This window comes from Primulina tabacum, chromosome 5 (genome assembly GCF_025594145.1).
Source record: "Primulina tabacum isolate GXHZ01 chromosome 5, ASM2559414v2, whole genome shotgun sequence".
Taxonomy (NCBI): domain Eukaryota; kingdom Viridiplantae; phylum Streptophyta; class Magnoliopsida; order Lamiales; family Gesneriaceae; genus Primulina; species Primulina tabacum.
This window is the reverse complement of record NC_134554.1, coordinates 21,465,836-21,537,924: the sequence shown is the minus strand read 5'-3', so window position 1 is coordinate 21,537,924 and position 72,089 is coordinate 21,465,836. Positions and strand designations below refer to the sequence as shown.

General features: G+C 35.3%; 3 protein-coding genes across 3 annotated transcripts; 1 reads left to right on the top strand and 2 right to left on the bottom strand.

Moving 5' to 3' along the window:
* Positions 1 to 1,461: 1,461 nt before the first annotated feature.
* Positions 1,462 to 4,072, bottom strand: LOC142547289 (uncharacterized). Its single transcript, XM_075655494.1, has 3 exons — positions 2,795 to 4,072; positions 2,111 to 2,722; positions 1,462 to 1,902 (listed from the first exon to the last, which is right to left on the bottom strand). The coding sequence occupies exons 2-3, from the start codon at positions 2,708 to 2,710 to the stop codon at positions 1,540 to 1,542; spliced, it is 963 nt and encodes a 320-aa protein (XP_075511609.1). The 5' UTR covers positions 2,711 to 2,722; positions 2,795 to 4,072; the 3' UTR covers positions 1,462 to 1,539.
* Positions 4,073 to 5,798: 1,726 nt separating this feature from the next.
* Positions 5,799 to 7,209, bottom strand: LOC142547288 (uncharacterized). Its single transcript, XM_075655493.1, has 2 exons — positions 6,981 to 7,209; positions 5,799 to 6,797 (listed from the first exon to the last, which is right to left on the bottom strand). Exon 2 carries the CDS (start codon positions 6,762 to 6,764, stop codon positions 5,799 to 5,801), a length of 966 nt encoding a protein of 321 aa, XP_075511608.1. The 5' UTR covers positions 6,765 to 6,797; positions 6,981 to 7,209.
* Positions 7,210 to 42,448: 35,239 nt separating this feature from the next.
* On the top strand, positions 42,449 to 44,014 carry LOC142547287 (large ribosomal subunit protein uL29-like). The gene is made up of 3 exons (XM_075655492.1): positions 42,449 to 42,579; positions 42,692 to 42,984; positions 43,748 to 44,014. Exons 1-3 carry the CDS (start codon positions 42,576 to 42,578, stop codon positions 43,820 to 43,822), a joined length of 372 nt encoding a protein of 123 aa, XP_075511607.1. The 5' UTR covers positions 42,449 to 42,575; the 3' UTR covers positions 43,823 to 44,014.
* Positions 44,015 to 72,089: the final 28,075 nt, after the last annotated feature.

Here is a 72,089-nt window from a genome sequence, read left to right as displayed (position 1 = left end):
ATACTATAAACCATACATCAAGATTCTAAACATCTAAACCATGCTTAAACTTAACCAAATAGTCTATAAACATACGAAATCTAAAACCTTACCGTTCACCAAGCTTGGATATTACATCATGATTCATCTGTTAATATATGTGTCATTTGTTGTGTGGATCAAGATAACATGTACCAAGTCATTTTCTAATGATCCTATTTTTTAATAAAAATATCATATATTTTAATTATATTTAATATTTTGGCTGATAAAATAGATTTTTTTGGGGAAAAAACCAAATTGAATAAATATATGTAACATATAAAGTGTGATATTTTTATGGTAAAAGTGTTGAAATTATCAGACGGGATTTTGCATTAAGATGTACCATTTCTTTATTGATTTTTTCTACTTTTTTTATTATTATTATGGAATTGCAATTGATTCAATAATATCCATCACCCCTTTCCATTAAAATATTTCTCGAATACACACCACTTGCACCAACAATGGGTTTTTACCACTTTTTGTAAAATATAATTAAGATAATTAAAAACCTCATGATACGATTGAGAATTTATTTGAATTAAATAATTCGCAAATCGCATTACATTTTATTTTATGAATAAAGTATATAATTTATAGGTAACATATATGCTTGTGTACAAGGCAAAGCCACAGCAAACAGAAGTGGGAAATAAGGGTGATTGCTCCCAAAGTTTTCAATTTCCCCTAATATTGATTATCTTCCTTCTTTCGTTTTTTTTTTTTACAGAAAAACTTGTAATTTTATTCAAAATGGAGTAAGATCCTCGATTACAAACTTTACTAATCAAACAGGAAAATCTCCACAAATCCACACGAAAGGTGAGGGAGAGGAAATAGAAAAAGAGGCTAATGAGTATGCAATACCATTTGTGGTGCACAAGACAGTTAGCTAATTTTATCTCCATATGTTTTATCACTCTATTTTCAACCCCCACTAAATAAAAATTCTGGCATTCTTTATTATTGAGACACACACACACACACATATATAATATATCTATACTACTTTATTAAGTTTGAGATATTTAGAGTAACTAACTTTGGTGTCATGGTCTGTTTAATAATTATATATATTAATAAAATGTTAAAACTTTAATGCAATTTATATGTAGTTTAGTCGATAGATTTATTATTTCTTTGGGTTTAGGTTATAGGTTCAATTCTCACCGAGGTAATTTTTTATTCTTTTATTTTTCATTTTATTTTTTAATTTATATATCAAAATTACAGTATAGTCCTTCACTATTTCTTATAATTATATTTTGATCCTCATTTAAATGTAAATCAAATGAATTATAAAAAATATTATACAAGCACGCAATGCGTGCGTCGGTGCACTAAGTAATATAATAACGTCTGATATAAAAGTTTAATTTGTTCTCAAAGTTCAAAATCCATTGTAATGAATTTAACAGATTATGTCAGCGGATAAAGTAATATCAATGATCTAAAAAACGTGAAAAAAGAAGGAAAAAAAAGGAGGAGAACTAACTGCGTCCAGCATAGAGTGTCTTAGAAGCCAGTGCCTTGGAGCTTGGAATTTACACTAGTGAACACGCCCATATTTCCCAGCCAGAATAGGACTAACACAAGGAGGCTTACAAGAATTACCCACATCCATTGCTGCCATTTCCTCCTCTTTCGGTTGCGAAGAGATGGAGGAGGCACGCCCCTCGTCTTGTTTTGCTTGCTCGCCATCACCCGACTCATTTTAGGCTTCTTAGTTGAAATGTCATTAACTTGTGTGGAGGCTTCCTCCTTGATACTTTCCACACAAGTGATGCTGCTGGTATCGTCTTGCAGGTCCATGGAAGCGGATGTAGATGCGGTAGTGGCCTTTTTTCGTTCCTTCTTCCTTGACTTTTTCTCCCTCTCCTGTATGTTTAAAAAGAATCAAATTCATTAGTCATGCCAATGACCTACGAATTCGGGAGAGATGAACAAGATGGCTGAAATTGCATATTTTTGGAAAAATCACACGTAATACTTTAAGACCCCTGATCAATATCATATATGATGCTGAAAAAATGGCAGAAGTAACGCGAGGGACTTAATTGAAACATGAGAAATCTAGTTGATTCACCTTTTCTTTTTGTTCTGTTTCTTTCCTAGCTTTCAATTCTTCTCTCTTTTGTGCTTTCTCGTCACGCCGTTGCTTCCTCTCACGGGCTTCCTTAGCCTTCACTATCTCCTCCAATCGACGTTGCTCTTTCAACTCAGTCTCAGACTCCTCTCTTCTAATTTCTTCGGCTTTCCTTATCAGCTCAAGCTCCTCCTTTGTCTTTGTAGGCTCCTCCTGCACCTCGACCTTCTCTTCATCCATGCTAGAAACTGTAGCCAAGCTATTCACTTGTTTAGATTTAGCAGGTTCTCTAGTGGTCACAGTCTTCTCTTTGCTTTCTGTCTCTTTCTTACTCGAACGAATATCCGAGCTCACATTTCCAATCTTTGTTTCTGGCTTCAGCTCCGCAGTGGGACTTCTAGATATCGAATCAGCATTGGCTGGCACTGAGACCACATCAATATTTCTTTCTCTTACATAACTGGGTAGGACTAGGATGGGTGGTTTCTCATCGGGGCCGAGTGAACGACCGTCTAAAGTGCCGAATCTCCTTAATGTACTCCTTGTGTTCAGCCTAACATACTCGCTTCGGAACTCATCATTCCCGTTCCAGAGTTCCATAAAATTTTCAACCTATGGGCGGTGACCTTGCAAAGTTAGAGCTGAATTCACAGAGTCAAAAAGAGAAAGGATCACAAAACTAACCACATTCACACAGTGGTGATAGAGAGTCTTCCTATCATCATTAAATGCATAATAAGTTGCTGTGGCACTATCGTTCTTGAACTTGAAGAAGTTTTTCTCTGCAGTGTCAAGTACTTGGATTAAGATCACTTCAAAATTTATCAAGAAATATATCTGATTCAAGTTTGAGAGAAAAATGTCTTGAAATTTAATATAATATAACTACGTCGCTGGTATCTCATTAGAATTAATAATCATGTATATGATAATGTAACACGGAGAAACAAGAGGAAGATAATTTGAGTTATCGGCCAAAAAGTTCTCTCTTCTCCGGTGTATCTTTTCCTATTTCCCTTTGATTTCTGGGAGTAAATAACTCCCCCTCGATATGCATTTGGATCTCAGAATCAAAGAGGACAAATTATATAAAAAGCTTTAAATATTGACAGATAATAAGGCAATAAGAGAACGATACTTCTAAGTTCCAATCAATGATTTTAATAAATATGCAAGTGTAATAAGTCATCCCGAATCAAATGCCATGAAATGCTTTAAATCTGTCAAAATTGCAAGGTCATTACAACTGGAGCTAAGAGTAACATATGGAGCAACTGCAATTAAAGAGGCCTGAGATACAAATGCTCACAAAAATTTGAGAAATTGTCGTAGCAAAATACACAAGGTAAGGAACACAATGCAGTAACACTAATCCACAAGTCCCTAGGATGATAAACCGTTATGGTATTAACTTTGCATGTAATATTTTGGGATACAACTAGTTCACATCCACATGGACCATATCAGTATAGTTATTAAAGCCCATAAGGTACGTGTCTAAGCTCGAGGCCCGGCATTTATGCCCCAACCTAAACCAAGTGTCATCGACCAGTACTTGATAGGAAGAGGATAGTTTTATCAAGGATGTTCAATCATGGTTTAGGCCTCTTTTGAACTAAATCAGGTCTCAGATGTTCCAGATTATTAAAGAGCAAGTGTGAAGACTTTACCAAGAATGTGTGAAGAAGTATTGTAACATTTTAGATAGGTGTAGTAGTGTCCAAAATGTTCTAGCTTATCTTGTAGTATGTAAAATATTCTAGAGCAACACTGAAACGAGGGATAGTGTGGAAATGATCAAGTGGAGTACTCTAGAATCTTCTCATTCCCCTATATAAATCTTGTAGAATATTTAGAAGGCTCCGACTTTACCATAGAATTAGATTGACCTTAGCCATTCGCTATTAGGTCAAGTATTATAAACATTCTTAGAACTTCAATTATAAATCATCCAAAGTTTTATCAAAGTTATAAGAACAACACATTTTATAATTCTACGTTCTAATATGGCCTTATTTTGGTTAGACATAGCATTTTTGTGAAAATAAAGCCTATGTCCCATGGTACTCGAATATAATGAAATAGCACGTAACAAGGTTCATGTCTTCGACAAGGCACATGAGTTAGCCATAACAGCATAACCTTATAATGTGCTTTAAATGCTCAATGCATCTCAGTGTGTCTTAAATGTATGGTAAGAAATCCAATAAAACTTGCAAGATAATCCTCACTTATTTTTGCTAATAAACTTATGCTATTTATTTATTTTTATTGTTATTCAACAATTTGTGAAGTACATATTTGATTATCTTGGGTACTGAGAAACCGACTTACGATCTGCCATTTTATCTATTAGAGATTTAGAGTGCCTCACTTACATCCATTCTTGTTAGTGTGAATAGCGGTTCTAAATTTTAATTGCTCTGCGTAGGATACTAATGCACAAACACTTTTCTAATGGCAAAAACAAGTAAAAGACTACAAGATTGGGGGCATACCTTCTGGGAAAGTTCTTTAGATAGACATAGATATTTAGCATATGCCTCTTGACGAATATCGTCAGCAGCTCTGAATCGAGCTTGCAATTCCTTGACCTTTTTATGTTCGACGTTGTATTTACTCTCCGCTTCATCACAAGCTGTTTGAGTTTTTGAGGATGTGTCTTTGAGATTAACTAGCTCCTTCCTTAAGGTCTGCACATACCAATATGACATTAAATACATAGATAATATTATATTAAAATTTAATGTATTATATATTGTATCAATAATTATCTAAAAAGAAAAGGGAAATGTAATAGTAGGACACCGGGTTTGGTTGGAGAACATGAAGCTATAAATTTTTTTAAAAAATATATAAATTTTAATTTTTTCCGATTGAGGGGAGGGCGGGATCATATTTCACTGCTGAAACTGGTGGGTTACGGTCATCTTCAGAATCAGCACTTAATTCACTTCCCTGTGAAATTGGTTCCTTTTCATTAGAAACAACCATCCTGTCAGACCCTGAGCATACATCATCGATAGTAGACGTTTCCAAGCTGTCGAGATGAACATGTTTGTTCTCAAAACTTTCAGATTCAGAACCATCAACAGGTAAAGAAGATATGACTCCAGCAGTTTCAGCATCAGAGATTTGAACTTCATTCGTGGGCCTGTGAAACTGAACACCTGAAGCTGGAATTTTCTGAGTCGGCCCAGAAGCACCAGCCTCTCTTTCAGAAACACTAATTTGGGGACTTGCTCCATTGCCATCTCGGGAGTTGATGGCATCTTCTGGATACGTCATGCTGCCTTCAACATGGTATACACCAGAAACTCCTTCATCTTTCACTTCTAAAACCTCATCGCTGACCATTCTGACATTGCAATCAACATTACTCTCCACAGATTTGTCTTTATCCAGCCCGTATTGATCGTCTTTTTCAGTATCGATATCAGACTTCTGATCTTGCATAGCTTCTTTACCCAAAGCCGACTCAGCCTCATGCTCAACTGTCTCTTGCTTGTCAAAGGGTGACAACGAACTCTTGGGTTCCTCCTCTTCTGACTCAACAACCAATATTGGGTTTGGAACTTTAAATTCCTGATTCTCTTCGACACCAGGAGATGCTTCTGATATCAATTGATCCTCCACCGTAACAACAATTTTCCCATTTTGATCCTCAAATTTCGCAACTTCATCCTTTTCAGTCGTCGGACTTGTTGATTTCAGATTCTGCCCCAGATTCAAGTTTTCTAAAAGTTGCATCGGTTTCAGCCTCTGCCACAACTCCAATTTTCCCATTTTGATCCTCAAATTTCGCAACTTCTGCTTCTTCAGATCTTTCAATCTTTACATTTGATTCGTCAGCGTTCTTGATTTCAGATTCTGCCCCACTGTCAGGTTTTCTAACAGCCGTATCTGGTTCAGCCTCTGCCACAACTCCAATTTCCCCATTTTGATCCTCAAATTTCGCAACTTCAGCTTCTTCAGATCTTTCAATATTTCCATTTGATTGAGCAGGCTTCTTAATTTCAGATTCTGCCCCACAATCAGGTTTGCTAAAAGCCAGCTTGTCTCGGATCTCATCCTCATCCCCAACAGAGCCCTCTATACCTAGAAGAACTCCATTTGCCACCGATGGATTTTCATTGGTACTTGCCGCATTCACAAATCCCCCCGCCGTTGATGTAGGATCAATTTCCCCATTCACAACATCGGCTTTCCCATTTTGATCACTCAATTCTTCCAAATATTTATTCTCCTTCCCGACAGTATCTCGGTCCCTAACTATAGAAATGAATGGTACATCAGGACTGCCATTCACCAAGGTAAAACTCTCATCTCCACCCTTCGCATCCCCATGATTCCCCGCATCCGCACCTTCCAGATTCTCGTTCCGTGCATGCAGTTCTATCTCAACAAGGGCACTGGATACATGCCAAGGACTACCATCCACGGAAGCCATACAGCTGCCATCAGCACTTGGGTCACCGACATCGGTCACCAAAACATAGGAATCTTCGGGTTCATTGGGTTGATCGTGATTCCCAATACCATTTAACCCGGACTCAGCAAGATCATGAAAAGATCTGGCCTTGAATTCCGATTTCTCTTCAATCCCAGCCGCCTCAGAAACCGCCCCATTACAAACCTCATCTTCGGCCGTCATAATCCCAATTCCTAGATTGCAGTTCAAAATTATCTGTAACAGGGAAATCAAATTCAACGACCAAGCAAACACATAAGAACATGCAAATTTGTCATTAAACATGAAATCAAGAAATGGGAAACAAAATAAAGAAAAGAAAATAACAACCAGAAAGTAAATTATTTTGCAGATTGCATTGCATGAATCAAAAAAAATAGAGGGAAGGGATCCAATTACCCGAAAAACTACGATCTTCCAGCGATACTGATCAAGGTCAAAGATATTTGTGGATCGGGATCACATAATCTGTAGGAAATCTCGACTTATTTCAATTTGTGCTGCACACAAACTGAAGTGAAGAAGATACTAGAGATAGATATATTGTCATCTGCATCTGTATATATCTACACAGCTATATAGAGAGAAAGAGCGAAGGTGACGAAACAGCTGGCGAGGGAAACTTGTGTTTCTGTCAACTACATCTCTTGTATTTGAATCCAGTCTATCTTTTTAAGATTATTATTAATCATTAATGAATATATTTCATTATTTCAATTAATATTTTTTATATTCCATTTTATGCTTCTTAGATTATATTATATTTACTTAAATGAGTAAATAAATCCAACAATATGTATTTACTTTAAATTAATATTGGAGTGATTAACAAAAAAAACAAAAAAAAAAAGAATGAGAAAAGGAGACACCTTTTTGTACTTATTTGTGATATTTATAGTTGATATTATTAGTTAATTGCATAGGTATGTTTTTGTGATAGATAATCTCTAAAGTTACATTTTTCTATCGGTATTAAATTTTTTTATGCTAAGAAAAATTGTTAGGAATATTTATTTTTAAATTTTTTGGAGAATAATTTTTCTTTATGACTCCCACTCAGCTTCCATTATGTAGAAGAATTGTTTGATAATGGATACATGCATATAAAATAAAATAATTAAATATTTTGTCATTAAAAACTTTTTGATGTTAATCCTCGTAAGAACGAAAAGCAAACACGATAATTCGAACCGCGCCCTCAATTCAATAACGTTAAAAAAATTCGTGTTGTGTCCCGATCTTTTGAATCAAGTGTGTGCGTGATTTTCATCTTTAAACTCTGAAAAGCTTAGCAACAAATAATCACAAAAAAAAACAATCGAAACTCGAATGAACCTTCAAAGAACAAGTCCTTGACAATCCGCGTAAGAATGATCGACAAACGCCATAAAGTAAAAACTTTGATAAGTTTGATTTTAAATGCAAAGCAAGAAGCTTTTGGGTTGTTCGAGAGAAAACTCAAGAACAATCAATTCAATAATAATAATGTGAAAAATATGTTCAAAATTGGTCCAAATATACATATCAAATCAAAAGATATGAAAAGATAACTTTCCTAAATTATCTAATGCATAAAATAAGGTAAAAATCGAGTTTTTCCGCGTTCCAAACGCCTAGGCGCTGATTCAGAAGCGCGTAGGCACTGAAGTCTCGTGCAGGGTAGCGCCTAGGCGCCTGTCAGTGGCGCCTAGGCGCCAATATCTCGCAAATGTAGCGCCTAGGTGCTAGCTGATGTACTCCTAGCGCTGCGGCGCTGCATTCCAGGCGCTGTGGCACTGATCCACCCATATTACTCCGCACTTAATAACACTCGTTTGGTCTCCAAGGTCACTTCCATGCAACATGAATCCTCCTAGGCTCGAAACTTTGTGTGCAAGCTCTCTCCGATTGCTTACGAGTCCATTCAATGCGTCCTTGAATTTCTTCATTCACCCCCTCGTGATTGGTCCCTCCGGCAACTCTAAAGGGTCCCATGCCTTCCTCGGAGTTTGGCCTTCAATGATCGCATCATCCTCCCCTTCTTGAAAATGATTTGTCCTCAAATCTTGTTCATCACCTACATCAAACAACGACAGATCACTAACTTAAATGTAGAACTCACGTTGTACTCACCTAACAAATCAAGCTTGTAGGCGTTGTCATTGATCATTTCAAGGACTTGAATGGCCCATCACCCCTAGGAAATAACTTCGAACGTCTCTTCTCGGGGAACCTTTCCTTTCACAAAAGCAGCCACACCCAATCACCCTTTTCAAACACCACCCTTTTTTTCCCTTTGTTGGCTTTCTTGGTGTATTGCTCATTTTTCTTTTCTATGTTGGCCTTGACCTTCTCATGCAAACTCTTAACAAATTCCGTCTTCTTCTTGCCATCCATGTTTAACCTTTCACTCACAGGTAAAGACATCAAATCCAATGGAGTTAAAGGATTAAAACCATACACAATCTCAAATGGCGAATAACTAGTAGTAGAATGCATGCTACGATTATTAGCAAACTCAACAAATAGTAAACATTCTTTCCAATTATTTAAATTCTTTTTAAGAACAACACGTAACAAAGTTCCTAACGTCCTATTAACAAACTCAATTTGTCCATCAGTTTGAGGATGACAAGTCGTAGAAAACAATAATTTAGTGTCAAGTTTAGCCCACAACGTTTTCCAGAAATAACTCAAAAACCTAACATCATGATCAGAAACAATAGTCCTGGTATGCCACGCAACCTAATAACTTCTTTAAAGAACAAATCCGCAATGTTAGATGCATCGTCAGTTTTATGACAAACAATAAAATGTGCCATTTTAAAAAATCTATCAGCAATAACAAATATTGAATCCATCCCTTTCTTAGTCCTAGTCAACCCCAAAACAAAGTTCATAGAAATATCAACCCAAATTTCACTAGGGACAGGAAGTGGTGTATACAATCCATGTGGTTGTGTTCTAGACTTAGCTTTCCTACAAGTTATGCACTTATCACATACTCGCTCAACATCACGTCTCATATGTGAACACCAAAATGCCCCATCAAACCACCCACATGTGCTTCCCTACCAAGTAATTCACGAATGGATGATTTAGAGATGCACAACCTATCTTCTCTATAAAAAAAAACCATTATGCAAGTAGAATTTTTCACATGGACCATGCATACAAGTTTCAAACACGTCCTTAAAATCTTCATCTAGCACATATAACTCTTTCACCCTGCTCAAACCCCAAATTTTTTACTCCAAGGTAGAGATTAGTACGTACCTCCGTGATAGTGCGTCGGCCACTACATTTTCCTTACCTTGTTTGTACTTGATTATGTAGGAGAATGTCTCTATGAATGCCACCCACTTGGCATGCCGCTTGTTCAGCTTCTATTGCCCCCTTAAGGTGCTTTAGAGACTCGTGATCCGTATGAATCACAAACTCCTTAGGCCTCAAGTAGTGCTGCCACATCTCTAGAGTCCTTACAAGTGCGTACAACTCCTTGTCAGACGTTGGGTAGTTCATCACTGCTCCATTGAGCTTCTCACTAAAGTACGCCACTGGCCGCCCTCCTTGCATCAAAACTCCGCCAATACCTACACCTGAAGCATCACATTCAATTTCAAAAGTATTAGCAAAATCAGGCAAAACAAGTAAACAAGCATTAATTAATTTTTGCTTAATAATATTAAAAGACTTCTCTTGCTCCTCGCCCCAATGGAATGAGACGTTCTTCTTTATCACTTCCGTCATCGGTGCTGCCAGTGTGCTAAAATCCTTTACAAATCTCCTATAGAAGCTTGCAAGACCATGAAAACTTCGGACTTGACCAACAGTAGTAGGCGTTGGCCAATGTCGAATAGCGCTTACCTTGTCTTCATCCACTTGTATGCCCTGTGAGCTTACCACGAAACCAAGGAAAACAAGTTTACTAATACACAAATCACATTTCTTTAGATTAGCATACAAACCTTGAGCTCGCAGTGTGATTAGTACAAGTTTCAAGTGTTCAACATGCTCTTTTAAATGTTTGCTATACATTAGGATATCATCAAAATAAACCACAACAAACTTTCCTATGTAGACACGCAAAACATGATTCATTAACCTCATAAAGGTGCTAGGAGCATTAGTTAAGCCAAATGGCATTACCATCCACTCATATAACCCATACTTTGTTTTAAAAGCAGTTTTCCTACTCATCACCTTCCCTCATTCTAATTTGGTGATAGCCACTCTTCAAATCAATCTTGCTGAAAATACATGAACCATGCAACTCATCTAACATATCATCTAATCTAGGTATGAGATGTTTATATTTAATGGCTATGTTATTGATTTCTCTACAATCCACACACATACGCCATGAGCCATCTTTCTTAGGAACTAGTAAAACAGGTACAACACAAGAAGACATGGACTCACGCACAAAACCCTTATCTAACAACTCACTTACCTACCATTGAAGCTCCTTAGTCTCCTCCAGATTACATCTATAAGTTGGACGATTTGGCAATGCACTTCCGGGCACAAAATCAATTTGGTGCGCAATTCCCCTCAATGGTGGTAGTCCTTGAGGTAGCTCCTCCGGGAATACATCTTCAAATTCCTGCAAAAGTGAAACAACAATGCTCGGAAGGGACCCGGCTATATCACTTGTGTTAAGATGGATCTTCTTGTAAAGAATCAACACAAGTGGTTTGTGTGTGTGCAACATTTGCTTCAACTCACTCCTTTGAGCCACATATGTTTTTTTATTGGCCTCTTTCCTCTCCTTTCTTTTGCATGGTTGTCTCAGTCTTTTGATCACTTTTTTTTTTCAGCCATTTCGTTTTTTCTCTCAAAGGCCATCTCATTTGTTTGTTCACTCTTTTTTCGGCATCATCTCTTTTTTTTTTCAATTGGTCCTCCAAGACTTGCTTTGGGGACAAAGGAAGTAAAACAATATGTTCCTTCTTGAGCACAAAAGAATACCGATTCCTAAACCCATCATGCGTCACTCGCATATCATATTGCCACGGCCTCCCCAACAAGATATGACAAGCATGCATTGGCACCACATCACATACGACCACATCAATATACTTCCCAATCGAAAAAGAAACCAACACTTGTTTGTTCACCTTTACTTCCGCACAAACATTCAACCATTGAAGAATATATGGTTGAGGATGCTTCAATGTAGGTAAACCTAATTTCTCCACCATCTCAATACTAGCCACATTAGTACAACTCCCCGCATCTTAGATAAGATTGCAAACCTTTTCGTGTACAAAACACCTAATATGGAATAAGTTCTCTCTTTGGTTCGTCTCCTCCTCCTTGACTTGGGCACTCATGATCCGCCTAGTCACTAGTGCTTCACCTACAACCGCCTCATATCCCTCATCAGGATCCTCTAATGTCGGCATCTCATCATCATCACCCTCGTCATCATCCTCACTTTCTGACTCATACTCACCATAACCATTCAAAATCATCACCCTCTTATTAGGACATTGGCTAGCAATATGACCAATCCCTTGACACCTAAAACATTTAATATCCCTAGAACGATTAAGAGGAGTTTCAGATTTACCTTGCACTCCTTGTTTAGGCACCTCCTGCTTAATGTCTACTTTGGGATTGGCCACCACTTTTCCTTCTTCGCGTTTGACAACGTTGGAACGCCAAGATGTTGATGCATTCCCCATTTGAGTGGTGTGGCCAACTCCTCGCCTCTTGAGTTGTTGCTCCACCTTTATGGCCATTTGCACAATCTAATCTAGATCCAAGTAGTGCCTAAACTCCACTTGATCTTGAATCTCCCTGTTCAAACCACAAAGAAAACGTGACATCGTCGCCTCACTATCCTCCTCTATATTTGCCCTAATCATGACTACTTCCATCTCTTTATAGTAGTCCTCGAAACTCTTTACTCCTTGCCTCAAGGTTTGTAGTCTCTTAAACATTTCCCTATAATAGTGACTGGGCACAAACCTCTTCCTCATGACCCTCTTCATCTCATCCCAAGTTTCAATGGTCTCTCATTATATCTCCTCCTAGTGGTCACTAGTTGATCCCACCAAATGAGAGCGTAGTCTAGAAATTCAACCACCGCCAACCTAAACTTCTTTTGTTCGGAGTAGTGGTGACATTCAAACACAAACTTTACCCTCTTTTCCAACTCTAAAGATGCCTCCGGGTCAGATTTCTCATGGAACGATGGAATCTTCATCTTAATACTACCCATGTTACCATCTTTCCTATCATCGTACCTACCCCGTACGGCTCTTCCTCTTCCTCTACCAAATCCTCTACCTCGTCCGTTCCTACCACAATTTTCATTTTGGCTCTCCTCGTGTCCTCCCAAATCATATTCTTCCTCTTCTTCTGCTCTACCCAAATCTTTAGGCTTAGATTTATCTCCATTAGTACTAACTTCAAGCCTACTCATCCTCTCATGTAACGGCTCCAACTCAACCCTCATCATCCTGGTGAAATGTCCAAACAACGCCTCCATTTGAGCCTTAGATAACCTTTGGTTCGAACTATCTCATACCTCCCTCTCCATTTTACTTTCAGATTTTTTACTTGCAAGAAACTTTAGTAGAAAACAAAATATCCCTCACCCAAATTCTCACGGTCACTCCAAAGAAATTCGCCCGTCTCTTCTCTCTATTTTTTTTCTCACTACAAATGCTCGTCGGTTACTCCAAAGAAATAACGCTCGCACTCAAGTGTTACACTCGAATTAGATAGTTCTCTTGAAAATGTGCTCAAGCTTTGTATTTGTATATATCAAACAATCAAGTTCAACTCGTGAACAATTGTGATCGACTCACTTGGACTGTGCAGACAAGAAATTTGAAAATAATATATTATTTTATCGCAATCTTTTTTTTTGCCTTTGCACAAGAAGGATTTGTGCACTTCGAAAATCCCCACAAAAAAAAAAAGAAACACAAGTTTTCAAGAATCACAGATTCAAGAAAAGACGAAGAACTGATAGACGGAGCAGATCTGACAAACAACGAAAGGATAATTGCAGATCTGAAAACTTAAAAACGAAATATACTTACTTGAATTCAATGAGCCAATGTTCTGATACCAAATGATGTGAATCCTCGTACGAACGAAAAGAAAACATGATTATTCGAACCGCACACTCAATTCAATAACGTTAAAAAGAGTTCGTGTTGTGTCCCGATCTTTTCAATCAAGTGTGTGCGTTATTTTCACCTCTAAACTATGAAAAGCTTAGCAACAAATAATCACAAAGAACGAACCTTCAAAGAACAAGCCCTTGACAATCCGCGTAAGAACGATCGACAAACGCCTCAAAGTAAAAACTTTGCTAAGTTTGATTTTAAATGCAAAGCAAGAAGATTTTGGGTTGTTTGAGAAAAACTCAAGAACAATCAATTCAATAATAATAATGTGAAAAATATGTTCAAAATTTGTCAAAATATACATATCAAATCAAAAGATATGAAAAGATAATTTTCTAAATTATCTAATGCATAAAATAAGGTAAAAATCGAGTTTTTCCGCGTTCCAAACGCCTAGGCGCTGATTCAGAAGCGCGTAGGCGCTGAAGTCTCGTGCAGGGTAGCGCCTAGGCGCTACAATCTAGCGCCTTGCGCTAGCTGCTGTACTCCTAGCGCTGCGGCGCTGTGGCACTGATCCACCGATATTACTCTGCACTTAATAACACTCGTTTGGTCTCCAAAGTCACTTCCATGCAACATGAATCCTCCTAGGCTCGAAACTTTGTGTGCAAGCTCTCCCCGATTGTTTAGGAGTCCATTTAATGCGTCCTTGAATTTCTTCATTCGTCCCCTCGTGATTGGTCCCTCCGGCAACTCTAAAGAGTCTCATACCTTCCTCGGAGTTTGGCCTTCAATGATGGCATCACTTTGGTAATTAACAATATTAAAATTAATTTTTTTACAACATTTTATGATTATTTACTAAATCAAGTATTTACCAAAAAATCTGCAAATACACCAAAGATTCAGTAAGAACAACAAATTCTATTAACATTTTTATTTATTCACAATTGTTCCACCATTATTTACAGGTAAGCTTCTATGGAATGGCATATCAAGCCTATTTTCACATTCTTATAGGCTTTTTGATACACCATCAACTTTTATAAAAAAAAAAGAACAAAACCAATCAAAGTGGTTGTTCAACCTACTTCATAAAATATTGAACAATAGCAAAAGCCGTATATTTACTTAATAATTCGGCCTCACGAACTTTCTGACTCTTGCATCCCACCCAACTTCTTGTATGATAATGTTTCCATTGAAATATTATGAGTTTAAGAGTTTGACAAATAAAATCTTAAGAGAACTGAAGAATAAAAAACGGACACAATTAAAATTGAATACTTCGCGTAACTGAACTCGAAAAACCTTTATCAACTGAAGTATTCAAAACTGAAATGACATCAGTTAGAATTGATGTTGTCTAGCTGAACTGATTTGTTTACCAGTTGACTCTTGATCAGTTAACCACGTCGTCAGTTGTAGTATCAGCCGAAAGACTGACAGTTCGTACCAAAGCAGAACAGATGAAACAGACCATAACAGTCTAATACTTCGTGTACTACTGTCAGATAAGTCATCTACTTGGACTAAACGATGATTCAATGGATATTAGTCATTAAATGCATTCAATGTGACCATTGAAATCAGAGATCGTTGGAACATTTCATGTTTGCAATCTTGATTTTGATGTTAACAAAACTTGCTATTTTGTTTCTAATGATTTAACTAAGTGCGCAGAAAGCTGGAACTGATCAAGCTTCGAATTGATTAGTTAAACGAGGTAAAACAGAAGTTATTGAGACGTAAACTGAAAACATCAACTAATCGACCAAAGTGAATCAACTCAACTGACATTTCAAAGAATAGTTCAACTGATTCTCCAGCTGATAGGTGATTCAGCAGAAGACCTTCAGAAGCTCGGCCAGCTGATGAAGAGTTCAACTGATGAAGAACTCATCTAACAAGTTCAACCTGAAAGAGTGAAATCAGTTCAACTAACGAGTCAAACTGATTTGATTAGTAAGAGCATTCGTCGGTTCAGTTTTTCACCATAACTGAACTGATATATGTCACAACTGATTCTTGTTATTTTTCATTTATTCAGTTACACATGATATAAAATATATCAGTGTTTCTTAATGAAGGATTATTTCGAGTGTTTTCCCTCTCGGTTTAATACCAAACTCAATCTAATTCATCGGTGTATAAATTCTTAGAACACGAGCTATTGCAGCTCTTGGAGAATATTTTGTTTGAAGCAGATCAAGGTGCTCAGAACACGATCATTCAATTGATATTAGACACAGTTGTTCTAAGAATGACATTTGAAAACTGATATTTTAGAATGTGTTTTAAAATAGTATTTAAAATGGATTTCAAAATCATCTTAAAAATTCTATATGGATTTATCTTGGGAAGAGAGAAGGTCTTGGCTCTGCAATTAACATTTTAGCCACTTCTCTAGACTCCTTAATTTTGTTGTTTTAGCAACTTACAGGGTGTTGAGTCCAAGCTGAAAGCAGATAAGCTAAACTGATCAGCAGACAAGATTTCAATTGCACGTCTACCAGTTCAACTGATCAACAGACGAAAACCCAACTACAAGCTGAAACTGATGAGTTAAGTGAAGCTTAACCATTAAAAATGCCGCTGCTTCATTGCTATATCAGATCAAAATATAGATGATCGATGTGGTTCAGCATCAGTTGAGTCCAGTCTGAGTCAGCTCGACCAGTTAGCCAGCACAGAGATCAAGTCCAAGGCAAATTAGCTGATCTTCTGGCAAAAGAGACTCAAAATCTATGCAGCATTCAAAGCATTCAAGGCGACCAGTTGTTAGTATATTCAATTCTATTATGTGTAAACTAACTGATGTTTGATGTTATTTAAAGTCTGCTAATGGAGTAGCAACTTCCCTTATACTTGTTGATGTGCGTAAATGTATAATACAAGGGAAGCTTATTTGATTAAATAAACATCTTGTTCATCAAGTTAGGCTTCATATAACTGAACTGCTATCTTAAGATTTGTTGCCTAAAGTGCTTGATTGATGCTAAAACTTCATTAATCGCGTAAATGATTATATTTTTGAAGGGGAGTTTTTAATTCAGTTTCTGAGAGGGAGTTTTGTTTAGAATTATCCCTCAAACTGAAAAATTGTTTTCAATCATTTTATTCAGTTGTTGAGGGGGAGCATTTATTTTTGTTATCCCTAAAAATGGAAGATTTTTTTAAAAATATCATTTTTTCAAAAATCGTTTTAACTGTTCAAGTTTTGTGATCATCAAAAAGAGGGAGATTATTGAAACATTTCATGTTCGCGATCTTAATTTTGATGTTAACAAAACTTAATATTTTGTTTCTAATGATTTACCTAAGTGCGCAGGAAGCTGGAACTGATCATACTTCGAACTGATTAGTTAAACGAGGTAAAACTGAAGCAATAGAGACGTAAAATGAAAACATCAACTGATCGACCAAACTGAATCAGCTCAACTGACATTTCAAAGAATAGTTCAACTGATTGTCCAGCTGATAGGTGATTCAGCAGAAGACCTTCAGAAGCCCGGCAAGCTGATGAAGAGTTCAACTGATGAAGAACTCACCTAACAAGTTCAACTGAAAGAGTGAAATCAGTTCAACTAATGAGTCAACTGATTTCACCAGCCCAGCAGAAGATCACTTCAGATGAACAGTTAGGAACATCAGTTAGAATCAATTATCTAAGTGAATTCCAGCTACGCACAAAGGTTCAAAAGCATATGTACGATCAAAGGTACAATAATGGACGTTGCAGCTAAGACTAAAGCCGACAGATTCCTGCAGGCATGTCAGAAAATTCAAACACATATATCAAGGAACGCATTCAAGCTGCAACGATCACATGTGATGAGTCCTGAAGTACGGTCTCAATGCCTCTATAAATACAAGCTCAATACCATCAGCAAGTAACGTATATACAAAAGTGTGTCAAGATACAAAGAAGAAGGACACGATTATTTACTTATCAGCTTACAAGAAGCAATTTTCCCAGAGGGAATACTCAAATCATATCAGCTTAGTTTAGAAGCTTACTTCCTTCAGGGTTTGAGAACACCTTCGTGATGCATTCCTTGTTCAGTTCTCACACACACACACACCACCACTCAAATACAGTCTTGCACAAAGATAATAAACTTGTGTATGTAGTATTTGACAACAAGTGTTGATTGGAAAGCGCTGTCTTTAGTCTAGTCTAGGAGTTCAGTTAGGCAGTGGGTAAGTCCTAAGCTGGGTGGATTATTACACTTATCGTAATTAATCAAAGTCTTTTAGTGGATCCTATCCGAGGTGGTAGAAGGGGTGACGTAGGAGCAGTTGAAGTCTCCGAACATTCATAAACATATCTTGTGTATTTAATTGTTTAACTATTGTTTTCAAACTGATTTAATCAGTAAGAGCATCCGTCGGTTCAGTTTTTCACCATAACTGAAATGATATATGTTTCAACCGATTCCTGTTATTTTTCAGTTATTTAGTTACACAGGATAAAAAATATATCAATGTTTCTTTATGAAGGATTATTTTGAGTGTTTTTCGCTTGGTTTAATACAAAACTCGATCTAATTCATCTGTGTATACATTCTTAGAACACGAGCTATTGCAGCTCTTGGAGAATATTTTGTTTGAAGAACCTCAAGGTGCTCAGCGCACGATCCATCAGAGACTATATATAGCTTATCAATTCAGTTGAAGAAGGGTGATGAAACATATTGTACAAATTATCTACGAACATCAATCAGTTGCCATACACTCCCATGCATTTCTCAGTTTAAAATCTCACACTCAAGCTCTTATTTTATTGTATTTATTCGTAGCATTCAGGCTATTAATTATGTAATGTACCGTACTTACACTACTTAGAATTTTGCGGAAAAATAAAAATTTTCTTAAATATGAAATAAACTTTCTAATTTGTATTAAAATGTCTCGTTCGTCTAAAAACATTTGCCATAAACCAATCACACTCAAGTTTGCCAACCATCTAAAAGTATTTGCGATAAAAGATCACCATAGAAATTTTGCTAACGAAAATACTTGTTTTAGAACATCGTAAACAAACATGAAATCATAATATTTTAAACTTTCATAAATTCTTAAGAACATGGCGGTCCTCGGGTTTAGCTTCCCGCTCGGTCCAAGCCAGCTCACTGGTCCTCACCCTTTGTTTCCTCAAATGCATCCTCACCTGCATCGATCAAGTCTAGTGAGTCTAAAGACTCAACACGTATAAACTGGAAGTAGCAAGTAATACGTAATAAAATCACATGTAACTTTAAAATAGAACATACATACTTGAACTTTAACATGCGTGTAAAAACTTGATCTTACATACATTACATAGACGTGCCATAACGTGAAACTTTTCGTAAACATGCTTGCATATTTGTACATACTTGAACATACATAACTTCATCATTTTGCGTAGAGGCATGTTTCAAAGCAAGTGACCCATACATAAATACGTTTGATCAGACTAAACCACAGTATTGGGCTGACAGGGAAAATTCACTGCCACATATATGAGATCTCCGTTCATGCTTTAACGGGTGGATTGGTCCCTGGTCATGATTTACCACTTTTCAATCCTGATCTAAACCTGTTCATGATTTAACGGGGTGGATTGGTCCCTGGTCATGCTTTACCGCTTTCTAATCCCATACATAATTTGGTAATAAAACATTTAGCATGCCTCAAAAACTTAAAATTATTTTCTTGCACGTCAAACATACTTACTTACTTGGCGTTGAGGGATTCGTTGAATCTCGCTTGAGGTCACTGCTGCACATACTAACAAGCGTTCAAACCCTTAACTTACATAGCTTAGACGTCGGTACTCGTGCTCACCACCGAAGTACGAAAATAGCTTAAGATATTCTAGATCACTCGGGACTTGACCTCGTTAAATCATCGTACTAACCCATGACATCGAACCCCGAACAATCTCTAAAATAATGTGCGAACATTTCCAAAAATAAAAGACATGAACTCGCTATTGAACTTTAAAAAAAAAGAAACCAAACATTTTTACAGATGGGGCCGCGCTTGGACGGTAAAACTTTACCGCTCGAGCGCCAGTTCTTCTGGGAAAAATACTCGGACAGAAGGAGTGGCGCTCAGGCGGTAAAATATTACCGCTCGGGCGCCGAGTTTCTGGAACCCGGTGACTTTCATAACTAAAATAATACGATTCGTGAACCAATCCATCGAGACTCATCCTAGGACACCATGACACTGACCCGACTCCATAAAAATGCCCCAAACATTCCCAATGAAACGACGCACCACACGCAATGCAATAAGACTCGTAAACTCAAATTTTGACATCAATTGTTTCCTACGATTTCTAATGCAACCAACGACTATCGACACAAAACGAAGCATCAAAACTCATCCCAAACTCATACTCCATATACCTAAACACATCAGTGATCACCCGACAATTCCCAACGAAGCCTGCAACAAATAACTTCAAGAACAATTCAATGGCATAATTTTCAGAAAACGCAGTTTGAGCAGCCCCACAAAAAACACCATAACTCACTAAATTTTTATCCAAATATTTCGAATTTTATATCAAATCAAAGGTATCAAAAATTTTTACGTTTCATATGTTGAAAGTTTTCCCAAAATCTCAGCCAAAAAATCGCAGTAATGCAAAATATAGTGAAAACGAAATTCTGAGATCTAAAAACGTTGCATAGATTGATCAAACATTTTTCTGCTCAAACCCTTTACATTATACATGGATTTTCTCACATAAAAACATCGCAACACATAATATGAATAGATCGACGCAGGAAAAAAGAATATACATGCCTTTAACGTTACCGAAACGACGACTCCGACGCGGGAAGGAAGCGAGGGTTGATCCGGAACGATCGTGCAACGATTTTCTTGCAACAAAAATTACGAAAAATTGCTGGAGAAATAAAAGGGGAGGGGCGGTTGTCCTTGCTTCAAGGAACCCTAGTTTTCTTCTCTAAAAAATATGACAAATCTGAATTGATATATGTGTGTGTGTGTTGTGTGTGTTAAAACGTGTATGTGTGTGTGTGTCTCGGTGTGTGTGTGTAGTTAAATTAGAGGATTAAAATATTGCTTAATTAAAAATTAACCCCTAATTAAAAGTTAATTAAACACTAATTAAAATACTAACTCCTCACAAAATACTAGCATCTTAAAAATTGAAATAAAATACACAATAAGTACACCTTTTAAAATTCTGAAATTTTAGAATCACATAATAACCAAATTAGGCTTTTAAAATGCTACAACTAACTAAATTATTTAAAATGTCCCTTTCTAAATTAAAAATAAAATACCGCATTTTAAAATTATCCAAAAATCATCATCGGTCTCCTTTCCTCGATCCCGCATCGAATAATCGTCTGAAACAAGAAACTCAAGAAAACATTTTAACGTGCCTCACATAAACATAATTAATTTAAAATCATGCATTTGAATAACTCACGCATCGCTAAAAATCACTTTAAAATTAAATAAATGATTTAACTATTAAATAAATGCATGGGTTTTACGTGTACTTGTTTTGGGCTCTACAATTTAAGAGCGATTTAGTTATATAATGTAAGGTATTGAAAACTTAGAATTTCAGTTTGGTAGTGTTTAAGTCCAACTGAAGTTGATTATTATAATCTGTTATAATACATCAAAGTCTTTTACTGAAAAAACTATATTTGAGATAGAAGGGGTGACGTAGGAGCATTTGAAAACTTCAAACATCTGTAAAAATCGTGTATTCTATTTTGTTATCTATTCAGTTTTTACAGTATCATTTTAAAAAAAAATCGTGTATTCTATTTTGTTATATATTCAGTATTCACACGCTCAACCTAAAAATCATGTGATTATTCAACAAAATCCCCATGTTCTCCAGAGAAGAGTTTGACGATTGAAAAATCAGAATACAGTCTCATTTAATTGCTCAGGACGATAACATGTGGTATGTTATAACTTACGGACCCATGAAGATTATGAAAGCTAACACAACTGTTGCTATTACTGACGGAGCACCACATCGTATAGAAAAGCCACGTGATGAGTGGACTTCAGAAGATAAAAGAAAGACAAACTTGGATAATGTTGTCAAGGACATCTTGTACAAGACATTGGATAAAAACACATTCAGCAAAATTAAAATGTGTAAATCTGCTAAGAAAATTTGAGAAAAGCTGATTCAGTTATGTGAAGGAAATGAGCAGACCAAGGAAAACAAACTTTCAGTTGATGTTCAGAAGTTCGACAATATCAAGATGAAATCCAGGAAAATCAATGAGTGAATTCAATGAAAGAGTAAGTAGCATTGTAAACAAACTGAATGCACTAGGAAGAGTGCACTCAAACAAAAATATTGCCTTAAAAATGATGTGTGACCTTCCTAAAGAATGGGATGTCAAAACTATGGTCATGAGAGAATTGAAAGATCTGAATAAGGTGGAGCTACATAACTTATTTGCAGACTTAAAAGCCTATGAGTTCGAAATGCATACCAGAGAAGACGGGCCAATAGTTCTGTCAGTTACAACTGCTCTAAGTTCACTGAAACTTGTATCAACAGTTTCAGTTGAGAATTCAGCAGAACAACTGAGAACAACTGAGCACAGACGTAATGTCATTATTTGTAAAGAAATTTGGAAAGTTTATGAGATAGAACCAAGGTTCCTTCCAGAGAAACTATCAGAGAAACGAATCAAAGGAGGAACCAAATGCGTGCTTCAACTACGAAAATAATAGTTCTTCATTGATGATTGTCCAAAGCCAAAAAAAAGACAGCAAAAGATCAGTTGAAAAGGGTAAAAAGCCCTCCGAGAAAAAATAAGTTTCAAGGCTGGGAAGAATTCATACAGAAAAAAGCATGCCACATTGGTTGTTGAAGATAATAAGTCAAAGTGAGCTGAAACTGACAGCGAAGCATCGGAAACCAAGAGCTCAAGCAGCTCCAATGAAGAAGAGGAGGTGAAATGACTCATTGCTGATGATGCAGAGCTGGAGTCCAGCAGCGACCTGGTGTTTGACTTCAATTCTACTGATTTCAGAAGAGAAGAACTCATTTCCACACTGCATGATATGGTTAATGAGTACCGCAAGCTAGCTATCTCCTTTGAAGAAGCTAAGGCTAAGAAAAATGATCTCTCAAATGACACGGCTGATAGTCTAAAATCAGTTGAAAGACTAAATGTCAAAGAGGAAATTGCTAAGATGATTGCTGAAAAAGGATGAAAGTAATTATTTGATTTAGTAGCTGATATCAGAAAATTCTAGACTGACTGAAACAATTCAAGCTTGGAGTAAGTTGTTAGTCACGCTGACTAAAATGCAAGGGTCACAAAAACCAGTTGGAGATAAGACTGTTCGGTGCCTAGTGCCCATCTCCATGCGCAATGGTGTGTTAAGACTGATCAGTCGACCAGAGGATACAACTAGTCACTTTCGAGGATCAAACTTCACCTAAAATGATATATGATGATGAAAAGCTTTACGATTAAATGATTTATTTATAATTACAAGCTTATTTTAAATAAAAGTATGATTTTAATGCATGTTCCTGTATATGTATTATTTGCTACATATGGTTAGACCATGCTGAGTTATTAGACTCACTATGTTTGAATGCTGCAGGTGATGATGATATTGAGAAAGGCGCTGACACTTGAGTGAATCGAGTCTGGCAGTACACTCCCGAGTGACATTTATTTTCCGCATTAGCTTGATAATTAAAAGTTTTAAAGATTTTGATAATGATTTATTAGATATTTTTATGTTTTATTTTGAAGTTAGTATGATAATATTAAAGATTGGAATTGAATTTTGGTAATTGACGATTTAGGGATGTTTACTCACTTGAGATTTTAAATGATAAACTATTTTGATTTATTGAAATGATATGTTATTTTAAACCGTGAATTTAGAAATTATGTATGAAAAAAAAAATTAGTAGGATTTTAAAGTAAAAAAAATAGTGGACGTTTCAGTTGGTACCAGAGCGAACGATCCCCAGAGGGTTGTGTTACTGCCACTCCGTGAAGCTCAAGAAGTCACGCCTCAAGTCTGTGAGTATTTTGTACTTTGAATATTATATGCTGAAATGTTTTAAAATTCTTTTACGATATAGAAATTTGGAGGTAACGTTTTTTTTAATTATTATTTTATTATATGTGTTGGGTGCAATAATTATCCCTGTTTGGTAGAGCGATCGAACCGTGGTGCTTGAGCTGCAGTGCAGTTTAAAATATTTGAGTTGTACCATTACCACTAGCTATAGCTTTTGGTAAAGCAGCAAGCGCTCGGTCCTACAATTGGTATCATAGCCAATGTCACGGGTTTTATTCCCATTGATTGCAAGGAGTGTAATTATTGGGAGGGAGATTGTTGGGTGCAATAATTGTTCTTACTTGGTAGAGCGATCGAACAGTGGTGCTTAAGCTGTTGTGCGGTTTAAAAGATTTGAGTTGCACCAAAACCACTAGCTATAGCTTTTGGTAAATCGACAAGCCTCGATCTTACAAAATGCATGTTGGTTACGTGGTTTGGACGGCATGTACAGTTATGCTCCGGATACGTGAGGAGAATTTGGTCTTTGTGTATCTCATATTTTGCACTACCTAAGATTAAGCTGAGGCCATTCGAACTTGGTGATTTAGGACTGCATGTTTCGAATGTTATACTGTGTTGGAAGTGAATTTCGAACTTGATTGTTACGGGTTGAATTTTTAGGATTCGTGAATTTAGGGACTGAATTATAATAATTTGAGGGACTTAATTGCAAGTTTTCAGAAATATCGGAAGTATTGAGGGTGATTTTGCTATGATTCAAAATCTAGAGGGTTTAAGTGTATGAATCCGAAAACTTGGAGGGCTAAAATGCGAAAATTTGGGGTTAAATTGGAGTATTAGAGAATTTTTGGGTCTTGATTGCAAATTTTAGGAGAATTATTGGGTCATTTTAGCAATTTTAGAAATATATGGGAGCCGTTTTGCATTAAATTTGATAGTTTGAGGAGCTAGGAATGCGATAAGTTAGGCTTAATCGAATAATCCGAGAGCTTTGGGATTTAGGTTGCAATTTACTGAAAAATAAAAGGGTCTATTTGAATGTAGTCACAAGTAAATTACAAATTAAGGGTTACATAAGGAATTGTGATTGAGGAAATTAGACAGATATGCAAGTATGAGGATGTCCTAGGAGGAACGAGAAATATGAGTATTAGCAATTTTGATGAGAAAGTAAGATTCGTCATATTAATAATTTTTGGGTATCATAGTGGATTATAGATAATTACGATTGTATTATAGGTGTTATAAGTTTATTGTTAGAGCAGGTGCCCGTCGAGCCAAGTGTTGGCCTAGAGTTCATGTTTAAACTCTATGTATAAAAAATCTTTATTTTAATAATATTTGAAATTATTGATTTAGCATATCTTTATCTGTATACCCATGCTAGATGCATAGATAAAGTCCTTCAATATAAAAATAATAGAAAGAATATGACATGCTCATATGATGAGTATCATGAAACTCATATTTGGAATACTGTATATTCTAAACAGTTCCTAGTCGATTCAGCCGCCATTAAGAATGATAAAGGCCGCTTGAGTTTGAAACTAGTATCTGCGATGTGAGTATCATGTTTCATTGGTAGGAGACATTGTGATGTCTGAGCATGCAGATAGGTGCTCCTTGTAAAGTGCACTGAACAACCTCCATAAAGGACTTTCCAAGTGGTTCTCACATATCGAGTGGAAACGTCCTAGTTTATGGTTGTACACCATTAGTCCTTATGACCCGGGACAACATTGAGACTCTATATGCTAGCATTGCACTTTGACTTATTTACCGGACTCTCATGGGATCATCAGGTGGCAAGGTTGGGTGTTCTGTCGAAACATAAAGGAGTCGACGCATTGTAGTCGGGGATTCACCGCTTACCTTCATGTATGGATATCCTGTGTGATCTCATGTTTATGTGGTTTGAAATCTCTTATTAGAGTGTTGGTCATAATTAAGAAAGAGGTTTCTTAGATTACACAATCGATGCAACTACGACATGACACATAGTATCGATTCTTTGACAACTCTCGATATACCACTAGTTGTCGAATCGATCGAGATATATGAGATGAAGGGACCGTACTGTACGCTAAACATAATTGATTGGTTCTTGCAGACACTATCATTTGATACCTAGGGAATCATGTAACCGATGCTGCTAGGCATATAACATGATTGGTTGGGTACTATCAGACTTGAGTTCTGACGTTTTTATTATCAAGGAGTTGATAATTAAGAATGAAGCAACTGGGATATGCTCGAATAAGGACATGTTTAGTCCCAAATCACATTGAGATGTTAACCCACTACTAGTTGTATCATTGAACCTTTGAGGGTCACACAAGTGCTAGCTTTCTAGATCTCGTTGATAAAAAAATAGTTCAATGTTTTGAACAGCTTATAAAGGAGTTTACAAGCGCAAAGAAAAATATAAGTATGACTTCTATAAGAGGATTATGTGGAATGTAACTTTCAATTTGTGGAAGTGTTCCTAAATTAAAATATGACTCAAATAAATAATGTATTTAAAAATTGTGATTTTCATAAACATTAATATGGACAAAATTAAATTAATTCAAGTGTTGAATTAGTTAAACACTAGTGAACCTAGTAGAGTCAAAATAATTATATAATTCAAGTGTTGAATTAATTAAATAATATTGGGTCTTGTAGAGCCCAATTGAAAATAATTATTCAACTAGTAGGCTTGAGTAAAATCGAGTAAAGTTTAATTAATCTCAAATATGTTTGAGATATTTAAATAAATGTCCATAAACTTTGTAATTGTTACAAGCCCAATTAAATTGCATGCTTGGGAGGTGAAGGGTTGGAGGCAACTTTTTCAATAAACAAGAGATGGCATGCTCATGCACTTTTTCAGCTTTTTCAAGCACCAAAAAAGTTTCCTTCTCTCCTCCAAAAAAATGCTATGGCCAAAATTTTTGTCCTCATTCCCTCACATTTTTGCTTCTTCAATAGTTCATGAAATCATACTCTTCTAAAAAAAATCCTCTAATTTTTCTAGTGTAAAATTAGAGGGGATCTTTCTTGTTAGTGGTGGACCTAATTTGAAGGAATTTGAGAAAGGAGTGCTCTTGGATAGCTTGTAGATTGTCTACCATCAAGAGCTAAGTTGTTTACAACTTAGTTGAAGTCAAAATATCAATCCTTGTGATTGATAGGTAAAAATTTCTAAACACACTATGTATGTTTTGTGTTTATTTTCGTATTTTCTACATACTATGCGGGGTGCTCGGTTTTCAAGCTATTGAAAATATGATTTTCAAAATTTCCGTTGCGCATCCGGGTACCGTAGCCGATCCCCTTTCAAGCGGTATCAGAGCTAAGGTTACTTTATAGTGTTGAAAATACATGATATTATATTGAGAACAATTACTAACCGCATGAGATAATCGTCGCAACAAATTGAAGGCCAAATGATGGATGTTCTTCGGCCCCATGTTGCTGCCCATTTCGGGCAGCTGATTGGAATGCCCGAGGTGTTGCCCATTTCGCGCAGAAAGGGCAGCCCGAAACAACCCCCTCTTTTAAATAATTTTTTTTGTGAATGTTGGTCGGAATCCGGCGACGGAGTTCCGGCAACGGCGATGAAGACTAGAATTTTCAAAAGTGTTTTGGAATATCAAAGTTTCATGGGCCTTGAGTTATTGGGCCATTAGATGGTTAACATAATTTGTGAATTTAAATGAGCCAAAAAGTTTTGGTGCAAAATGTATTTTTTGGGCCCTTAAGTTTAAATCTACAAATTCGTATATATTTTCTCATAAAATAAATAATTGAAGTTGGATTTTAATTATTTAAAGTAAATTGTGATTTACAAGAAATTCGGTTATAAATAAATTAATTATAAAGTGAACAAGGGAGTTTGTTTAATTTGTTAATTTAATTTATAATCGTGGCAGTTAGTGAAGATATATAATATTGAATCAATTAGTTATTGTGATAATTAATTGATGGTGTATGATATGTGATATTATGTATGAAGGATGATCAAAAGCCCAAGCCCAATTTGCTAGGTGTATGTTAGAATATTTTGTGTTGAATGATTGTAATAATTATCAACTTATAAGTGGGCTTGGTTTATGGCCCGTTCCCACCCCATGAGACGTATCCCTATTTGCCATGGATATTTAATTGTAAATATTAGTTTAGTGAAATATCAAGATTGGAAGATGCTGGGCCTTAATGATTATAAAGATCGAAGACATGTAATTATTGGAAGTTTATGTAATTATGCATTTGCATCTCATGCATTCCCTAGGATTGCACCTAGGCACGGGCCATTAGTATTGGGGCGATTGATCATCCTTGTTAAGTTTACTGTTTATAATATATGCATGATATATTAAAAATAATGAGTATGTTTGTTATTATTATGATAATAACAAAGTTTCACAAATCCGCCAAACATACAACCAAACATGACGAGCTTTTAAACAAAATTAATGATGAGATTTTTCAAAATTAAAAACTCTCATTTTTAATAAAATTCAAAATTAATATCAAGCCCGAAAAAGAGAATTATAAAGATGTTCATAATTTTCATGTCTTCCATCAACAATGGATGCATGATGAATGCTACTCGTGTTCAGTGCTCGGCTCATATTATTGAGGGAGCCCTGGACACCGGAAAGCTGTGACATCCATTGACATGGTGATGTGAACAACGTCGAACTCCCATGATTTTGGCTCATATTATTGAGGGAACTTATGACGATCGTCCAGTAAGGTTCAATATCGATGGGTAAGGCTTGACACGTAAAGATGAACGACATCATATTATTTGGTCCTAATCAAACGCGAGACAAAAGTTTACGTAAAGAGTTGCATGGAGATGCAATTGAAAACTACCTTTTAGGAATTATGATTGACTGATATTATTCGGGATCATAATTTGCTAATTGGACCTTACATACCTACTGAGGAAAAGAGTTTCCCGTTTTCAGTAGAGAGTAGTGGAAAATGTCAAACAGTGGGAGTGAAATTATGAAGTAAAAGTCCATACTTTATATCTTACTAAATATTTTAAAATAGTCATTAACATTTATATGTTTTTATTTTTCAGTACAAATTTGACAATGTCTTCGATTCGCAACCCGTTATCTGCAATACTCGACAAACAAATTTTAACCAGACCTAATTATCTTAATTGGCTAGAAGCCTAAAAATTGTCTTGAATTCGGAAAGGATAGCATATACACTGACTGAGTCGCCCCTTGTTGAGGCTCCGACTAGCTGCACTCCTGAGGAATTGCAAACTTACAAGGATTGGTGTGATCATGACTTGAAAGCCAAGTGTTATATTCAGGCTTCTATGAATGATGAGATGCAAAGACATTTTGAGGATGCAAAGAGTGTTGCTGACATTCATTTGCATCTCAAAGATCTCTTTGGTGAGCAAACACGGCCTCTTAGATATGCTACCGTCAAGGAGCTGATCACTTTACGCATGCGAGATGGGGCCTCGGTCCATGAGCATGGCCTAAAGATGATTGAGCTTGTGGACAAGCTCGTTGGCATGGATCTTACGTTGCCATCGGAGTTGACCACTGACGTGTTGCTCTTGACGCTGCCTAGCTCATTTGATCCTTTTGTGGTGAATTTCAACATGAACAAGCTGGAGCCTACTCTTGAGGAGTTTGTTAATGTGTTTGTTACCTTTGAGTCTACATCAACAAAGAGAAGTCAGTTCTTTATGTGGGTTCTTCATCTAGTACGAAGAAAGGACCACATGGAAAGGGAAAGAAACGTTCTTTCCAACATCCCAAGAAGAACGTGCCCTTGAAGAGTCAAACTCCGAGTCCTGCTATGGCAGCCACACCAGTTAAGTCTGACAAGACTGCTGATATCTGTTATCACTGCAAGAAGCCTGGACATTGAAGGCGTAGTTGCAGAGAATATCTTGCCCAGAATGATTCTGGAAACGGTATGTTCTATATTGAAGTAAACATTTCAATTAACTCTACTTCTTGGGTATTAGATACCGGCTGTGGCTCACATTTCTGTATTGATTTGCAGGTGATGGGAAGAAGTAGGAGACTTAGGGAAGGTGAGACCTTCTTTAGGATGGGCAATGGAGCAAGAGTTGCTGCCAAGGATATTGGAGATGTTTACTTACTTTTGAACAATAATTTTAAGTTAATTTTAAGAGATGTTTTGTTTGTACCTGATATGGTGAAAAACATTGTTTCCATTTCTATTCTTGATAAAGATGGATATTCTTGTTTATTTAGCAAAGTTGTTTCCAACATTTACGAGAATGAATGTTTGATTGGTACATGAGAACTTGAAAACGATCTCTATAACTTAAAATTGAAAGATATTCAACTAAACAATGTCCAAGCAATAACAACAACAAACAAACAAAAACAAGATACTCTAAATTCGGCACAATTATGGCATGCTCGATTAGGAAATATTTCCCTAAGAAGGATGAAAAAGCTAGTGGGAGTAGGCATGTTTGATATGTGTGATATTAATTCTCTCACGACTTGTGAATCATGTCTAAAAGGAAATATGACCAAAATTCTCTTTAAGAGCCACGTGGAGCAAGCTAAAAAATTATTGAATTTGATTCATACCGATGTGTGCGGTCCGCTTACATCACCACTAAGCATGGACATGCCTACTTCATCACCTTTACCGATGATTTTTCAAGGCATGGGTATGTGTATTTGATGAAATACAAATCTGAAGCCTTTGAGAGGTTCAAAGACTTCAAAAGCGAAGTAGATAAAAAGTTGGGACGAAACATCAAGTCATTTCGATTGGATCGAGGTGGTGAATACTTGAGTGCGGAGTTCCAAGAGTATATTAGGGAGAATGATATTCTCTTGCAGTGGACTTCGCCTGCTACATCGCAGTTGAATGGTGTTTCGGAGCGTCATAACCGGACTTTGATGGACATGGTTCGGTCTATGATGGGGTTCACGGAGTTGCCGCCATCTTTTTGGGGATATGCACTTGAGACAACGGCACTGTTGTGGAACAATGTCCATTCAAAAGCAGTTGATAAAACACCATATGAGATATGGATGGGTAAGCTTCCCAAATATACTTATCTTAGAATATGGGGATGACCTGCTTATGTGAAGCAGGCAGTGGGAGATAAATTGGATAGTAGATCCATTTTATGTTACTTTGTGGGATATCCAATGAATTCAGTTGGATATTATTTCTATCATCCCTAAGAAACAAAGGTGTTTGTTTCTAAGAATGCAACCATTTTGGAAAAAAAAATTCTATTAGATAGAAAAGGGAAGATAATAGAACTCGAATAGGTCGAGAGACACCAACAATTGTAGAACCCACACTCGAAGAGCTAAGAGAGGAGATACAAGCTTCTAGAAGATCCGAGAGAGTCTCGAGACCACCTATGAGGTGTGGTCCTACTTCTTGAAGAGGGCCATGATGAGCCTAACCATGGATGTGATCCAATAACCTTCAAGAAAGCATTATCTGATGCCGATTCATCCAAGTGGCTTGAAGCAATGGAATCTGAGATGAATTACATGCATTCGAACCAAGTGTGGAATCTTGTGGATCCACCTGAGGGAACTGTTCCCATAGGGTGTAAATGGATTTACAAGAGGAAACTTGGGACGGATGGGAAGGTATTGACCTTCAAGGTGAGATTGGTAGCAAAAGACTATACTCAATGACAAGGAGTTGACTTAGAAGGAAACCTTTTCTCTAGTCGCAATGTTCAAGTCTATAAGGATATTGCTAGCCATACCAGCATGGTATGACTATGAGATATGACAGATGTATGTCAAGACAGCCTTTCTGAATAGGGATATTAAGGAAGAGATTTACATGTCTTAACCTGAAAGGTTTACATCTATCGGAAATGAGCATTTAGTATGCGAACTTCAGAAATCTATTTATGGTCTAAATCAGGCATCTAGGAGTTGGAACCTCAGATTTGATAGTACAATCAAAGAGTTTGATTTTACTAAGAATCCTGAGGAACCCGGTGTGTATAAGAAGGTTAGTTGGAGTGCTGTGACATTCCTGGTACTTTATGTTGATGACATTCTACTCATTGGGAATGATATAAGAATGTTGTAATCAACTAAAATATGGTTAGCGAGTAAGTTCTCGATACAGGAGTTGGGTGAAGCATTTTTTGTTTTGGGAATACAGATCTATAGAAATAGATCAAGAAGATTGCTTGGTCTCACCTAGTCCACATATATTGATACCATCGTTAAGTGGTTCTCGATGGATGAGTCAAAGAGAGGACATCTACCAATGTGTCATGGCGTGTCCCTATCCAAGTCTATGTCTCCCAAGACTGATGCAGAGATAGTGGCGATGACAAGCATTCCGTATGAATCTGAAATTGGTAGCATCATGTATGTGATGATATCTACACGTCCTGACGTGGATTTTGCACTAAGTGTAGTGAGTAGATATCAATTGAACCCTGGTCTTCCACACTGGAAAGTTGTGAAAGACATCCTCAAGTATTTGAGAAGGACCAATAAGTTGTTCTTGGTCTATGGGGGTGGAGAACTGAAATTGGAAGGCTATACCGACTCTAGCTTCCAAAGTGATATCGATGACTCAAAGTCAACCTCTGGGTTCGTATTCATGCTCAATGATGATGTTGTTCGTTGGAAGAGTTTCAAGCAAGACAGTACTGCAGATTCCACCACTGAAGCCGAATACATTGCTGCATCAGCTGCAACAAAGGAGGCTGTTTGGTTAAGGATTTTCGTCCAAGAGTTGGGCGTTATTCCTAATGGAGTTGTTCCAGTCCCAGTGTTTTGACAACACGGGAGCCATTGCTTAGGCGAAGGAGCCAATGTCTCATCAGAAATCCAAACATGTATTGAGAAAGTACCATATCCTCGAGAGATTGTGGAAAGAGTAGAAGTGTTGATTGACAAAGTCGGCTCCGCTAGGGATGTAATCGAGTCGAGCCTGAACCGAACTCCTGAATGTTTGAGCTTGGTTCGTTTATAATCGAGCCGAGCTCGAGCTTTATTTAACGAATATATGCATGGCTCACGAGCTTATTCAAGCTTTTATCGAGCTTAAACAAGCTTAATAAATATGAATTATACATTTAAATTTTCATTAAATTAATTAAAAAGTAAATTATATATTTAAAGAAAAATATATTATTCTTATTAAAATGTGTAAATTTATTATAATAAATAAATTTAATAGATTTTTCTATATATTTCATAAATAATATGCAAAATCAATAAATCAAATATCAAAACTATTATTTTTCATCTAAAAGATTACTCATGAACTTACCAACGAACATGTTCACGAGCTAACGAGCCGAATACTGTAAAGCTTGAGTTTGGTTTGTTTATCTTAACGAGCCTCATTAAACAAGCTCAAACGAGCTTTTATCGCATCAAGCTTCGAATAACTCACAAACGGTTTGGTTCATTTACATCCATAGGCTCCGCAGATAATGTTGCTGATCCAGTAACTAAGTCATTACCTGGACCATTATTCGAGAAGCATCGCGAATCGATGAGTTTGAAGCATATGGGTAGTTGGCTCTAGTGCAAGTGGGAGATTATTGGAGTAGGTGCCCGTTGAGCTACAATAGCTCGATTCTTAAAATATTGAATACCGATAAATTAAATCGAGTTTGGTATTCAAACCAAGCGGAAGACACTCGAAATAATCTTTCATAGAAACCGATTAAATATTTTGTAAAGCATTTAAAATATATGCAAGTTGAATAAAAAAATTATTTTAGTTGAAGCATTTTATCAAACATTTTGTATGCAATATTTTGGTATTTGAAGAACACATAAAATGCTTCAACAATGTGAAACATCTACTTCTAAAAATGCTACTAATTTTTTTTTCTTTTTTCTAATACACGAAAGTTTCATTTAAATGCATGCATGCAAGACTACTGAAAATACGCCTTTTAAAAATAATCATAAAAAATCGACCAATAAAACGCTGCAGTTTAAAATTTGCCAACACTCAAGTGAGTAACCTAAAACGAGTAAGAATCTTGAAATCATCTACATAATGTAACCAATTCTCAAAACCGAACATGTCGACACAAAAACTCATAAAAACGTGATGTGCGGAAAAATAAAGTCATCGGGTCGTGTTAGCACATCCAACCCTGTCTACTCTAAATTCGGCACCTCCAGCCTCCTCATCGATATACTCATCTGCATCATTCACACCTAATGAGTCTAAAGACTCAGCACACCTATATCGTGATATCAAAAACATATACATAACATGCAACAGTGAAAAATACTTTAATCAACCTATATTTCATGATCATGGAAACTCATATGCATAATCTTGACCTGTCAAAGCATAATCATATATCATCATATCAACATATACTGTGTTCATTTTCTTAATTTGAATTTAGTTCATTAGTTGTGATATTCGTATCATCATGTCAGTTGATTGATCTATCTACGTGTAACCGAGGTACCCGGCGGTGAGGACATCAGCGACAGCATTACCCGTCCACTGAGCCCTGGCCTGACATGTCATCAGGTCATTGTGTCATCGTATTAGTCACAACCAACTCCCATAATTCAAAATATGTCATTATATTCATCACTTAATAAAATCATGATTATATATAATTTTTCCTTGAAACCAAGCATGCAATGTATTTTCATAATTACGTAAAAATCATATACGTGATGCATGAACATTTAAAAACATGATAAATTGGTGCTCAGGGCACTGTCAGGACTAAAATCTCGACTCGGGTGCAAAATGACCATTTTACCCCTGGAAACCCAAAATGACCATCTTACCCAGTGGACCTCTAAATTTCGACCCGAAGCTTACCAGACTCCTTAAAACTATCCCAAACATATTTAAAAGTATTTCCTAGACGTAAACTCGAGTTCGTTTCAACACTTAATCTATTAGTTTTAAAACTAGGATCGGGGTCCCGGTTTTAACCCGAATCAACCCTGAAATTTAACCAAATTTCTCCCAACTTTTCACCACACCTCATTCACGCCTTACACTCCTTAAAACATCTAGACCAGCCCATTAAACCTTTCGAACACCAAATCACATGATGCTTAAGTTTTACACCATACAATGTCGAAAAACCCTAATCCACCAAACATGGAAATTATTGACCTTAAGCTCTACCGGCTCAGACCAGCCCTGGACCAACCCTTAATAGCCCACCTTAGGACCCTACTGGACCGACCTAAGCCCAGCCTCCAGCCCCAAGTGTCACGGCCCATCCCACTTATGATATTGTCCGCTTTGGTCGAGGGCCTCACGGCTTTAAAACACGTCACATGGGGTTGCTACACGCTCATTTAAATGCCCAGCATCTCTCCCGTTGTTTAGCGATGTGGGATTTCGCCTAAGGGCCCTCTCACCCCCCCTTTCGGGACTCAGCGTCCTCGCTGAGGTTTTTCCCACATCCCAAACTCACGCGGAGTCGCTCTAATACCAAATGTCACGGCTCAGCCCACTTGTGATATTGTCTGCTTTGGCCCGAGGGCTTCACGGCTTTAAAACGTGACACATTGGGTTGCTACACGCTCATTTAAATGCCCATCACCTCTCCCGTTGTTTAGTGATGTGAGATTTTGCCTAAGAGCCCTCTCACCGTATGAGAGGAAGATCGAGCCGGCTCATTGGTCCCGACCCCTCGTATCCTCATACTCGTCCTCACCTTCATCGATCATGTCTAGTGAGTCTAAATACTCAACATATATAAACTGGAGATAACAAGTAATACGTAATAAAACCACATGCAACTTAAAAGTAGAATGTACATACATAAACTTGAACGTAATAAAATAAACATAGACGTGCCATTCATCATAAACTTTTTCATAAACATACTTGCATCATACATACTTGGATATGCATAACATCATCATTTTGCGTAGAGATATGTTTCAAAGCAAGTGACCCATACATAAATGCGTCTAATCGGACTAAACCACAGTACTGGGCTGGCAGGGAAAATCCACTACCACATACATGAGATCCCCGATCATGCTTTACCGCTTCTCAGTCCTGATCTAAACCCGGTCATGCTTTACCGGGGTGGAGAGGTCCTCGGTCACGTTCAATGACTTTCAAACCCGTTCATAATTGGTCACAAGACATTTAGCATACCTCAAAAATAAAATATTTTCTCATTTTGCACGTCGAACATACTTACATGGCGTTGATGGATTCGTTGGATCTCGCTTGGGGCCACTGTTGCACATACTAACATGAGTTCAAGCACTTAACTTTCATAACTTAGACGTATTAGTCATGCTCACACCCAAAGTGACAAATTTCCTTATGACATTTCAAATCCCTCGGGACTTGACCTTGCTTAATCATCGTACTAAAACATGACATCGAACCCCAAAAAAATCTATATGAAGCGTGATCATTTCCCAAGCAATGGAAGACACGGCAAACTCAACCTACGAATTTAACAAAGGCACGGACCCCTTGTCAGGGTTAGGCTCCGGCTCCGTGTAGACTCTGGAATTTCACACTTCGAAAGAAACAAGGGCACAGACCCCGTGTCAGGGTCAGGCTTCGGGTCCGTGTACCTACGAAAACGGTAAACCAACGAAAATCACTACACTTGTGGCTTAATCCTCCTAACTCGATCATACGGACAGTAAACCAACATATCGAGACTCATCCTAGGACGCTATGGCACTGACTCGACTACATAAAAATGTCTGAAACGTCCCCACGGAAACTACGCAACTCACGCCACGCAATAAAACTCATAAACTCAAATTTTTGACACCAAATGCTTCTTACGACTTCTAGTGCACCCAAGGACTATTGACACAAAACAAAGCATCAAAACTCATACCAACATCATACTCCATATACCTAAACACAGCAGCGATCACTCGACGGTTCCCAACGAAGTCTGCAACAAATAAACTTCAAGAACCCGTCAAGAACACATTTTCAGAAAATTTCAGTTTGAGCAGTTCCACGAAAACAATCATATCTCACTCGTTTCTTGTCCAAAAATTTCGAATTTATTGTAAAACGAAGGTATCGAAACGAACTATGTTTTATATGTTGAAGGTTTTTCCAAAAAGTTGACCGAATTTTGGCAGAAATCGAAATGACAGCAGAATTCGGGTTTTTAGATCTAAAATCATTTCAAAATTGATCCAACCAATTTTTGCTCAAACTTTGCATAACATACATGAATTTTTACACATAATAAACATAAGAACATGTACTATAACAATATCGATGCATAAACGAAAGAATATACATGCTTTTTGATTTTTAAAGTTACCAAAACGACGACACCGAAGCGGGAAAGATGCGAGGATTGATCCGGGACGAATGTGGCACGATTTTCTTGCTACAAAATGGAAGAGAATTGCTAGAAAATCGGAGAGGGAGGGGGCGGCTGTTCTTGCTCTTAGAACCCTAAGTTTTTCTCTAAAAAATTGAAATGAAATGGGATGAAATGAAAAGAGTGTGTGTGTGCCGTGTGTGATTGTGAGTAAAAGTGTGAGCGCTTGAGTTTTGGTATGTGTGTGTGTTTTTAATAATTAAGGGAATAAATTTTGCTTAATTAATAATTAAAACGATACTACAATTTTAATCCACCTAATTTAACAATTCCCTTAATTAAAATAAAATACACAATTGCTAAACTTTAAAAGTTTTAAAATCCTAAAATCACTAAATAAATAAATTAGGCTTTAAAAATGCTTAAAACTAAATAAATCATTTAAAATGCCCCAATCCTAACCTAAAATAAAATACCATCTTTTGAAATCGCCAAAAATTGTCGTCGGTCTCCTCACCTCGATCTCGCATCGAATAATCGCCTGAAACATAAAACACAAGAAAAATATTTTAACGTGCATCACATAAACATCAATAATTTAAAATAATGCTATTAAATAAATCATGCATTGTAAAAAAATCTATTTAAATTTAAATAAACAATTTAATTATCTGCATGAGTTTTACGTGTACTGGATTTGGGCTCTACAAATAAAATGGTTCCAATATATTAAATAATCATATTTATATTATGTTATATATTATTATCTTATAAATATATAATATATACCAAAACTTATAAATGTTGTCAAGTATTTATTGTGCTATATATATTTTTGTAAACACTAAATCAAGGTTCACACTTTAAATGGTTAGTAAAACCAGAAAAACATTTAAATGTTACCAAGAAATTAATATTATAATATATTCATATATAATAAATCAAGGCATCCATTTTAAATGGTTGGAAATATCAAACTAACATTTAAATGGTTCCAAAAATTTAGTGTAACATATAATAACAATAAATCAAAACTCACACTTATAAATTGGGTATAATAATGCTTAAAAAAATAAATGTAACATAAACAATAAATAATGATAAATAATATAAAACATAGATGATTAATTTTTAATAATCTTATTATTATACCAAGAGTTTCACCTTCTCATCTCAACTTTGGGAAGTTACCTACTCATTATTCAAAGTGTAAAACTTTGAATATGAAATTAACATGCTAAATATATTTAAATGAATAAATAAAGAAAAACAAAGAGAAAAATATTATGAACTCAAAGGTTTGTTCATAAAATGAGAGATATCTCAGTACATTACAATGCACCCCTATTTATAGCCAAATTTGGGGAGACAACCACAAATAATTATTTTTTTATACATAAGTCTTCATTGGTGTTCCAAGAAATTATGTCATCATTACATCAATTTTAAAAATCTTCCCATCCGAATTTTCTTTTCCACATAAAACAAAACATGTAGATAATTGAGTTGTTTGAATTGTGGTTTTTTTTACAATTTGACCAAGTAATTTTAGAGATATGGTTAAAATGCTAGAGCATGGTAAAATTGACACTCCTTTGGTAACTTTATTTGTTGCTTAATTTGATCTCAATTGTGAGAGGATTTTTATCTCATGCTTCCCACCAATATTATAGATATTAACATCAACTTTCTACAGGTCCAAGAATTATTTTAATCCCATTGCAACGACAAGGTTATTCTTGTTTTATCGAATGTGTAAAAATATTAAAAACTTATAATTACACAACAACTTATATTATACAATATATTATAAAACATATAATATTTTAACCTTTAATAAAACAAAAACTATAATTTATATTATAAAACATTTTATTAATGTCCAATTTTTTATGTTTATCAATCCTACCCGAGGAGGTAGAAGGGGTGACGTTGGAGCAGTTGAAGTCTCCGAACATCCATAAAAATATCTTGTGTATTTAACTGTTTAACTATCGTTTTCAAACTGACTTGATCAGTTCGAGCTATCATCAGTTCAGTTCTTACCATAACTGAACTGATAAAGGTTACCATTGATCCCCATTATTTCAATTATTCAGTTTACACAAGTTAAAATAATTTCAAATGAAACAGCTTTCTTAACGAAGGATTACTTCAAGTATTTTTCGCTTGATTTAAAACCAAACTCGATTTAATTCATCGGTGTTTACATTCTTAGAACACGAGCTATTGCAGTTAATGGAGAATATTGTGTTTGAAGCACCTTCTCAGGTGATAGAACCAATCCATCAATATATTTATAGAGTACGACTCCTGATCTCATCAGGAGAGGAATCCTCTCCCACAAAGAATCCCAATCTTTGTCCCATTAGTACTCTAAAATTTCATTATCATAAAATTCTCATCTTATTGATATATATAATATATCTATCAACTTTTGATAATACATGATATATTAATATCATATATACAGATATTTTATATCACCATATAATATATATATATATATATATATATTTATATATTATTTACACTTGCATTTTAATACGTGCATAGATATATTAATAAAATTAAATAACCATTATTTAATTTATATAATTAACTCATTAGTTAATTTAATTCTAAACTCCTCTAGAACATTTATGAGAATTTGTACATGTTAGTAGTCAGTACCACTAGCACAATCATTTAATAGTAAATTTTCAATTCACTAAATAAATGATTTCGAATTCATTATAACCTTGATCGATGATCCGAGAGCGCCGATATATCAAAGATGCAAGTCTTCCTGCTTTCCAGTTATCCAGTTTACGAAAGATTAATTCGAGTTTCTTCTATTTGATTTTTAACCAAACTTGATTTAATCCATCGGTGTTAACATTCTTAGAATACGAGCTATTGCAGCTCATTGGAGAATATTGTGTTTGAAATGCCTTCAAAGGCACCAGCACAAGATCCTTCAATTGGTATCAGAGCCAGCTGTTCTAAGAAGAACATTTGAAGAAAACTGTGTTTTAAAATATGTTACTTTAAAATAGTGTTAAAAGCTTTTTAAAAGTATTTCATACAATTTTCAAAACTATTTGAAAATGTTTATCTATCACTCATCGCGAAGGGTGGAGAGAATTGGCTCTGCGACTAATATTGTCGCCGCTTCTCTCGATTCCTAGCTTTGGGGCTTTAATCAGCCTGCAGGGTCCTGAGCTTCATCTGTCAAGATGCACGGCTAAATTGTTCGATGAACAAGATTTCAGTTGAAAGCCTTCCAGGTTAGCTGTTCTTCAGACGAAACTCATCCATGTTGGGATGTTGGTTGATTAAATCACCAGCTATATTCCGCTTCAGCCTAGTTTGAGTCTGCTCGACCAGTTAGCTAGCAAATAGATCAAGTTCAAGGCAAATTAGCTCGTTTCTCTAGCAAATTGAACTCACGACCGGTGCAGCATTTCAAACAGTCAAGGCATCCATTTGTTGGTATATCAAATTCTGTCACACATAAAACGACTGATATCTGGTGTTGTTTAAAATATGATATTGTAGCAACAATTTTCCTTTCAACTGTTGTATGTACTCAAATGTAAAAATACAAGGAAATTTATTTGATTAAATAAACATCATGTTTATCCAGCTCTGTTTCGTTGCAACTGAATGGATATTTCCAGATTTTTTGTCTACGTTACTTGAATGATTATAACCTCTGAATGAATGCTTAGATAATTACTTCTCAAGTACGAGCTTTTATTCAGTTTTTGAGGGGGAGTTTTTTCTTCTACTCTCAAACTGAAAAATTGTTTTTGAATCAGTTTTTCAATTTCAGTTGTTTAGGAGGAGCTTTCTTTTCTTCAACCGAAGGTGTTCTCTTAACTATGTTTTTCAAAGAGCTTTTCAATTCAGTTTTTGAGGGGAGTTTTTCTTTTACCCTCAATCCTTAAATTGTTTTTCAAAACCTTCTTTAATTCAGTTCTTGAGGGAGAGATTTTAACGATGTTTAAATGGACTAACCCTTTATTTGAATATATTGTTCTTACTTGCTCAATTTTTGTGATCATCTAAAAATGGGAGATTGTTGGAACTTTTCAAGTTCGCAATCTTAATTTTGATGTTAATAAAACTTAGTATTTTGTGTTACTAATGTTTTACCTTAATGTGTAGAAGTTAGGATCAGTTACGAGCTTTTTACATCGCAAACTAAAGGTTCAACTGATAGCACAAAATGAATCAGGCGAACTGATACGTCAAATGAGTAGTTCAGCTGATTTTTCAGTTGATAGGTAGTTCAGCAGGAGAATCTCAGAAGCCCGGCCAGCCGAAGGAGTGTTCAACTCATGAAAAAACTCAGCTGATCAGTTCAACTGAATGAGAGTGAAATCAGCCCAACTGACGAGTCAACTGATTTCACCAGCCCAAATGAAGATCAGTTCAGCTGACTAGTTCGGAGCGTTAGTTAAGAATCTTTCAGTTGTAGATGAAGACAAACCCATTCAATGGATTCCAACTATACACAAATGTACAAAGCAATTGTCCAATCAAATGACAATAATGAATAAATGTTATCTTCCAATTTTCAAATTGTACAAAGCAACTTCCACTAGTCATATGTTTCCTCAAATTGATAAATGTTATCTTCTAATTTTCCGATTTGGGAAATATATTTAATTGTTGGATTGCAAACTTTTTTAAATGATTGTTTGTGACAAAAATGATGTGTGAGGCTAAATTCATAAAAGTTTTAAGACTACATTATCAAAATGTTAGACGACAGCTTATAATTTACTTGACTTATTTTGCATCCTAAAAAATCTGACTCAGCTTTTTGTACTCGAAAATTTATAGCGTTTTATTTTCCTTGAAAGGATTTTCGATCTTACACGAAAATTTTATCAAGAAATTATTAAAAAACTGTTATGAGCTGAGATTATTGACATGAAATACAATGTTCACATGTTTCACCGGACCAAAATCCTACTAAAAACAAGAATAACCAAGAAATAATTAAGAATTAATTTGTGTATAAACTGTGGATAGAAACAATACAAGTCAAGATAATAATCAAGCTTCAAATGTGAAAAGAGTAACAATAATACCCGCGCCACGGGAAATATGTCATAAATATCTCTCCACAAATGAGATGCATATGTTTGAATACACGTTAAATCAAAACCGTCACCATCGTCATAATAACAGTTAAAAATAGCTTCCAAAAGTAGAAAAAATTTATTGAAAATAATATCCAAACAAACCCATAGCATTAGATTTCTTTTATTCACATATTAATTTATTTTTTATTCCAAGATGCATATTGGAAATTTAAGAATTGATTTGTTGGATTTTGAATTTGGAAAAGGTGCAACCACTTGAACAAGCCATTACTTGGGGGGTGGGAAGAGTTAAATTGAAGTATTTGCATTTGGGGTTTTGGAGAATTATACTTTACTGAAATGGTTGAGGCCCAAACATCCAAAAACCCAAATGGGCCCAAAAGGTCGTAAATTAGGGTTTTAACATCAGCGTTTTACTTATACCCCGTACGCTTTCCGTCTCCCAGCCAGCAGAGGCAGATTGAGAGAACGAAGAGGGGAAATGGGTACGAATAGATACTAACCCTTTCAATTCGATGATAAATTCTCTATGTTTGAAATAGATTTTGTGTTTTTTAATAATTATTCGTATGATTTAACATTTGTTCTTGTTGTTAGCTCGTATCAAGGTGCACGAGCTTCGGCAGAAGAGCAAGGCGGATCTATTGGCGCAGCTGAAAGATTTGAAGGCGGAGCTTTCGCTGCTGCGCGTGGCGAAGGTGACCGGGGGCGCTCCGAACAAGCTCTCGAAAATCAAGGTGGTTAGGCTCTCAATTGCGCAGGTGCTGACCGTAATTTCGCAGAAGCAGAAGGCTGCTCTTAGGGAAGTATATAAGAACAAGAAGTATTTGCCTCTTGATCTCCGTCCTAAAAAAACACGTGCCATCCGCCGCCGTCTCACCAAGCATCAGGTATTGTAGTATACTTTTTTTTATATAATTTCTTTTCTCCTTGTGCTTTCATTTTCGGTAGTCTTTTTCTTTTAATGGCTGAAGACTTCATCATTTTGTTAATTGGGCTTTTTCATTATTGAAACATTGCTGTTGGTAATGACTGCTGGTACTTTGGTTCGTCTTGTTCCTGTGATTTATTGTGGGTTCTCTAAATCTTCAATCTTTCATGTGATTACGTTCGGGTTATTTTATTATCTATAGCTTGATAAATCCTGCAATGTTCCGTAGTATTGAATATAAATACCGGAGCAATCACTAAATGGTGATCTTTGTCCTTGTAATTTTGTCCCTTTTTCTCGAGAATCAGTAGACTCAAACAGTGATTGAATTGATGCAACAATGTTTACAGAGTGACTCAGAACATTGATCTTGATGTACTTAGTATTCTACACAATCTCTTACTGACTTAGATTGAAAGTTTTACATTGAGCTTTGTAATTACACATTGTAAATGTGTCTTTCATTAACTTGGAATCCTTTCGTCCTATCGAGCACTGTATTGGGAACACATGGATTTAAAAGTTACCCTGTACTATTTGAGTGTAAGTGTGTAACTGTGTTAAATATTATGAATTTGAATCCATCGAATTCTTTATTTGGTCCAAGCAGTTTTCCATATGGAACAAGTTAGTTTTCATCTATAAACTTTTAAAAATGTGAAGTTTGCTTCATTTTGCCTGGCTTTAACTGATTTTTTTTCTTCTTTCTTGGTCTTGTGCAGGCATCATTAAAGACAGAGAAACAGAAAAAGAAAGAAATGTACTTCTCAATCAGAAAGTATGCAATCAGAATTTAAGTTACTTTGTGCTGGAAAGCATATTTGGTATTTTGACATCGGATCTTCGCTGATTTCATCGCTCTGTTCAATTGAATTGTTGCATTTACAGTTAGTTAAGAGATCATAAACTTGAAATTTTGGGTACCATTTTCCCTGTTATATGATGTTTGACATTCTATTTTATCCATCTTGCTTGAAGGTTGAGGTTCACTTTTGCTACACTGGTTCAATTTTTAGACTATTTTGTTGCGTCTCATATAAGTTAGTATTTTAAAACACATGAACACGTTTAATTCAAATTCGGAATCCAGCTTTATTTTTACTACTGGATATTTGACTATATGAGCACACGGGTATGGATCGACTCTTCTGCGCAAATTCTTGGGCGGAGACGAAACATTCTGCAACAAATTCCAGCACAAAAGAGACCTCTACGGTTAATAGTTCGCGAAGGTTATAGTTGCATGGATAGAATCTTAGTTTCAGATATTGGAGACTTCTTGATGTAAAATTTACATTATGTCATAATAGATTCAGTGTTGAAATCAAATTATTCTGGAAGGGATCTGAGGTGTGATCGAGAAGATTCTGTACATGACATTTGCCTGTCACAGCTGCCTGAGCATAAAAGCCTAAATAACCAGGCAGCCATAGCTAGGCCCCCGTTCTTGGTCTCTTTCACCTTCAGTTCCTCCAAAGAGACTGGATCTTTCGAAAGATTCAAGTGGTCGAATGACATGCCTCTCGTATAATTGATGTCTCTAGGAAAAATAAATTCACCAAGGTTCCAGAGGCTCGGTACCACGATATCTTGCATATTCTGTCTGGTCTGACTTGTGATTCCAAGAGGTAAAAAGATGCAATAAGAAAACAATTTTTCCTTTTAACTTGTATGACTATCTTCAAGGTTGGCAAGTATTACACACATTCGATCCAATGTGAAAAGTGCCACGTAGGTTCAAATTTCTAGAGTTATGTCGCACAAAAGTGGTGAATTATGAATCCTCACGTCCAAGGTATAAAATTAGTTTAGATCGTAGTAGGGAAGATCATTTTACCATTAGAAGGGTTTGACATATTGCAACAACCACTTTTTGACTTCCAGCCACATGAAGAGTAGTCGAGTGTATCACCCTGGTGAAAGATTACAAGGAATGAAATATGTTGAACAAAAAAGGTTATTGTCTTGACCTAGTGGTCAGTCGTTGACAATATATTTTCCAATATATTTAAATGGAAGCATTTCAAAATTTAAAGCCAGACAAACCTAAAAAAGTTAGAACCCTATAGGGTGTAAACTTCAAATTTTAGGCATTGAAAATAATAAGTATTTTATTTTATCCATTGGAAATATAACTTTCCCACGTTTTTTCCCATCGGATTATAAAATCCTTGTTACATCACTGTTTACATTAAAAAGAGTAAAATGTGTGAATTAAAAAATAGGTTTTGGCCCTGAATTAAGATTTTTTTTTTCATCATAATCTCTAAGGTACGTATTATAGAAAAATGCGTGATAATAATTTGCAAATTAATATATTTCTGTTATCCTTTTAAAAAAAAATATGTGATGCACAAAAAATAACTTAAAACACTTGAAAGTGAAAGGGAAAATTTATAAAACTGGTACTATAAATGGACATACTTTCGCTTTTGTTTTGTAGGTCGTCAAACTTTAATATTAATTTAATAAGTTGGTTTTGTTTTTACATGTAGTCTTAATTTTTTAATAAAAAATCATTGTCTTTTATGTGTTGTTGAAGGCATATTTTCTTGTAGTGAATACGATGATATGATTGGGATATCGTGAGGGAAAAGGCCTCAAAGGAGCCCGTTTACGAGAGAATGCCCTAGAGGGAACGCGGTGATCGTATTTTCATCGACTTGATATGATGATATATAAGGCCAAGGCTCAGTTGACGGGTGAGAGTGTCGCTGATGTCCTCGCCGTCCAGTATTATGGTTACATGTAGATGGATCCATCGACCTTCAGCTGATACGAAAGTCACAATTAACAATCCAAATTCAATAAAAGGGAAGCGTTTACGTATATGATGAAAAGGAAATGTTTATGACTGAAAGAAAAAAATTTTATGTTATGCATATTCATGAAAAGCTATTTTAAGTAAAAGTATTTTCACTGTTGCATGTAGATGTATATGTAGTACTTGTTATCATGGTTAAAGATTGATGAGTCAATAGACTCACTAGGTGTGATTGATGCAGGTGAGCATGATGTTGATGTTAATGAGGGACTTGATGATTGAGCTTGCTGGACTGAAGATGCACACAACCCGATGACGCGCTAGTTTTCTGCACTTACGTTTATGATTTATGGTTATTACTTATGCTATTGATTTAAGTTATTTAAAAGATTTTATGACTTATGATGCCTTTGAGAGGTTATGAGAGGATGTTCCAGTTAAGTTATTTTTGGAATAATGTTAGTTTAGGTTGGTTGACGTTTTACGATTTTATGCGTTGAATTACTTTCTTTTGGATTTTCAAATAATAGTTGGTTGATTTATTTAAAATGATGCAAAAGGATTTTGAAATATATATATGTATATACATAGTAATTTCGGCCAAATGAATTGGAAATAAAAAAAAATTTCTAGTATATTTTAAAGAAAAACGAGTAGTGGACGTTTCAGATTGGGTAAATGAACATTGACATATCATACACGCACGCAAATTTTTAGTGATTGTGAATTACATGAAATTTGATAAGTCAGAGGTCAGTGTCACTTTTTGCATATCCATGACTTATAGTCGTCCGCATTACTTATTGATTGAGTTCTTATTTTGTATTTTTGTTTTGCTCGAGACTAGAAAAAGTTCAAGTTTAGGAGGTTTGATAAATGCAAGAATTGCACTTAATTTATATAAGAATCCATTTGAATTATGTTAGTTTTAGACAGAATTACGTTTGATATTCGTTGTTTTTGTGTCGTGCACGAGATAAATGACTATTAGTTGAGTGAGGGCGATTAGGGGCATTTTTGGATGTTGAACTATTGAGGAAACAACACCGCAGCACCAAGGAACAGCACCGCAGCGCCAGGAGAGCCGAAGATCAAGCAACACGACACTGTAAACTAGCGTCGTGGCGCTATCAGGCCGAGAAACAAGCACCTAGGCACTTCCCACAAGCAGCGGCGCCACACCCTCGAGAAATGGGCGCCATCGCCGCGGCGCTTAATGACGGCGAGAACATGCAAATGGGCTTTAATCTACAATGCCCGTACGAAAAGATAAAAGAAGGAAAGGGTTTCACAAAGGATACAACCTTTTTCTCGAGAGAATTTAGGTGAGAAACAAGAGCACACATTTGGAGACGATCTGGAGCGCAAGGATTGATCACGAAGATGAAGAACGACGAATCTGAGGACAGAGACGCCACTTCTGATTTGTCATCTAATTCTTTCGTCCTTTTTATTTCTTGTGTTGCAATGTCTAAACCTTCAAACATGCTTTGCTTTTGATTAGATTTCTTCATAACCTAAATTTTTCATTCTAGAGGATGACGTAACTTTGTTGATACGATAATTTGACTCGATTGTTTATGTGATTGAATTCATTTTTGATTTAATTGGGTTTCTTTGATTTTATTCGACATTAATTTACTGGTCATAAATTGTCTGTTGTCCGATTAATTCTACAATTTGGGAGAGAGACTAGGATTATAGATTATTATAGACACATCGTTGAATGTTTTTATCGTTCGGAAGGCGCATAACTTCAGCGAGGCCTAGGTAAGAACATCGTTTGCATTTATCATTTAAACTTAGATTTTTATTAGGAATGTTTGGATCGAAGTTTGAATGATACAATTTATACGAAACTTGGGAATGTGGGAATAAAATAAATAGGTGTTCTTGGCCATTAAATAATTGGAATTCATGAATATAAATTCAACCGAGAATAATTATCGTGGAAACTTAGTGAAATCACTCATCTAGATATTTTCTCTCATTGATATTTTCTCGATTCAGTGATTAGATTGATATTTATTTACAATTAATTCATTTTCAGTAAACCAAACTTTTTATTGATTTTTCTAAATAAAGTTCAGACTATTTAATTACAAACACTGATATATTTTTACATACACACTCCTCGTGAGAACAATACTTTACTCACATATATCAAAACTTGACAATCGTGCGCTTGCGAGCAGAAAATAAGCAACAACGTAACAGGCCTTCATATCCGACAAGAAGATCAAGTAAATTTGAGTTCCCATTTTACTACCTTTAATATCGTTCCACATGAATACTGTTTCTGTAAATTTGTCCATGAACCAACCGGTTCCACTTCATCCATTAAGCATCGCTTGAGGTACATGACAATGATCGATTATCCATCTCGCTTTGTTCAATATTTCGCTTTGTATTTTGTATAAAGTAGGTACTCTTGCGATTTCAGAAATTTTATATCGAAATCAAAACAGACTTGATGTATAAGATATTTTAAATATCAAATTAAATGGATCGGTACAAATTAGCATACACCCATAATATATTTTAATAAAAAGATCATGATCGCAAAATATGATTGAAATATGAATGTAACTTGTATATGCAAGGTAATCACTCAATACACCTAATATAAAGAAAAGAATAAAAAAGATCAAAGAGAGAAAAATGAAAAGCGAAGAATCTCAATTAGATTTCACATGCAGATATAACTTGCAAGAACCAACATTATACATACATATGAAGAAGAGTGAGATGATGAAGATGATGACGATCATGATTATGCTCCTGCTACTATAGAAGACAAAGTGGAATATGATGATGACGACGAATGGATCATGATCATGATCATGATCATTCAGCGATGAACACTTTCTGCAGAGTGCGGCCCTTGAGTGGATGCTCTTTTGGCTGTGGCTTCGTTATTTCCGTATACAAGAGTTGCTGCACCACTTCGAGTGGATGATCTTGTGGTTGTGGCTTCGGTATTTCCGTATACAAGAGCTGCTGCACCACCTCGAGTAGTACTCTTTGTAGTATTAGTTGCTGCAGGATTAAAGCTGCTTACAAGTGAATCTGTGCCCGGCTTGCCGCTGGAATATTGTTGATAGGAAGAAGAAGAAGAAGGATTTGATGCCATTTTCGATAAAAATTAATTCGTCTGAAACTCTGCGTGTTCATTTCGAAGGTGGACAAGGTCTTTTATAAGGAAAAGTTCGATGTTTAACTATGGACACGGATCCTCTGCATTGCAGAGGAGAACAGCACTTTGTGCTGTTTTATTTTATTTGATTTCAATTAAGTTTGGTTTCAGTTTGGCTTTCAAAATATAACCTAAATTATTTTAATATTAAAATTAAAAAAATCAAAAAATAATTTAATGATAAATACTTGAGTAACTTTACTTAAAAAATTTAATTAAAGTATAAATTTTAGGAAATAATGTATATGATTTATTTCTATTAAGTTAAATTAATTATTTTAAAATTAGATATTATTATATTAGTAATAATATTTTTAATTGTTAACAAATTTTTCATATATATCAAGAAAAAAAATTCTACTCCGACTTTAAAAAATGTTTACCTGTTAAAAAAAATTTTATACTTGTTTACTCCGACCTGAGTAAAAAATGTTTTTCTTATACTTATTAAAATAATTTCACAAAGTTCATGAAAGTGTATTTTTCTAAATGAAGCTCCTTATTGAAAATATTAGTAGAACGACTCCTAATATCACACATTTATTGCTTGAATTTGATATTTATAATTTATTTGGTGCGTAAAAATTTTAATTAAGTTAACAAGTATGAAATTTTTTTTAACAAGTAAACATTTTTTAAGGTCCGAGAAGAATTTTTTTTCGTGATATGAAAAATTTGTTAACAAGTTAAAATATTATTACTGTTGAAAAATATATTTAAAATGTGAGTATTGAATATTTGAATGTTGAATATTTGAATGTTGAAAATAAGAGTTGTAAATATTGAAAATTAGTGTGTGATGATGTAGGTAATGATGTATTTTATTTTTGGATTATTTGTAAAGATTTCCTATAAATAGATCTCTCATTTGTGAAGAAAATCACAATTGAGTAGAGAGAAAAATATTATAAAGTGTGTAGTTTGGTAAATTTTGAGAGTTTGAGATTTTTACTTTTTACCATAAATTTTTACTTTTTCACAACACGTTATCAGCACGAAGCTCTAAAAGTCCTACATACTTTTCCAAGCTCCAAACAGAAGAAAAAGGTAACAAAAATAATTATATTTATTTTACTGTTATTTATTTATTGTGTATTTATTTAATATACAATATAATGTTATTATTAGAAATAATAAAAATAAATTTTTCATAAACTTGTTATAAATCCTGAGAGGATGTTAAGACGACATCCCACACTCCCGGTAAGGGATACGACAAGTATAAAAGCCTATAAGGTTTTTAAAAAAAATAAATTATGACACTCATTATAATATTATGATATGATATACATAATTATTTAAACATGTCTAATATTATATATATCATATTATTATCATAAAATTATACAAATACATACCTTTATTTTTTTTTGTACCCCAACGGTCATAAATGGTAAACAACGGCTATTTTTTGCCCTATAAATATGATCTCACAAACACATTCCATCACTCCAACTTTCTCTTCTTCTCTAAAAATTATTCATCATCAAATTTTTCGAAGAAAAAAGAAGATGGCTTTCTCAAGGTTATTTTTAATTATTTTGGTTATCATACTCACGAGTCTTTTATTTATCGGAGAATATCCTCCTCGTGTGTTTTCTTTATTTTTACAAATACTTGTACTTGTTGTTTATCCGTTACTTTGTATTGCAATAATTATTAACTAATAAAATGCATCGTAATTTTTTAGTACCACCATGTCAAATTTAACAAAGCTCGAATTTGTTGCGCTCGACATCACGGGAAAGAATTATATGCCATGGACTCTAGATGTAGAAATGCATCTTGAGTCATTGGGTCTAAGCGAGACCATTAAAGAAAATGGCATATGCACGTCACAAGAAAAGGCAAGAGCCGTGATATTTTTGCGTCGACATCTCGACGATGGATTGAAATGTGAATATCTGACTGAAAAAAATCCCATGGCTTTGTGGAAGGGATTAAAAGAAAGATTCGAACATATAAGGGAAGTTATACTTCCGACCGCCCGGGATGAATGGAATACATTGAGATTCCAAGACTTTAAAAAAGTCAGTGATTACAATTCGGCGATGTATAGAATAATCTCGCAATTAAAATTTTGTGGACATGAGGTCACAGAATCTGAGATGCTTGAAAAAACATTTTCCACGTTTCATGCATCAAATATTACTCTACAGCAACAATATAGAGTACGTGGATTCGCGAGATATTCTGAACTCATCGCCTGTCTTCTTGTGGCGGAAAAAAACAACGAGCTATTAATGAGAAATCATCAGTCCCGACCCACTGGATCAACAGCATTTCCAGAAGTAAATGCTGTAAGTAAAAATGAATTTAAACCTGGAAACCAAAATCAAATTCAAAGACAAGGTTTTGGTCGAGGTCGAGGTCGAGGTCGTGGACGTGGACGTGGACGTGGAATTGGCCGTGGTCGTGGTCAAGGCCGTGGTTTTGAAAATAATCGAGATAGTTATTTTTATAACTCATCTCAAAAGAACGTCCCAAACCATCCACAGAAAAGGCATCATGAGAATACAAGTGTTAATGAGAAGCACTCAAAAAGATATGAAAGTTCTTGTTACAGATGTGGTACTCCGGGACATTGGTCCAAAGTTTGTCGAGCCCCTGAGCACCTTTGTAAACTTTATAAAGAATCATTAAAGGGGAAAGAAAAGGAGACCAACTTCACTGAACGCAGTGACCGTTTGAGTGATGCAACTCATTTTGATGCTGGTGATTTTATGAATGATTTCTCTGGAAATGATCAATATGTTGGTGGGATAGAAATGAACAATATTGATGCTGCAGATTTTCTCAACGATTTCTCTGAAAATGAACAATATAATGGTAGAATATAAATGTACAATAATCTATTTTTCATGTATTCATAGAATAATGTTTTATTGTATAATTATGATTTGTGTTATATTTAAATATATATTGCAAGTAATTTATTTCATTGCATATTTTTTTGAAGTTCAAATATGGAAAATGCTATGAGCAAAGCTGAAGTTTGCATACCCGATAGTGGTACAACGCACACTATCCTCCGAGATAAAAGATATTTCTTGGAACTAAAACCAACAAAAACAACGGTGAATACAATATCAGGTCCTGTAGACTTGATTAAAGGATGTGGTAAAGCACAATTTTTGTTACCTAATGGTACAAAATTTTTGATCAATGATGCTTTATATTCACCACAATCGAAAAGAAATTTGTTGAGTTTTAATGATATATATTCCCATGGGTATGATACTCAAACAATGAATGAAGGGAATGAGAAATATATGTGTCTTATCACATATAAATCAGGAAAGAAATATGTGATTGAAAAACTACCAATGCTCCCTACTGGATTGCATTATACACATATAAGTCCCATTGAATCAAACATGGTAGTTGATAATTCTTCGATATTAACCAATTGGCATGATCGATTGGGACATCCTGGTTCAACAATGATGCGAAGAATTATAGAAAATACACATGGTCATCCACTGAAAGACCAGAAGATCTTTCAGAATAATAAGTTTCAATGTAAAGCATGTTCTCTTGGAAAACTTATTATAAGACCATCACCAGTCAAAATCCAAACTGAATCACCAATGTTTCTTGAACGTATTCAGGGTGATATTTGTGGACCAATCCATCCACCATGTGGACCATTCAGATACTTTATGGTATTGATTGATGCCTCCAGCAGATGGTCACATGTATGTTTATTATCAACTCGAAATGTTGCATTTGCAAGATTACTTGCTCAAATAATAAAATTGAGGAATCAATTTCCCGATTATACAATCAAGAAAATTAGACTTGATAATGCTGGTGAATTTACTTCCCAAACTTTCAATGATTATTGTATGTCTATGGGAATCATTGTTGAGCATCCTGTTGCTCATGTACATACACAGAATGGATTGGCTGAATCATTGATTAAACGTCTGCAAATGATTGCTAGACCAATGATAATGAAAACAAAGCTCCCTATTTCTATATGGGGACATGCAATTTTACACGCTGCTTCATTAATTCGCATCAGACCAAGTGCATATCATAAATACTCCCCATTGCAGCTTGCATTTGGTAAAGAACCAGACATTTCTCATCTGAGAATTTTTGGATGTATGGTGTATGTGCCTATTGCACCACCGCAACGAAAGAAAATGGGACCTCAAAGAAAGGTTGGAATTTATATCGGTTATGATAGTCCATCAATCATTCGATATATTGAACCTCAGACAGGCGACGTGTACACAGCACGTTTTGCTGATTGTCATTTTAATGAGGAAATCTTCCCAATGTTAGGGGGAGAACAGAAACATACCGAAAAAGAAATTACATGGTATGTATCATCATTGTTACATCTGGATCCAAGAACAAAACAATGTGAAAAAGATGTACAACAAATTGTACACTTGCAAAGAATAGCAAATCAAATACCAGATGCATTTGCAGACACAAAAGGGGTAACTAAATCATATATACATGCTGCAAATGCCCCTGCTCGAATTGAAATTCCAAAGAAACAAATGGAAGATACTCATGATGTCATTAAACGCCTGAAGCGTGGAAGGCCAGTCGGTTCCAAGGATAAAAATCCTCGAAAAAGAAAATTCATAGAGAAACACGATGATCACAAAATAAAGAATGACGTTTCTGAAGAAACACATGATGATCACAAAATAGAGAATGGTGTTCCTGAAGAAACACATGATGATGAAAATGTTCTGTCAGAACCACAAACTGACGAGAATCATGAAATCTCTATCAATTATATTAATACTGGAAAAATATGGAACCGAAAAGATATAGATGAAATTGATGATATATTTTCTTATAATGTGGCAATCGACATCATAAATGATAACGAAGATCATGAACCAAAATCTTTTGGTGAATGTAAAAATCGGCAGGATTGGATAAAATGGAAAGATGCCATCCAGGTTGAATTAAATTCGCTAAATAAACGTAATGTTTTTGGACCTATAGTCCTTACACCTGAAGGTGTAAAACCTGTTGGATACAAATGAGTTTTTATTCGAAAGCGAAATGAGAAAAATGAAATAGTAAGATATAAAGCTCGACTTGTTGCACAAGGTTTTTCTCAAAGGCCTGGAATTGATTATGAAGAAACGTATTCTCCTGTGATGGATGCAATTACGTTTCGGTATTTGATTAGCTTGGCGGTATCTGAAAATTTAGAAATGCGTCTTATGGATGTTGTTACAGCTTACTTATATGGATCACTTGATAGTAATATATATATGAAAATCCCTGAAGGATTTAAGATGCCTGAAGCACAAAGTTCAAAACCCAGGGAATGTTATTCTGTGAAATTACAAAGATCATTATATGGGTTAAAGCAATCAGGTCGAATGTGGTATAATCGACTAAGTGATCACTTGATGAAAAAGGGATATGTAAATAATTCAATATGCCCTTGTGTTTTCATTAAGAAAACAACATCCGGATGCGTAATTATTGCTGTATATGTTGATGATTTAAACATCATTGGAACGAATAAAGAAATTCAAGAAGTTGTGTCATACTTGAAGGAAGAATTTGAAATGAAGGATCTTGGAAAAACCAAGTATTGTCTGGGTTTACAAATTGAACAAAAAGAATGTGGAATGTTTGTTCACCAGACAAATTATACAGAAAAGATCCTTAAACGTTTTAATATGGATAAAGCAAATCCTTTAAGTACTCCAATGGTTGTTAGATCATTAAACATAGAAAAGGATCCATTCCGTCCATGTGAAGATGATGAAGATATTCTTGGTCCAGAAGTACCATATCTAAGTGCCATCGGTGCCCTTATGTACCTTACAAATTGTACAAGGCCTGATATATCTTTTGCCGTGAATCTGTTGGCAAGATTTAGCACATATCCAACAAAGAGACACTGGAACGGAATTAAACATATATTCCGTTATCTACGAGGAACGACAGACTTGGGACTTTTGTATTCAAAAGATGCTAATCCAAGTATAATTGGTTATGCTGATGCTGGATACTTATCTGATCCACACAAGGCACGTTCCCAAACTGGATATGTATTTACTCGTGGAGGCACTGCAATATCTTGGCGTTCTCAGAAACAAACGCTCGTAACAACTTCATCAAATCATGCCGAGATTATTGCACTACATGAAGCAAGTCGTGAATGTGTGTGGTTAAAATCAATGACCCAACATATCCAAATTTCATGCGGATTATCATCTGATGAGAAGCCTGTGATACTATATGAAGATAATGCTGCATGTGTTGCTCAAATGAAAGAAGGATACATAAAAAGCGACAGAACTAAACATATTCCTCCTAAGTTCTTCGCATTCACCAAGGAGCTTGAGAAGAATAGATGTATTGATGTTCGTCACATTCAATCAAGTGAAAATTCATCAGATCTCTTCACAAAGGCGCTTCCTACGTCAATATTCAGAAAGCATATATATAATATTGGGATGCGCAATCTACGAAATTTGTGAAGAATTGTTCGTGTCAACATGAGGGGGAGTTTACGTGACTGCACTCTTTTTCCCTTACTATGGTTTTTATCCCAATGGGTTTTTCCTAGTAAGGTTTTTAACGAGGCAGTATAAAAACACGTAATGAAGACAATCATTATGATCATCATCACAAGGGGGAGTGTTGAAAAATATATTTAAAATGTGAGTATTGAATATTTGAATGTTGAATATTTGAATGTTGAAAATAAGAGTTGTAAATATTGAAAATTAGTGTGTGATGATGTAGGTAATGATGTATTTTATTTTTGGATTATTTGTAAAGATTTCCTATAAATAGATCTCTCATTTGTGAAGAAAATCACAATTGAGTAGAGAGAAAAATATTATAAAGTGTGTAGTTTGGTAAATTTTGAGAGTTTGAGATTTTTACTTTTTACCATAAATTTTTACTTTTTCACAACAATTACTAATATAATAACATCTAATTTTAAAATAATTAATTTAACTTAATAGAAATAAAATATATAACCAAAAAAAAAAAAAAAAAATAGAACGGCACAAAGGTGTTGGTCTCCTCTGCATAGCAGAGGATCCGTGTCCACTATGGAGGATGGCCGTCATCTTGCACCAAGGATTTATTTATTTTTAAAAATATCTCATTCTTTTATTTAAATAGAATTTCTTCATTTTTATAATTTTTCAATTTTTTCAAACTGGAAATTGGTCTTTGACTTTGTTGGAGATTCTATAATACCGTGGGATCTTCATCGTTTAATTGTCCCCGTTCTGCATGCCCCAGGAGAATGCACTATGCAAATGTCAATGCACCTTTAGAGTTTTAAGATTTCAACAATAATTTGTTTCTCCTTCGGAATCAAATTTGTAAAAAATAACCGAAATAATACTTTAATCTCATCAATGATGGAGTTTAATATTGAAAATATTAGAGTATTGGTCCAGCGAGTAATTTTTTGGTTTAGACTTTATTGAATCTTATGTAAAAATAGTATTTATTTTAACAATATTTATGATTTTGTAACGTCTACTCCTTTAAAAGTAAGGAAATATTTTTTTTAAAAGCTCATATTTTCGAAATAATGCTTAAACGTTTTGCATGCATGCGCTTTACAGAAAAAATATAACATTTAAAAATGACCTTAAGTAACTGACAGTAAAAAATAGTGCAGTTTAAAATAACCAAACTCATCTAGAATTTTACGCAAAAATAAACAAATAAAATATTAAAATCATCAACGTAAGAAAATGTTCATCTCCTCTCAAATCTCCTAAATCATAATGCGGAAAACATGCGGTCATCGGGTCGTGTCACCGCACCAGGTCTGACTACTCAGAGTTTAGCACCTCCAGTCCTCTCATCATCAAGCTCACCTGCATCACACACGCCTAGTGAATATAAAGACTCAATACACATGTACCAGGAATAAAAAGTACATATACATGGCACACAGCAGTGAAAAATACCACAATCAACATATACTTCACGAACTTAAAAGCATGAACATTAACGTGTCGTATAAAATCATAACGTGTCAAAACGTGTCATCTCATGTCATCATATACGTATACATTTTCTTTCAATTGAATTCAGTTCATTAGTTGTGACTTTCGTATAAGCTATATCGTATCAGCTCTATTTGATGGATCCATCTACGTATAACCACGGTACCGGACGGCGAGGACATCAGCGACAGCATTACCCTTCCACTGAGCCTTGGCCTCAGCTTATCCTATCTCATGTCATCGTATACATATACATCGTCAGTCACAACCAATTATCATCCTTAAAAAAACATCATCATATTCACCACTTAATAAAAACATGCATACACGTAACTTTTTCCTTAAAACCAAGCATACACCGTATTTATCATAATTTCATAAAAATCATAAACATGATGAATAGATATTTAAAACATGATAAACTGTGCTCAAGGCGCTGCCAGCACCGAAATCTCACTCCGGGTGCAAAATGACCATTTTGCCCCTTGAAAACCCAAAATGACCATTTACCCCTGGACCTTTAAAATTTGACCCGAAGCTTACCAAACTCCTTCAAAACATCTCAAAATGTATTTAAAAGTATTTTTTAGACGTAACTTGAACCGGTTTCAAAATTTAACCGATTCGTTTTAAAACTTGGACTGAGTCCCGGTTTTAACCCGAATCGAACCGAAACTAAACAAAATTTCTCCCAAATTTTTACCACATCTTATAAACATATAAAAGGTCCTAAAAACCTCAAAAACAGACCCCTTAACCTCTTGAACAGACCCAGAAGGGTGCTGGAAAAATTCTGCAAGTTGCCAATCAAAATCCTAGTTGCCACACCTTCCCCTATTTCTATCCTAGCCTACAACAAATGGAACCAGCTACTAAACCACCTCGCCTAGAAACCCTAGGACCCCTCTGGACCTACTGGAACCCACGGCTGCACCTCAAGTAGTCCATAGCTTCCCTATACCCAATAGCCTGACACCCGAAAACCATAGCCACACAAGCAACAACCTACGCCCTTCAGCATGAACCGAGCACACCCTAGCCCGAAACCACCATGTCAGCTTAACCACATCATGAATGTCCCTAAGCAGCCAAAAATCGGCAGCCCCCTCGCAAACAATCATAAAAAACGTGAGTAAAATACAATACCATGCAAGATTTATGTCAAGTTAAAACAAAAACAACACCACATGTAAGGTCTTTAAATTTTCGAACACAACAATAATTCCAGCATATAATGGTGTGTATGAAGAGAAAGTGGAAGATACAAACGTGCCTTGAAGGATCCTAGGCAAGAACGTCGAAGAACGAGTGTCGGGAAATCGCCCGGTGAATTTTTCTTGCATGAAAATGGGATGGCCGAAGCCTTGCTGATGAGAGGCTGCTGAAATCGAGAGAAACTGATAGGGGATGGGGTGTGTCGGATAGTGGGGAGATTAGGTTTAGTTTTAATATTAATTAAGTGCTAAGTTTAGGTTTAAATAAAAGATTTAATGGGCCCTAGTATAAAATTAAAGGGTAGAAAATGGATTGGGAGCCCATTAAGCTTATAAATAGCCCATTAAGTCCAAACACACACCCGAAAAATATTTCGTTTTGGTAAGTTTTTGAAAATATCATCCGAACCCTCAAAAGGTCCTTTGTTTCGATAAAATTCGCGTACCGCTGACAAATATGCTCTGGCGGTTAAAAATACCCATCAAAGCCCATTTCTTGAAAAATACATTTAAAACATCTTATATTAATTAATAAAAATTAATCATGTAATAAAAATAATTTTCCTGATAATTCTCCGGTGTCCGTTCCTCGTTCGAGCGCGAAATGCAACTTAAAAATCAAAGTGCATGAATTTTTAAAATTTCATGAAATAAATCCTATTATGAAATAATTATGCATAAAATAATTAAACACATAATTAAATAAAATCCTAGATTGCATGCATTCAGGTTACGTGAATTAAATTACTGGACCCTACAGATTTTATCCAATTATGACATTTTATTTATTTTTATATCTATGCAAGTTGCATAGATAAATCACTTGAATATATAAATAGGTATCATGAGGTCTGCCTCTCAACATAAAATCATGAAACTCGTTAAGAATCATACTGTACATTCTAAACTTTTTCCTAGTCGATTCAGCAACCTAAAATAAGGATAAAAGTCGCTCAAATTTGAGAGTAACATCTGTGATATAAACATCATATTTCATTGGTAAGGGCATGTAAATATTCATTCTTACAGATGAGTTATCATCAGATGATACATTGAACAACCCTCCCCCGGACTTTGTAACTAGTTATCATTTATCGTGTGGAATAGTTTGCAATTATGGTTGTACACTATTGGTCCTTTGCCCCGAGACAATGTGAAGCTCTACGTACTATCATGCACTTTGATCCGTTTACGACTCCATTGAGCGTCATCAGACGACGAGGTTGGGTGTAGTTTCGAAATATGTAGGAGTCGATGCATTGTAGTCGGAGATTCACCACTCACCTATAGTTGAAAATATCTTACGTGATCTAATGAGTTAATATTGCAAGAAATCTCTGGCTAGAGTAATACATGTCCATTTTGGAAATATGTTTCCTTAGTTGCACATATCATGTCATTATTATTACTCAAAGATACATAACATCGTTATCGAATTCATTTGAAACTCTCGATATATCAATGATTTTAGATTACATAGAGATATATGAGTTGAAGGGACCGTACTATACGTCAACCATAACTTAAAGTTGTTGTAGGGTACTATCATTGATACATAGGGGATCATGGGACGATACTACTAGATGCTCTTACTATGATCCAATAGGTGCAATCAGACTTCAATTCTGAATGATCTTGATCAAGAGTTGATGAAAAGAATGATACTAATTAGGGTAAGTCTAAATAGGAAAAAATGTTCTGAATCAATTGAAGTTTTTGAACTCATAGCTAGTAGTATCCATAAACCATTGAATGTCAAAGAGTATTGGATTTTGTGTTCATGTTGAGATAGTCAAATTCATGGAGTTGAATTTGGCGACTATATTTTGATAGAGATCAAATAGATTGCTTGTCAAGTAGTTTATAAATTGATTTTATGCAGTAGAAGTTGTGAAATATGCTTAACTACAAATAAAGTGAGAAGAGTGGAACTGCATATTTTAGTGAAAGAGTTCAAAAAATAGGCCGTTGCCAAAAATAGATAAGTGGAAAATTTTGAAATTTGAAAATTTCATTTTTCATTATGTGAACGAGATTTTTACCATCGATAAATCGGCGCTGTCTGATCATAGATCGGGGTTATAATGAGATCATAATAATTTATTTAGTAAATTTAAAATATAATAATTAAATAATAAATTAGTATTAGTGATAAATAAATGAAAAATTCTCATGAAACATTCTAAAAGATTTAAAACAGATTAGTTGATCCATAGATATGTATGTGGCCATTTAAGTGTTAGCACGAGCTATGTGCAATCTTACTTTATTACTTTTACTGATGATTTTTCGAGGTGTGGATATGTGTATTTAATGAAATACAAGTATGAAGCATTTGAAATTTTTATAAAATTCAAAGCTGAAGTAGATAAATAATTAGGAAAGAGTATTAAAACATTTCAATCTAATCGACATGGAGAATAATTAAGTAATGAATTTCAATACTACTTTAAGAAGAATAAGTTCTCTTACAGTGGATCTCACCTATCACAACCCAGTTGATTAGTGTGTCAGAACGTAGTAATCTGACATTGATGGACATGGTTATATCTATGATGAGATTTACTAAATTGTCGCCAACCTTTTAGGGATTTACACTTAAGACTGCGGCAATGTTGTTGAATCAAACTCATACAGAGACAATAAAACTTCATATGAGATATGGATGAGAACACATCCCAAGTATTCTCTCTTAATAATATCAGGATATCCTACTTATGTGAAATAGACAGTGAGAGACAAATTGGATATTAGAGCCAATTTTTTTTACTTTGTGAGATATCCAAAGAATTTCGTTGGATATTACTTCTATGATCCAAATAAAACAAAGTTTATTTTAACAAGAAATGTCACCTTCTTGGAGAAGGATTTTATACTATATATAAAATGTGAGATGATAGAACTCGAGGAGCTTCAAGAAACACCCGGTCCTGAAGTAGTAGAACCACATCCTAACAGCCAATTGAAGAGATACAAGCCCTTAAGAGATCTGAAAGGGTCTCAAGGCCACTTAAGAGGATGAACCAGCTTCTTGAAGAGGGCCAATATGAGATCATTTCTGGATGAGATCCAATAAACTTTATAGAAGCATTACCAGATGTAGATTTATCCAAATCGCTTGAAGTCATGCAAGTTTGAGTTGGAATCCATCTATTCAAACAAAGTATGGTCCTTAATAGATCCACATGAAGGAATTTTTCTCATTGGAATCAAATGAATTTACAAAAGGAAACTTTGGGCAGATGAGAAAGAAATGACCTTCAAATCAAGATTGTTAGCAAAAGGATATATTCAAAGGCAAGGTTTTCACTATGAAGAAACATTATCTCCAGTCACAATATTCAAGTCCATTAGGATGCTGCTAATCATAGCAGCACTATGAAATATCACAGATTGATGTAAAGATAGCGTTCTTTAATGGTGACATTAAGGAAGAGATTCATATATCTCAACCTAAAGTATTCACATCAGTAGAAAGTGAGCATAAAATATGCAAAATTAAGAGATCCATCCATGGACTCAACAGACATAAATGAGTTGGAACATCAAATTTGAAAACACTTTCAAAGATTGACTTTGACTTTGTTGAAAATCCTGAAAAACCTTGTGTATACAGGAAGGTTAGTGGAAGTGATGTGACATTCATAGTACTTCATGTTTATGACATGCTAATAATTGATAATGATGTAAGATTATTGCAATCAACTAAAGTCAGGGTTAGCTAGTAAATTCTCCATGAAAGATATGTGTAAAGCATCATATGTATTACTGAATTGTCTTTGCATTTAGTGTTGGAAGTTTATCAGTTGAATCTCGGTCCGTTGCATTAGAACTCGTGAAAGATATTCTTAAGTACTTAAGAACATGATGCGATCATGGAAGGTCAAGCCACAAGGAAAACGTGGGATCCTTTAGAGTTTACGGGAGGACTACTCACGAGATGGCGAATGAAGAGATTCAAGGAAACACTGCATGGACTCAACAGCAATCCAGAAGAGCTTATAAGCAAGGTGCCAAGTCTCGAACAGTTCGTGATGCATAAAAGTGAGTTTTAGGAGCCATATGATTGTTTTTCAAGTGTTAAAAGATGAGGAAGACAGAAGCCTTCACGCTAGGGTGGTCGTTTCTCACGCCCTAGCGCGTATAATGCCAAAACAACATACATGACCATAAGCAGCTGCGCTAGGGCGATAAAATGTCGCGCCCCAGTTCAACTCTGGAACTAGAGCGGTCCAATCTGTGCGCCCTAGCGCCTCGGTCACTGTCTCAGACGTCAAAGTCCAGAACCCTCCATGCTAGGGCAGTCCAGTTTTCACGCCCCAACGTGCCGCCTACGGAAAATTGGATTTTAACTTAATTTAGAGTCTAGATCATTTGGAAAATTATACTTGAGTATCTTTTGATATGTAAACACTAGATGGACAAAATTTGACACATTATTCACATTATTGAAGATAGACAACAAAAGCTTCTTGCTTTGTTTCAAAAATCAAAGTTATCAAAGTTTATATTTTGTGGAGTTTGTCAATCGTTCTTACTAGGGTTGTCAAAGACGAGTTCTTTGAAGATTCGATTGAGTTTCGATTGTTTATTTGTGATTGTTTATTAAAAAAATCACGTAGTTTAGGGGTGAAAATCACGCATTACTTGATTCAAAAGATCGGAATATTACAACACGGATCTTCAATTGTTATTGAATTGAGGGCGCGATTCTAATTAATCGTGTTTGCCTTTCTTGCGTACGAGGATTCACATCAGAACAACTAAGAATTTGTTCATGATTTACGAGAGTGGAGAATTAAAATTGGATAGCTCTATTGATTCTAATTTCAATAAGATGTGGATGATTCGAAATCAACCTTTGGATTTTTATTCAACATTAATGGTGGTGCTGTCTCTTGGAAGAATTCTAAGAAAGACACCACAACATATTCAACTATTGAGGCTGAATATATAACTTCATCAATTGCAGTAAAGGAGACTGTTTGAATGAAGAATTTCATTCAAGAGTCGAGTGTAATTGCTCAAGGTTTTGATCAAGTCCTCGTTCTACTGCGACAATACCGTTGCTGTTGCGTAAGCAAAGGAGCCGAGCTCTTTCAGCGATCCAAACATATACTGATAAAGTTTCACATAATCCGGGAGATTGCGGGAAAAATAGACATATCAGTAGAGAGAGTCACCTATGAAGATAACATTGTTGATCCACTTACGATGAAACGTCTACTAAATTTTTTTCTTAAAGCTAAATTTTGAAGTAAACATTTAACAGCATTCATGCAAGGACTGCTGTAAAACACATGTTTTAAAACAATGGGATTACAATACTGATAAAAATACTACAGTTAAAAATATTCCAAAAAGTCAAACCCTAGACGTTCGAGCATCATGATTAAAAAGTCAAACATGCAAAAATCCCAACAACCATCAACATATAAAAACGACAGAGTATGAAAATATCCATAATCTCTCATAACTCGTAAACATGACGTGCGGAAAAATAAGGTCATCAGGTTAGTGTGCGCACATTCAGCCTGACCTACTCAGTCCTCGCCACCCTCAGTCACCTCGTCAATATGCTCACTTGCATCATTCACATCTAGTGAGTCTAAAGACTCAACACACCGTAAACGTTATAACAAGTACATATACATAATATGCAACAGTGAAAAGTACTGTAATCAATATACATTTCATGATCTTAAAAGCGTAAAGGTAAACGTAACATAAACAAAAACATGTCAAAAACATGTCTCAAAATATCATCATATACATATTCATTTCTTTTAATTGAATTACGTTCATTAGTTGTGACTTTCATATCAGCTCTATTCGATAGATCCATCTATGTATAACTGTGGTACCCGGCGGCGGGGACATCGGCGACAATATCCATCCACTGAGCCTTTGTCTTACATGTCATCGTATACATATTCGTATTAGTCACAACCAACTCTCATTCTTCAAAACATGTCATCATATTCATCACTTATAAAAATCATGCATATACGCAATTTTCTTTAAAATCAAGCATACAACGTATTTTCATAATTACAAAAAAAATCGTGTTCATGATACCATATGTAACACTCGTGACTAAAATGCATAATAAGTGCATAATCTTTTAAATATAATTTGGAAAAAAATGTGTAATTTTTTAAAAAAATTGGGCAGCATCTCTCCTGCAATTAGGACATGCCACATGCCTCAAGCAACACATAAAACACATGCAAAAGATTTGCATATACATCATATACCATTTAATATAATATCTACACATATTTCTAATATTCAGCATCAGGTTTTAATTACCGATCCGCCTGTAGTTGAATTAAAATATACAAATGTTGTTTTGTGAATTCCAAGAGGTATTCTCTGAAGATATAAAAGGCCTACCTCCAAATGATATCTCAAAAACTGCTTTTCGAACCAGGTATGAGAATTATGAATTCCTTGTAATGTCATTTGGACTAACCAATACACCAGCTGCTTTTATGTATTTGATGAACATAATTTTCAAACCATTTCTAGACAAGTTCGTGATTTTCTTTATAGATGATATCCTCATCTACTCACGAACTTTAGAAGAACATCTGAAATTGGTAGTTCAAACTTTGAAAGATAAACATTTATATGCAAAATGGAAGAAATGTGAATTTTGGCTGGAACAAGTAGCATTTTTGGGTTATATCATTTCTAAAGATGGTGTTTCAATTGATCCAAGTAAGATTGAAAATGTTAATAACTGGCTACGACCAACTACTGTTGCCCAAGCACATAGTTTTCTTGGGTTATCTGGTTATTACCATTGTTTTATAGAGGGATTCTTGAAAATATCATTGTCCTTAACTGCTTTGACAAGAAAAGATGTGAAATTTGTATGGAGTGAATCATGTGATCGAAGCTTTCAGGAATTGAAAAGTAAGTTAACATCAGCACTGATTCTTGCGATTCCAGAAGGACAAGTAGGATTTTTAGTGTACAGTGATGCATCAAAACATGGCTTAGGAGCAGTCTTAATGCAACACGGGAAAGTATTGTGGAACGCCTGCTATTCATTTTGCCTTAAAAGTACTAAAAAAAAAATTTTCCCTCCTTAATCTCCATAATTCAAAATATACATAGAAATACTTTAAAATACATTGACATCATTTTAAAATAAACAACCAACTAACATTTAAAAAAATCTAAAGTAAAATAGTTCACAACGTAAAATCGTCAAACGTTTTACCAAACCTAAAAACATTATTTGAAAAGTATAGTTCATACTATAAACCTCTCAAAACCACACAAAACATAAATAAAAGTCATAAAATATCTTTAACATAACATAAAATCATAATTCATAACTAATGCGGAAAACTAGCGTCGGTCCACGGGTTATGTGCATCTTCAGTCCAGCAAAGTCAACCATTAAGACCTCCATTAATATTATTATCATAATCATCTGCATCAATCACACCTAGTGAGTCTAAAGACTCAACACACCATAATCTTGATAACAAGTACTATATATAACGATCACATGCACCGTAAAAATACTTGTACTTAAAATATCGTTTTTATGAAGATGCATAAACTTTAAACAATAATATTTTCGTAAACATTTTCATGATGCATAAACTTTAAACAATAAAATTTTCGTAAACATTTTCATGATGCATAAACTTTAAATAAAAATATTTTTATAATAATGCATCGACTTTAAAAATAAACATTTTCATAAACTTTTCATAAATATTTTGCATAAACTTTTGTATAAACATTTTCATATAAACATAAACATATTTATATTCGTATCCATATTCATATCAACATATTCATATCATCATATTCATATTCATATTCATGTTTGTTGAATTCAGATCGTGATTATGACTCGTATTCGTATTCGTATTGGACGATGGATCCATCTAGAGAAAACCACAGTACTAGGCGCCGGGGACACCAGCGACACTCTCACCCGTAAACTGGGCGTTGGCCAACGTATTAACATATTAACGTATTCGTATTCGTATCCAAGAAAACACGATCGTCGGGCTCCCACTAGGGCCATAACCCTCACGATATCTCCAACATATCATCGTATTAGTCACAATCCCTTCATGTCCTTCAACTATTTCGTATTTCCATCACTTAATAAAAACATGCATATAATATCGTTTTTCTTTTAAACCAAGCATGCAACATATCTTTTAAATGTCAATGTTAAATCATAAAAATCCATAAACATTTAAAAATAATAAATCATAACATATTAAATCATAAAATCCATAAACATTTAAAACCAACATTTTAACATATTAAATCATAATATTTAAAATAATATTTTGACATATTAAATCATAAACTATTTACAGTAAATGTTTTAACATATTAAAATTCATAAACTTTTAAAATAACATTTTAAAATATAAAAATCTATAAACGTTTAAAATAATCATATTAACATATAAAATTTCATAAAAATTTAAAATAATCATACTAGAATATAAAACAGCATTCAGGACACTGTCATGACGTTTACTAATTTTTGGGTGTAAAATTACCGTTTTACCCTTAGTAGCATATTTTTTTCGTATTCGTCCTTAGACCTCGAAACAACGTCCCAAATCATTCCAAACTTATCTTAATACCTTAAAACTCTCCCTTAATTATTTCTCAGGCTTAAAATTTAGCTTTTCAATAGGTTCCTCGATTTGTTTTTAAACTTAGACGTATATCTCAGTTTTGGCTCGTATGGACTCGAAACTTCACCAAACTTAAACCAAAGCTTAATAACACCTAAATAAACCATATTCCACCCAAATCAAGCCAACTAAGCCCCTTAAACATGCCCCTAACATCTAATGAATTTTTGTACAAGGAATCCTAGTTCTAATAGAATTCGAACCCCCTCCTTCTTCGGCTCCAGCTCTTAACCACTTGGTCCAGACCCTGGTCGATCCTCCTAGGACCTTACCCGTCCCCTCTAGGACCCTCTTAGCCCAGCCTCCTTGGCCCATGCACGACAACGAGCAGGTTCTCCTCAACGCACACAGCCTCAGCTAGGAAGCGCCCAAGCTGTGCTCAACTCTGCTCTAGCCCTTACCAGCTTCACGTGGTCCGTCTTGACTCGAGGCTAGGACCGTCAAGAGCCCAGCCCTTCACCCAGAAAGAGCCCCGCGCAGCTTCCTCTCATGAATCACCCAAAGCCAAGTCCTAATCCCCATTAAACTCTCGCCCATGTGCTGTGTGCTGCTATCCTGGTCTAGCCCTCGTTCCAGCCTTTGTGAAACCTGTCTTGGACCCTGGCATTACCCTCCTAATCCCCCTGGACGTGCCCTCAACAGCAGCAAGCCGCCGCAAGCCCTAGTGAACCCTAGCCGAAGAGTCCTTGTAACACAAGGATTCTAATTCCCGTCTCCCTTGTCCCATGGTGATGTCCAGCCCTTAAACCTTGATCTAAGTACCCTTAAGCACTCTCAAACTCCTCCCTTTTGGTGTCCCTATTTTAAGTTTTGGAACAAAAATTCATACCTTAATCATATAAGAATGCATGAAAACGAAATTATTCAATAAGGAATCATGTTTCCATGAAAAATTAATTCAAAACAATAGTATGATGTGATAGATGAGAAAAACAAAAGATTTATGGCACGCCTTTGCGTGTTTAACGCACGATTATTCGTTGACGATTGGAAGAACGACGACAAGGGGACGTTCGCTTGAATACCTTGCAACTTCCGAAACTTTCTTCCTTGAAACTCTTGTGTGGGTGTCATGTAAGTTGAGAGGAAAAGTGTTCGAATTTTTTGGGAAGTGGGGCATGTAATTGTGTTGTGAATTGTGGGGTTTTTGCACTTTAAATATTAATTAACACACTAACAAAAGCCTTAGCCTATTAACAAGTTTTTTAGGCCCATTAAGCTCATTAGTGCTAATCAAAATATTTTGTTAAATAAAGTTTGTGAATTTATTGGCCGGGTTACCAAAACGTTCGTATTTTTGTTGAAAATCCAATACCGATAAAATTTACGTCCCGATGTATAAAATCACCTCAAAGCCCCTTATTTTCAAAAATAAGAAATATCATCAATCATATTTTAAATAATTAAAAACAATTACTTAATAAAAAAATTTCTATTTTTTCAGCCCTCGGTCTCCTTCCTCGATCGCAACTCGAATAACCTTTAAAAATACATTTTAATGCAACCATGTAGAAAAGTATATTTCAAACATGTCAATATGCACAACATAATTAATTTATGCAATTAAAAAAATTAATTGAAATACACAAGGAATTTAATAACTTGCGTGCATGTGGTTCGCGTGGACCTTTAAATTTTCGGGGCGTTACAGATTGCTTATGCATCAAGACAATTAAAACAATATGAAAAGAACTATCACACACATTATTTGGAGCTGGAAACAATTGCATTTGCGTTAAATATGGTGCCATTACTTGTATGGTGAACGGTATGAAATTTACACTGATCACAAGAGTTTGAAATAATTTTTCATGCAAATAGAACTGAATATGCGACAACTACGATGGTTGGAATTAGTGAAAGATTATGATTGTGTTATCAATTATCATTCAGGTAAATTCAATGTTGTTGCAGATGCGTTAAGTCGAAAGTCTTGTTCTATTGCCCCATTGAAAGTACAAGAACAAATCTTACGAGATTTACAATACTTGCATATTGAACTTATTCCAAAAGGATCTGCAGTTCGACAATCATCGCTCATGGTTTGACCAATAATTGAAGACATAATCAAGTTCGAACAAAGTGTAGATAGTGAGTTGCAACAACTGAGACAAAGAGATGTGAAAAAAGGGAATTTGAACTTCGAATTCAATGGGAAAGTAATATGTATCGAGGTAGACTATGTGTGCCAAAACAGGGAACTATTAGAAACGACATTCTTATTGATGCTTATGCTACACCCTACTCAATTCATCCAGAAACCACAAAAATGTACAAGGACTTAAAACCATATTTTTGGTGTCCAGGTATGAAAAAGGATATTGCTCAATTTTTTGCACAATTCCTAACTTGTCAACAGGTCAAAACAGAACATCAACAATCAGCAGGACTCTTGAAATCATTGCATATTCCTGAATGGAAATGGTAACACATTACGATGGATTTCATTCTTGGTTTGACAAGAAAACAGAGAGGATTAATGCCTTATGGGTTATTGTTGATCGACTAACGAAATCAGCTCACTTTCTTCCAGTTAAAACCACATACACGATGTGTCAATATGCTAAGAATACATCAAGGAGATTGTGAGGCTCCATGGTATCTCGGTGTCCATTGTATCTGATAGATATCCGTTCACGTTTGTATTTTTGAAAAGTTTACATCATGCCATAGGAACTCGATTGTCATTTAATACGGCGTTCCATCCTCAAACTGATGGACAATTAGAACGAGTGAATCATATATTAGAAGATATGTTGAGTGCATGTACTATTGACTTTCCAGGTAGTTGGAACAGTAAACTGTCGTTGTATGAGTTTATATATAACAATAGTTATCAATCAACTATTGGAATGGAACAGTATACTGCATTATATGGTAGAAAATGTCGATCTCCAGTACATTGGGATGAAGTAGGATAAAGAAAGTTATTGGTCCCTGAATTGGTGCAACAAACAATAGAATTGGTAAACAAGATTTAGAGAAATAATGCATACTGGCCAGAATCGACAAAAAATTTATGCCGATGTGCGACGTCGTCAATTGGAATTTCAATCGGTGATCATGTATTTTTAAAAATATCACCGTTGAAGGGTATTTTGCGTTTCGGTAAGAAGGAAAAATTAAGTCCAAGATATATTGGTCCATTTGAAATCTTGGACAGAATTGGAGAAAAAGCGTACCGAGTTGCATTACCACCGAATATTTCAAGTGTCCATAATGTTTTTCACATTTCAATGCTACGAAAGTATTTGACCAATTCGTCTCACGTTATTCTTTATAAAGCATTGGAACTCGCATCGAATCTCTCTTATGAAGAACGGCCGGTCCAAATACTCGATAGAAAATCAAAGATACTGAGAGGCAAGGAAATAAAATTGGTAAAAATATTATGGCGCAATCATGAAGTTGAAGAAGCAACTTGGGTACGAGAAGATGAAATGCAACAGAAATATCCTGAATTATATGGTACATCAAATTTCGAGGATGAAATTCATTGAAGGGGGAGAATTGTAATGCCCGGTTACTCGTACAAATGATTAATGTGTTTATGTCGTTTGTTACATGCTTACCTGATTCATTATTCTTTACATGAATGATGCCGCTAGTGCTCTTTGTATTATGCATATGGATTTATTAACGTCGATTGAGATATTTATTGTTGAGATTGAATATGGTTTCTATATTGTCCATGGTGCAGAATGAATGTGTGTCTAAATAGTGATAGTAAGATGTGCAGACAAATTAGTTTAATTGAAGTTGGTATTGAAATGCAGGAAATGAGATGAAAAATATGACAGTTCTTACGGTTTTTTGCATTACTATCTGACTATGAATCACATTGATAGGATGCCAAGTTCATTAGAAAGCCAAGGAGTAGAACTACAACTTTTATGTTTTGATTCAAATCATTGTGGAAGACAAGTTAAAAGCGCCCCGAATTGTGTCATGTGTATCATCGTTCCTACACCTGACACATTTTTGTAGAATGAGAATAACTCTTTACTCAAATATTCAAATGACATGAGGCCACTTGGAGATGAAAGCCAAGACATAGAGCTACAACTTTCATGTTGAGCACTTTTTCAAATTAATAAATGAAGATGTTTGTTTTTAGCAAACCCTGACGATGATGCGTTCAGGAAGCGCCCAAGCGGTCAAATTCAACTGCCCTAGCGCCCCTGTACCAAAATTTAGGAGTTTAACATAATGGTCCACGCCCGAGCGATAAAATGTTACCGCTAAAGCGCCCCTGGACAAAATTGTTGTTTAGAAACATGATTTTTGTGATTGAAATGGATAAGGACAGACTGTTTCAATCGTTTTCACCATCAAAACTCAAGGCAGGAACAAGGGAGAAAACAAGGGTTTGACAAGTTCTTCCTTCAATTGATCATCCATCTCTTCTTCTTCCTCAAATTGAAGCTAGAATTGAATTCTCTACCATAATAGCATCCTAGGGTTGTAAGTATTCACCTATTGAATGTTGGTTTTCATATGTAGAGGACCATCTAGATTGACTTTCAACCATATGATTAAGTATAAAGGTAGTGATTGAATTATTGATGTATTTTACAGCATAGGACCTAGGAACTATTTTCCACCAGTGTTCTTATGATTGGAAAGTAAGTTCGCAAGTTTTTGAAGTAATACAAGAGAAATATTATGAGTTTTAAATGTTTCATATTGATTATTGTTATATGTACTTTGTTAGTACGTTTATTGATGAAAACATAGCACCATATACCATTGTTATGTATTATAGATGAAAGATAATAAATGTTCAAGAGATGTGCTATGTGATGAACATGAAAATGGTATGAAACGAATGCAACAGGTTATTATATGATATATGAGCTCGTTGACATCATGTGTGGCTTTAAATCCACCAACCATATTGGCCAATATATGTTCATGGATTGTGGGGTTGTCATAGGGCACCCGGAAGGTCATCATAGTTATATCTATATAATAAAGCAAGCACGGTAGTAAATGTCAACTAATTGGGCTCAAGTACGAAAAAGAACCAGTTTACATGTTTTGGACGAAATTTATGATATGAAATGACTTAAGAATTCATTTTTGATAACAACTTTGATACACGTATGTTCCTTCTACATATATTGATATGTATAAGTGCCAACTTATTGAGTTGTATAAACTAACGTAGCTCATGTATTACAAGATCAGGTAATGAAGGTGAATAAAATGCCCTGGTTTA

Excerpts from the sequence above, each read along its gene's own strand:
- LOC142547289 (XM_075655494.1), bottom strand. The coding sequence starts at position 2,710 with ATGGAACTCTGGAACGGGAATGATGAGTTCCGAAGCGAGTATGTTAGG. Across the intron at positions 1,903-2,110 it reads AAACAGAACAAAAAGAAAAG|GAGAGGGAGAAAAAGTCAAG; the intron begins GTGAATCAACTA and ends TTAAACATACAG.
- LOC142547288 (XM_075655493.1), bottom strand. The coding sequence starts at position 6,764 with ATGACGGCCGAAGATGAGGTTTGTAATGGGGCGGTTTCTGAGGCGGCT.
- LOC142547287 (XM_075655492.1), top strand. Across the intron at positions 42,985-43,747 it reads GCCGTCTCACCAAGCATCAG|GCATCATTAAAGACAGAGAA; the intron begins GTATTGTAGTAT and ends GGTCTTGTGCAG.